Source organism: Podarcis raffonei, chromosome 9, assembly GCF_027172205.1.
Source record: "Podarcis raffonei isolate rPodRaf1 chromosome 9, rPodRaf1.pri, whole genome shotgun sequence".
NCBI lineage: Eukaryota > Metazoa > Chordata > Lepidosauria > Squamata > Lacertidae > Podarcis > Podarcis raffonei.
In genome coordinates, this window is record NC_070610.1 from 19,505,900 (window position 1) to 19,567,006 (window position 61,107).

General features: G+C 44.0%; 1 protein-coding gene across 2 annotated transcripts; it reads right to left on the reverse strand.

Annotated features, from left to right (window-relative positions):
• Positions 1 to 18,477: 18,477 nt before the first annotated feature.
• ANAPC4 (anaphase promoting complex subunit 4) lies at positions 18,478 to 55,716 on the reverse strand. 2 transcript variants are annotated; one of them, XM_053404185.1, is made up of 30 exons: positions 55,459 to 55,716; positions 52,976 to 53,147; positions 51,540 to 51,645; positions 50,080 to 50,212; positions 49,049 to 49,123; positions 47,941 to 47,967; positions 47,800 to 47,844; positions 44,960 to 45,044; positions 43,499 to 43,609; positions 42,991 to 43,074; positions 41,894 to 41,980; positions 37,889 to 37,953; positions 37,747 to 37,789; positions 37,589 to 37,665; positions 36,800 to 36,900; positions 36,671 to 36,722; positions 35,939 to 35,994; positions 34,764 to 34,810; positions 34,349 to 34,405; positions 33,035 to 33,091; positions 30,405 to 30,498; positions 29,622 to 29,719; positions 28,542 to 28,603; positions 27,655 to 27,693; positions 27,467 to 27,568; positions 27,171 to 27,248; positions 24,903 to 25,073; positions 22,634 to 22,757; positions 20,521 to 20,763; positions 18,478 to 18,706 (listed from the first exon to the last, which is right to left on the reverse strand). In XM_053404185.1, exons 2-29 carry the CDS (start codon positions 53,081 to 53,083, stop codon positions 20,548 to 20,550), a joined length of 2,400 nt encoding a protein of 799 aa, XP_053260160.1. In that variant the 5' UTR covers positions 53,084 to 53,147; positions 55,459 to 55,716; the 3' UTR covers positions 18,478 to 18,706; positions 20,521 to 20,547. The 2 variants fall into 2 exon arrangements, with proteins under 2 accessions (XP_053260160.1, XP_053260161.1); XM_053404186.1 differs by lacking the exons at positions 51,540 to 51,645; positions 55,459 to 55,716 and having other exon boundaries at positions 52,976 to 53,051.
• Between the last annotated feature and the right edge of the window lie 5,391 nt (positions 55,717 to 61,107).

The following is a 61,107-nucleotide window of genomic DNA, read 5'->3' on the forward strand; positions in this document are numbered from 1 at the left end:
CTGTTGTGATTGGGTTTCCCTTGTTGTTGGGAAGAAGTTAATGTTGCCATTATGTGATTGACAGCCAAAAATGTTAAAACTCCCTGCACGAAGTGTAGAGCTTCCTCTTTTCACTCCGTGCATCGGATTGCCCATCCCTCCCTCCCTATATTTAGGGTTGTTCGCTTTGACCTTGCTATGCCTGTCATGGGGTCGTCTGCTCTTGGGGCAGGGGCCCAGTAGGAATTTTGTCCATCTGGCTGATTGGCTGGGGCCATTTGGTTTTTGCCTACTGCGTAGCAAATCGTCACAACTTGTAAGGTTGCGGTTAGGCATTGGTTTATGGTTTGGTTGGTTGAGGGGCATGGATTGGCTGTGCCTGCCCCTCTAATGCTGCTGCTGCAAGGGATTCCGTTAAAGGAATACAGTGGCTCACCATTGCTTTTGTCTGAACCCTGTCAAGGGGCTAGGGCCATGCAAGAGCCCCTGGTTGCATTTGGGGAGGGCTGAGGGCAGGTTCCCTGCTCCGTCGCTACCCCCAAATGTATTCTTCTTTTCTGACTTTCGCAGGCTTGCGAAATGTCAGTCTGTCCCCCACTGGGGGGCAGATAGTCGCAATCAATGCCTAAGCAACCACTCACATGTTTGTATTTTAATAAAGTTGTCGCCAAAAATTATGCCAAAAACCTTAAACAAAATTTCTGTGTGACATGTGAGTTATTTGGGGTGGCTTGGGGACCTCGATACGCAAATAAATACATACCATATTTTTCGCTCTATAAGACACACCAGACCATAAGACGCACCTAGTTTTTGGAGGAGGATAACAAGAAAAAAATATTCTGAATCCCAGAAGCCAGAACAGCAAGAGGGATCGCTATGCAGTGAAAGCAGCAATCCCTCTTGCTGTTCTGGCTTCTGGGATAGCTGCGCAGCCTGCATTCGCTCCATAAGACGCACACACATTTCCCCTTACTTTTTAGGAGGGAAAAAGTGAGCCTTATAGAGCAAAAAATACGGTAATCACTGCAGCCAAGCCAGGATCAGTTTACTTTTGCCCAGGACATAAATTCCCCTTTTATTTGGGCTAGCACCAGTATGTAGTTTAGTTTGTATAATTTTGCTAGGCTTCTAGGTATTATGATACGTAAAAGCTTCAGTGGGAATTCTGTATTCAACCCAAATGGAGTTTATGTGAGGAATTCAAATACAGGGAGCGGTCGTTTTACGTGTGTCCAACTGATGTGCAACTGCCATCCCATCCCATGGAAATGATTAATAAGAATTGTTCCTCTCAGCGACATGCTGCTATTAAAAAACACCCCCGAGTTTCAAGGTACTTATCTAATATTTCCTACCCGCTGTTGAAAAAAAGACACATACTTGCATTCACTTATTTGGAGACCAGGTATCATCATATCCCTGTAAGAAATGGATTGTGTATCTGTGGAAATGGTTGTATATAGAATTTAGTTCATTATTTATTGCGCTGCCCTTTGCATGCACGTCCTAGAAAGAAATTGGTATCTTATTTTGTGTCGCAATGGAGCGGGTGCCCAATTCAGGACATAGTGATCCATCTGTTATCTGATGAATATGAGTATATATACTATCAAGTTACACTGTCTGCAATTGCAGCAAAGAAAATTTGAGCAAGAATTTTGAACCAAATGTCAGGGACTCGTAAAAGTAAACTTGTTAATTAGAGAAAGGCTAAAATTAGCAGCAAGCCCAAGGAGTTAATTCTGATCTTATTTGAAGCGGATATGATATTTACTTATGCTTTATGTTTGCGCATTTTAATTGTATTTGCAATGGCCTATGGCTAAAAGCAATAAATATTTATTGTATCGTATTCTTTCCAAGTCAAGCCTATTTACTCATATTACTGCCTTTGAGCCCTGATATAGCCTTCCAACTGTTCAAATAAATATATCTCTCATACCTATTTTGCGCTGCGCTCTGTTGATAAATTTCCACTCCACCCACCAAAGGCTTTGCTGGCATCAAAAGATACTGTTGCCTATCTTTTTTTAGTCGCTTTGCTGAGATGTATTGCATTTAATATTCTCTGTGTGAGGTCCGAGAGCAGCCAGCTTGGAATAAAGTATGTCGGATGTCTATTTATGCATTGCGTGAGCCAGACAACCCTTCCCCCATGACCATCTCCCCAGAAATAAGACATGGGATACTCACATTGGGTCAAATTAGGCCACAGCTTTATTGATTACGGATGTAAGGCTTTGGCAAGGCATTGGGTATAAACCATTGAACAACCATCCCGCCTGCTGGGGTATGTTTGTTAGGGGTCAACCCAAGGCAAGAATTAAATTATAATTATTTATTCAGCTTAGATTCCAACCTCTATCCAAAGATCTCAGGGAGGTGTGCACCATCAAGGACATAATTTACACAGCATAAAAAAAAAACATAATACACAGCATAGTAACAGTCCCTCCACACACTCGCACATGCAACAAGCCATATATTATTTAATGGCCAAAGGCTTGGGGAAAGAGGAATGTTTTCACCTGCCCTGGCAGGTAAAAACATGTAATGATGGCTCCAGGTGAGTGTCTTTGGGGAGAGCATTCCACAGACAGGGAGCCACCTCACAAATATACTAGTTTATTGGGACAATTCTTTCAAATTAGTGCCTAAAGCAGTCCTAGGCAAACTCAGCCCTCCAGATGTTTTGAGACTATAATTCCCATCGTCCCTGACCACTGGTCCTGTTAGTTAGGGATGATGCGAGTTGTACTCCCAAAACATCTGGAGGGCCGACTTTGCCTATGCCTGGCCTAAAGTCTGTCATGCTATATGTTTCCAAACCTGGTCCCATGCCACATTTTGTCATAACAGTTGCCCCCAGTTGTCTTGCGGAGAGCTGCGCGAAGCCTGGAGAGCGAGAGGGGTCGGTGCGCACCGACCCCTCTCACTCTCCAGGCTTCAGCGAAACCCTGCATTCGCCCCATAGGACGCACACACATTTCCCCTTCATTTTTGGAGGGGGAAAAGTGCGTCCTATAGGGCGAAAAATACGGTAAATCCACTACAAATGCAGTATATTCAATGGCAGATTGCAAAAATGCACCCAGAAATTAAAAAGTCTGGATGGGTCCTAAGAAGAAAGATTGAGTCCCCTTAAATGAAGCTAACTGAATTCTTAACTAAATATTAGATCAGCTCCCAATAAAATGGAATATGACTTCATTTCAAGATTTGTATAGGGATGCAATCTCAGCTGTGAGATTCTTTTCCTGTCTCCATGTTGCAAACATTCTGGTTCATCAGTTCTCCATCAACACAAAATCTGACTCACTGGATTTGCCAGGCTACATACACCTCTGCAGTTGCAAAACAATTGCAAAATGTTCAACAAGATTAAGTTTGCTTCTGGGCAACCTGTCTAATGAGCATTCATCCTGATGTGTTTGCACAAAGTTTATGGAGAGGTCACATGGTGCTGGCTATTTGTTGAGCATCCTTCCTGGTCGGTTATGTCATGTCAAACAATTTTTATTCCGCCCTTTCCAGGGCATTCCGCCTTCAGTTCCCTTACCACAAAACATCCAGTTTTGGTGGGGAAAGAGGTTTGCTGTGCAAGAGTGCAAAATCCACTTTCTTTGTACAGCTGGACTTTGCAGGCATGCAATTGGCTTGATGTTTCCATATAGAAGTGTCAAAAATAATTTCACATTTGACGCTCTTCATCAGTAGCCTGCCAGCTCTGTTCATGCCAGTTTGTTTATTCGCAGTGCCACACAAAGGTTGATCAGTGGAGGGGGGAAACTGACATGGAGGCAGTGCTGCTACAGACAATTCAGGACAGATCGTGCCAATGTACCAGTGGCCAGGGGCGTACAAAGTGGAGGGCGGGGGGGGGTGATCCACCCCAGGTGCCACTCTGGGAGGGGGGTGACAAGATGGCCCCTGCCTCCCTCCATGTGCTAGTCCGAGGGTTAACCGTGAGGCGAGGTCCGAGTCCAGTCCAAGGTCGAGGGTGCGGTGTGGAGGCTGTCCGTCAAAGCTGAAGCTGGGTCCAAGGCAGGGAGTCGGGTGGGGTCAGGAACTCTGGTAGAAGAGCAGGTCAGGGTGCAGGCAGGAACAGGCTACCAACAATGTTGCTCCCGCAACCTGGGACTGGGCTGGCTGGCCTTTATCTGCCCCGAGGCATAGGCGGCCCCGGTCCACAGGTGACTCGCCTCTCCTGGCCTGGAGGTGAGCACTCCTCCTGCAGGAACTTAGTTCCCTCCGCCTCTCTGCCCTGAGCCTCTGCAGCTCAGGAGAGGCTGGAGGGTTACCAGGCCCAGAGGCAACCTCAGCTTCCTCTGATGGGGCTGAGAGTGGAGCACCTGCAGGCAATGGGTCCTCCATCACCTCAGGAGCCAGAACAGACTCAACTGGTGCCTGCACCTGAGGATCCAGCACAAGTGAGGACCCTTCAGGCTCAGCCCCCAGCCCCGGCTCAGCTGGTTCTGAAGGCGGGGACTCCTGTGCAGGCTGGGATTCCTCAGGTTCAGCCTCCAAGTCCGAATCCCAGGCCATCACACCAGGTGGTTCGCCCCGCCCCTCGGTGTCCGGCACTGGGTGCCGGAGAGGGTTCCTCCGCCACTGTCAGTGGCTAGAGAGGGCTTTCTCAAGCCTTAAGCCGCAGGATCCACGGGGATAGCAGATCTCAATGTAAATCTTTAATCCCTGCTTGTTCATGAGGTAGCTCTTCGCTCATCCCTTCTTCCTGGTCGGGTGGGGTGCACCATTTTGTGGTTTGCCTCAGGCACCAAAATGTCTTGGGCAAGGCCATACATTGGCACGGTCATTGGCACGATCCAATCAATCAGAAAAACAGTGGATCTTCATGCTACAGGAATTTATTTAAGGAATGCATGGTGCTACCATGCTACCATTCATAAGAAAGCCGTAAGTCAGCTTACAAGCATAATTAAAATATAAAATACAGTTTCCCCAATACATTTGAAAGAGCCCAGTGATAAAAAACAACAACACAGCAACAGTTTAATCACCCAGTCCAACACAAATTGTGGGTGGGTGGGGGAGGTTTTAAGATTCTTTAAAAAATGTAAAAGTTTGAAAGAGATATGGGACCAATACTGAAATTAAACAGATTTGCATCTCTGCTGTGGCACTTGGTGTACAGAACCGCCATGTAAATATTGCAGTTAGCTCCCAGGCTTCTAAGTTAGCTATTTAAATATTGCAGATAATTTATCCGATCTACATCCACATTCTTGGCATTCCATTTCCTGGAAAGGCTCTAAGCATCTCAAGGCTAGCCAAACAAAACCGGTTAGGATAGATAAATCCCTGTCTCAGTCTGAATTAATTGAGGCACTCCACCATCATCATTAATAATCTGGATCCACCCTGAGTGTCTAAGGAGAACGTGAGGCACCCTTTGGTTAACTTGTTCAGCACAGGTGAATATAAATCCAGCTCTCGGCAGCTGAAACAGGAATTGCTGGAGCTCAAGCCTGCCAACTAAGGGCCGAAATTCATGCAAACTTTTTTTGTGTTTTTTAAGGCAACACACAGCCCCTTTCCTCCGAGATTTCTTAGGGAATTGCAGGTTTAGGATGCAGTGATTTAAAAGCGAAAAAGTGGCTGGGGGAAATTTGGAGCAAAGAAGCTGAAGGCAAGGGCAAATATCAGCACCACTTTCTCTGTTCCTGAAGCTATTTTTCCTTTTAAGAAAATCCTTCGGAAGGTATTGAAGAATGGAAAACTGAGCAGCGCTTAACTCCCCCCCCCCCCCCCCGTTTCTCCATTCCAAATCAGCACATCAGCCTGCTTTGAAACAAAGTAGAAAAGTGATTAAGTACACTCAACGATTCTCCCCAAATTGCTTTTCACCAGAACTTGTTTTCATAAAGAAGTCACACAGCAGTCAGGACTATGCACACCTGTATTTGTATGTAGAAACAAACAACCTATTCAGGTGTTTGGGCTTAAAGTCAGGAGGGAACACACACACAAGCCTTCCCCCTCACCATCATTCAGACCTCCTCATGTTCAAACAGAAACTAAGCACATTTATATTAAAACACTTAGAATTTTCCTGTGCTTAGGAACCTTGAGATTCCCAATACAGTGGTACCTCGGGTTACATACGCTTCAGGTTACATATGCTTCAGGTTACAGACTCTACTAACCCAGAAATAGTGCTTCAGGTTAAGAACTTTGCTTCAGGATGAAAACAGAAATTGTGCTCTGGTGGTGCGGCGGCAGCAGCGGGAGGCCCCATTAGCTAAAGTGGTGCTTCAGGTTAAGAACAGTTTCAGGTTAAGAACAGACCTCCGGAACGAATTAAGTACTTAACCTGAGGTACCACTGTACACTCAGAAGTCCCCTCTGTCTTCTTCTTCTTCTTCGTCTTCTTCTTCGGCAATCCCTCGTAGCCGAGTAAAATTGTCTTCCAAGAACATCGTCTTAACAGTCAGTCCCTAAGTGACTGTGGAGGCCAATTCTGGATCCACACATCCTTCCATGGTGGGGACATAGGTTTCTGGGTGGGAGTTGACCACGGTGAGGGTTTGCCAAACATGCCTCCTCTTAGCACATTTCTCTCTTTCGTCCTGAGTTCAAGCATCTTCAAAATCCATGACACCTTTGGTCAAGGCTGTTCTCCAATTGGAGCACTCGCAGGCCAGTGTCTCCCAGTTGTCAGTGTTTATACTATTTATATTTTTTTAGATTTGCCTTGAGAGAGTCTTTAAACCTCTTTTGTTGACCACCAGCATTATGCTTTCCATTTTTAAGTGCCATCTTCCTGAATGCGCAAAGGTCTGAGGCAGAACTTGCACATGTGGGACCATGCACACCGATATACAGCAGTTCCATAAACCACGACCGTTAAAAACAACCAGTTGTCTTTTCAAACAAACAAACACTGTCTTAAAGGATCAAATCCAAATATCCCACGGGAGCCCTACAGGATCAGTCGCTACTGCAAGGAGTGGCCGAACCTTCTCTGCCACTCCTCTGCATAGCTGTCAACTTTTCCCTTTTCTTGTGAGGAATCCTATTCGGAATAAGGGAATTTCCCTTTAAAAAAGGGAAATGTTGACAGCTATGCTCCTTCAAGGGTTGTCTGGCCGCCTTCAAGGATTGTTCTCTGAAGATTCCTTGCTCCCATCCCTGTCTCAATGCTGCCATGTGGAGAAGAAATGCTGTCTTTTGAACTTCAGGGACCTTGCATCCCCTATACAGAGAGAGGATGCTCTCCAGGAATGTATCCCAATGTCAGTTCATTTTTACCTTCTACACCTGGAACATTGTGCTCATGGTAGAAACATCCACAGAGCCTAGGGCTTGCCGATCAGAAGGTCGGTGGTTCGAATCCCCGTGACGGGCTGAGCTCCTGTTGCTCTGTCCCTGCTCCTGCCAACCTAGCAGTTCGAAAGCACGTCAAAGTGCAAGTAAATAAATAGGTACCGCTCCGGCGGAAAGGTAAACGGCGTTTCCGTGCACTACTCTGGTTCTCCAGAAGCGGCTTAGTCATGCTGGCCACATGACCGGGAAGCTGTACGCCGGCTCCCTTGGCCAATAAAGCAAGATGAGCGCCGCAACCCCAGAGTTGGTCATGACTGGACCTTTTTTTAAAAAAAAAATTTTTATTGGTTTTTCAACATATAATATAAAACAATACAAAAGACAAACACTAACAAACAAACATATAAACATGTATAATTTCATAAATTTTTTCATAAACCCAATTTCAGCAACTTCCCCATGCCTCCCTTTTCTGCATCCCTGTTTTAAATTTTTTCAGCAACCCCTGGTCTGAATTATTTATTAATTCCTTTCTTTGACCCTTTTCTTTCCTTTTGTCCAATCATTTATCGCTGCAAATCTGCTATGCTTAAACCATGACATTTTAACACTCCATAATCTTACAAGAATTTTTAAGATAAAGTTTAAATTTCTTCCAGTCTTCCTCCACCGTCTCTTTCCCTTGGTCACGGATTCTGCTCGTCATCTCTGCCAGTCCCATGTAGTCAATCACCTTCGTCTGCCACTCTTCCAGTGTGGGTAGTTCTTGTGTCTTCCAATACTTTGCTAGTAACACTCTTGCTGCTGTTGTAGCATACATAAAGAACATCCTATCTTTCTTTGACACCAATTGGCCTACCATGCCCAGGAGAAAAGCCTCTGGTTTTTTATGAAAGGGGTCATGACTGGACCTAATGGTCAGGGGTCCCTTTACCTGAGAGCCAGCGTGGTGTAGTGGTTAAGAGCGGTAGTCTCGTAATCTGGTGAACTGGGTTCGCGTCTCCGCTCCTCCACATGCAGCTGCTGGGTGACCTTGGGCTAGTCACACTTCCTTGAAGTCTCTCAGCCCCACTCACCTCACAGAGTGTTTGTTGTGGGGGAGGAAGGGAAAGGAGAATGTTAGCCACTTTGAGACTCCTTAAAGGGAGTGAAAGGCAGGATATCAAATCCAAACTCCTCTTCTTCTTCTTCTTCTTTACTAGAAACATCCAAGCAACCTAAAGCTGGGGGGGGGGGATTTTGAGGAAACATAGCACATTTTATTGAACACATCAGAAGCAACAACAGGGCGAGGACACCACCATTGACACACGGCAAACTCAGGAGTAATCTGCTAAAACATTGAGCGTGGTGCTACCTAATGCCTGCAACCAATCTCGGTATTTACATGGTTTGTTAAATAATGTACAGTGGTACCTCAGGTTAAGTACTTAATTCGTTCCAGAGGTCCGTACTTAACCTGAAACTGTTCTTAACCTGAAGCACCATTTTAGCTAATGGGGCCTCCTGCTGCTGCTGCCGTGCCGCCGGAGCACGATTTCTGTTCTCTTCCTGAAGCAAAGTTCTTAACCTGAAGCACTATTTCTGGGTTAGCGGAGTCTGTAATCTGAAGCGTATGTAACCTGAAGCGTATGTAACCCGAGGTACCACTGTACACCCAGGGATTTTTTTTCAGCCAGAACTCACCGGAACTCAATTCTGACACCTCTCAGGTGGGCGCCATTGCCATTATAAGAGAACATGGTGAGTTCTGGCACCTCTTTTGCTAGAAAGTTACACTGTGGTGCACCTATGATGGATGAACAAGAGGGAAGAGGGGGTTCCTTTGAGTAAGACAATTTATCTGGCTTTCCTACTGAAAATAAATAAAGCCTAAAAAAAACCCAACCTATTGCTGAGAGGAATAAGTCCTTCCTCCAACCCATCCCTGATACACCGTTATGCACATCTCTTTCTTAAAGTTGCTGGCCTTAAATAACAAAAACTTACATGTTTTTCAAGTTGCTCTTTGGTCTCTCCTTAGCTCAGAGCTGGCTCAGGTGTACTATTTCTGACAAGAGCATAGCTGTCAACCGTCCCATTATTTGGCGGGAAAGTCCCTTATCCCAGCGCTGTGTCTCGCTGCTGTCCCTTATTGATGATGTCCCTTAAATTTCCCGGGTTTCAAAGGAAGCAGCTCCTCTCCCTCACTGCCGGCCAGGGAGGAGGGAGGCTCCAACTGTGTTGCTTGGCTGTGTTGCTCACCCAATAAGGAGTCTAAGAACGACTGGGGGGGTGGAGCTTGCATGCTTTGTGCCGATCAAATCGGCCGCGTTGCCTGGGGACTCGCCTTTGCTCAGCGCTTCCCAGCGGAGAGGTGACGGTGGTTTTCCTTGCTGCATCCCCTTTGCCGGGTTGCTGCGCTGTGGGAACCACCACTTGAGGCTTCGTTTGGCTGCTGGTTGACTAAAATCCCTTATTTTGGCTGCTGATCCCTTATTTCCGAGGCTGCTGGTCCCTTATTTTCAAATCTGTAAGTTGACAGCTATGCCAATATGACAGCTCTGGCAGATCTGGTGATTCAGATAATAGCCTCTGTGGGGAACCATAAGGATTTATGGGGGAATCAGGACCTCCAGAAACATAGGGAGCAAGTTAAAATGACGGAAAGGCACAGGGGGACATAGAAAACAATAAAAAAAATTAAGGCTGCTGCTGCTGCTGCCACCAACACATTTTGGGGAGATGGGAAGGACAAAAAACCTTTGTGCGATCCAGATAGGTTGCAAGTTACAGTACAGTAATGCTGGCAGTGTTTGGGGTTAAGATAAGTGTTTTCTTTCAGCAAGAGATGTTTGCCAATGGATTAATAACTCAACAATCTGGGGCTTAGCCCTGACTCAGAGTAAACCCTGCCTATTCATCAAGCTGATCTCTCTCGATGCCTGTTTCTTTATCTGCACAATCAGTGCAATAAACAGATAGCTTATCCATGGTGTTTTCGGATGATTAAAAAGATCACTGTCACCACCTCCCAGAGCTTTTATTAATGGGCAGCCAGGCCAAAATGGGCCATTTCAACACTTGGACAGCTCAAAAATTCAAGTTGATGTGAAAAATGACTGCTTAATAATATGAGGTGTAAATTGGTGCCTGAAATTATCATCAAAGGACAAAATTATTGATTCTGAGCTTTGGAAAGTCTAACTAGGTTTATCTCTTCAATGAGAACAAGAACGTATTGATCTCAAAGAAGCGCTGAGGAAGTAGAAGTTTTCAGTTTTCCCAAAATCTCTCTTCTCTCTACATGTCTCTCCTTATTGGCAAGGAAACAAACGGTTGCTGTTTTCGATTTCTTTGAAGAACATCACAAGTGCATTCTAAGGGCAGTGGTGTCCAAACTTTTTTCAAAGAGGGCCAGATTTGATGAAGTGAAGGGCCGTGAGGGCCGACCAAAGTTGTTAACCTTTTTTTTAGCATTGAAGTTGTTAAGCTTTTTTTAGGGTTGAAGATTTTACCCCAGGAAATAAACTGCCGCAGGGGCTGGATTAAACCGACCAGCAGACCACATTAGGCTCCCAAAATGAACTTTGGACATGCCTGTTCTAGGGGGTTAAGATACTGCTCAGGAGCTGCTTTCAAAGCTTGGGTAGCTTCAGCAAACAGATGTTATTTTCAGCTGCTTTCTTTCATAGGTTCATAAGATTACAGGCAGTCCCATCGGGGGGGGGGGTATTGCACGGAGCTGTTGAAAATGTGTCTTTGGGGATTAGCCAGACTTACCTTTTGCCTTTTTATATGCCTGTTGCCTTTGTCCATGGAGTTTTCTTGGCAGAGATACTGGAGTGGCTTGCCGGTTCCTGCTCCAGGTGGATCACGTTTGGTCAAAACTCTCCACTATGACCTGTCCATCTTGGGTGCCCTGCTCAGCATAGTTCATAGCTTCTCTGAGTTATTCAAGCCCCTTCGCTACGGCAAGGCAGTGATCCATGAATGCTTTTGAATTATGGTGCTGGAGGAGACTCTTGAGAGTCCCATGGACTGCAAGACCTATCCATTCTGAAGGAAATCAGCCCTGAGTGCTCACTGGAAGGACAGATCCTGAAGCTGAGGCTCCAATACTTTGGCCACCTCATGAGAAGAGAGGACTCCCTGGAAAAGACCCTGATGTTGGGAAAGATGGAGGGCACAAGGAGAAGGGGATGACAGAGGACGAGATGGTTGGACAGTGTTCTCGAAGCTACCAGCATGAGTTTGACCAAACTGCAGGAGGCAGTGGAAGACAGGAGTGCCTGGCGTGCTCTGGTCCATGGGGTCACGAAGAGTCGGACATGACTAAACGACTTATATTATTTATACCCCGTCCATCTGGCTGGGTTTCCCCGGTCACTCTAGGCGGCTCCCAACCCAATATTAAAAACACGATGAAACATCAAACATTAAAAACTTCCAGCACATCATAGCTATGCGCTGAGATATATATATATATATATATATATATATATATATATATATATATATATATATATATATATATATATATAATATTTTATTGGGTTTTGCACCTTTTCCAAACAGCCCATCTTATACAGTATAACAAACCTTTGACTATCACAGCCTAGGACTTCTGTCAAGCTCGACTAATTTTTTTTCTAGCTTTCTTTCTGATTTTGCATTTTATTTTAATAATTATTGCTATAAAATCCAAATCCTAAATAAACTCCTTCTTGGTCCTTTTTTTTTGCAATAATTCATATAGTTCTCCTTACAAAACTTCTTGCAACCCTAAAAGCGATGTCAATTGATTACAATTGTCTTTCAGATATATCATAATTTTCTTCCAATCTTTCAGGAATGTCTGGTCTTGCTGGTTCCAAATTTTCCGAGTTTATTTCGCCAACTCGGCATAATCTATCAGTTTCATCTGCCACTCTTTACTTGATAGTTCTTCTTGCTTCCATCTCACTAGGCTAATAGTATTCTTGCTGCAGTTGTCACATATAAAAACTTTTTTTTATCATGCTTGTAAATCTCTGTACCTACTATACCAAATAAAAGGGCAACATTTTAAAAATCTCATTATAAATCATTTCCCAGAAGTCCTTTACTTTCTTACATTCCCACCACATATGGTAAAAAGTACCTTCTTTTTCCCTAAATTTCCAGCATTTGTTATTTGTTTTGTACATGTTGCTTATTTTAAAAACCCTGCCCAAGGACCCTTTCGCAAGAAGCCCCATAAAACCCACTGACGCTTCCTTCTATCACTAATTCCAGTGGAAATAAGAAAAAGGCAACCCTCTCTGCTTGCCCCTCTATTTTTTTCATGCATTTTGATCTCGTGTAATTAGAAGCGTTGAATAAACAGCGAGATAAAATCTCGGCTGAAACGATACCCAAGTTTTGTATACCATCACCTAGCTACTCCCAAGTTTCTGTTAACCAGCAAATTTCTGTCAGCAACTGTTATATTGGACGCAAACTTAGCTCTTCAGCTAGAGCGGGCAGTTAGGCTTACTCACTGAGAATTTACAGCTCTGTTCCTATGAGAATCTACAGAAAGCCCTATGAACTTTAAAAGATATTTCTCTTAATACCCTGTTTAACCCGTGAAGTGTTTATCATGTCTCGCCAATGGTCTAATGTCTAATTTAGTCAGCGTGTAATGCAGTCAGCATTACAATCAGGAAATTTTTCTTTTCTTTTGAGGGAAAGAATGACATGCTTGGCTCCGACCTATAATAATAAGCACTCACGAAATTAAAAGACGCCTGCTTCTTGGGAGAAAAGCAATGACAAACCTAGACAGCATTTTAAAAAGCAGAGACATCACCTTGCCAACAAAGGTCCGTATAGTTACAGCTATGGTTTTCCCAGTAGTGATGTATGGAAGTGAGAGCTGGACCATAAAGAAGGCTGATCGCCGAAGAATTGATGCTTTTGAATTATGGTGCTGGAGGAGACTCTTGAGAGTCCCATGGACTGCGAGAAGATCAATCCTATCCATTCTGAAGGAAATCAGCCCTGAGTGCTCACTGGAAGGACAGATCGTGAAGCTGAGGCTCCAGTACTTTCACCACCTCATGAGAAGAGAAGACTCCCTGGAAAAGACCCTGATGTTGGGAAAGATGGAGGGCACAAGGAGAAGGGGATGACAGAGGACGAGATGGTTGGACAGTGTTCTCGAAGCTACCAGCATGAGTTTGACCAAACTGCAGGAGGCAGTGGAAGACAGGAGTGCCTGGCGTGCTCTGGTCCATGGGGTCACGAAGAGTCGGACATGACTAAACGACTTATATTATTTATACCCCGTCCATCTGGCTGGGTTTCCCCGGTCACTCTAGGCGGCTCCCAACCCAATATTAAAAACACGATGAAACATCAAACATTAAAAACTTCCAGCACATCATAGCTATGCGCTGAGATAGTTGCACGCATACTGAAAATCACACTGTGTGTGTTTTGGCAGCATTCGCTCAGCAAACGGCAGATGTGGTCAGAAAACCAGCTCCCTGCAAGGCCCTTTCCACCTGGCCTACTGTGTTAAATATGTATTCTGTAGTTGACCTCCTTTGTAATGTTTTATTCTGAAATCCTTAAGATAATATTTTAGTTTTCTGTCACGTTGCTTTGACTGTATACTCTATATTTTTCTTCAGATGGTTTTATTTATGTTTTATTGATTTAATATGCTGTAAACCGCTTTGAGATTTTTCTTAAAAATATAAAGGGGTATAGGAATTTAATAAATAAATAAATAAAAGCACAGGGACGCATTGTAGAAACTTCCTTTTGAGCCTTCTTCCTCTATGCACTATTGCTCTCAATCCTCTGTATTCCAAAACTTTACCTCGGCATTTCCAAACTTCTGATACCAACGGCACTTTTTTTAAAAAAAATGGAAATGGTAAGAATGCATTGTTCTTGCATCCTAAAGGATTTACCTGTGAAAGCTATTCACCGTGGTGAAGTCCACCCTCAGTTTCTGTACAAATGTTCTGTTCTGAATGTTGTTGCTCCTGCTTCCAAGGCAATAGGCCCGGGAGCTATGCTTTATACAAGAATGCAACAGGCAAACTTCTCCTAGGATATGCAGTTGTGCTGTATCTGCACTGAGCGAGTGAAGAAATGCTTTCATCCCTAACACCTAGCAGATAAATTTGCCCCTCCCCAGAGCAGAGGGTGGTTGGAAGGAGGTAACAGAGATGCATTCCCTCTATGAAGGGGTGCTTTAGGAGCACAGAAGACTTTAAATTTAATATATTTCTCATGGTATGCAAGCAGTTTTCTCACAGTGCACTAGAACGTCCTCCACAACTCATAATTACAGTGGTACCTCGGGTTACATACGCTTCAGGTTAAATACGCTTCAGGTTAAAGACTCTGCTAACCCAGAAATATTGCTTCAGGTTAAAAGAACTGGCAGATGTGATCTCAGAACCACTGGCAGTCATCTTTGAGAATTCCTGGAGAACAGGCGAAGTCCCGGCAGACTGGAGGAGGGCAAATGTTGTCCCTATTTTCAAAAAGGGGAAAAGAGAGGACCCAAATAATTATCGCCCAGTCAGTCTGACATCCATACCAGGGAAGATTCTGGAGCAGATCATTAAGCAAACAGTCTGTGAGCACCTAGAAAGGAATGCTGTGATCACCAATAGTCAGCATGGATTTCTGAAAAATAAGTCATGTCAGACTAACCTGATCTCGTTTTTTGACAGAATTACAAGCCTGGTAGATGAAGGGAACGCAGTGGATGTAGCCTACCTTGATTTCAGCAAGGCATTTGACAAGGTGCCCCATGATATTCTTGTAAAGAAGCTGGTAAAATGCGGTCTTGACTATGCTACCACTCAGTGGATTTGTAACTGGCTGACTGACCGAACCCAAAGGGTGCTCATCAATGGTTCCTCTTCATCCTGGAGAAGAGTGACTAGTGGGGTGCCACAGGGTTCTGTCTTGGGCCCGGTCTTTATCAACGACTTGGATGATGGACTCAAGGGCATCCTGATCAAATTTGCAGATGACTGAGAGGGGTGGCTAACACCCCAGAGGCCAGGATCACACTTCAAAACGACCTTGACAGATTAGAGAACTGGGCCAAAACAAACAAGATGAACTTTAACAGGGAGAAATGTAAAGTATTGCACTTGGGCAAAAAAAATGAGAGGCACAAATACAAGATGGGGGACACCTGGCTTGAGAGCAGTACATGTGAAAAGGATCTAGGAGTCTTGGTTGACCACAAACTTGACATGAGCCAACAGTGTGACGCGGCAGCTAAAAAAGCCAATGCAATTCTGGGCTGCATCAATAGGAGTATAGCATCTAGATCAAGGGAAGTAATAGTGCCACTGTATTCTGCTCTGGTCAGACCTCACCTGGAGTACTGTGTCCAGTTCTGGGCACCACAGTTCAAGAAGGACACTGACAAACTGGAACGTGTCCAGAGGAGGGCAACCAAAATGGTCAAAGGCCTGGAAACGATGCCTTATGAGGAACGGCTAAGGGAGCTGGGCATGTTTAGCCTGGAGAAGAGGAGGTTAAGGGGTGATATGATAGCCATGTTAAAATATATAAAAGGATGTCATATAGAGGAGGGAGAAAGGTTGTTTTCTGCTGCTCCAGAGAAGCGGACACGGAGCAATGGATCCAAACTACAAGATAGAAGATTCCACCTAAACATTAGGAAGAACTTCCTGACAGTAAGAGCTGTTCGACAGTGGAATTTGCTGCCAAGGAGTGTGGTGGAGTCTCCTTCTTTGGAGGTCTTTAAGCAGAGGCTTGACAGCCATATGTCAGGAGTGCTCTGATGGTGTTTCCTGCTTGGCAGGGGGTTGGACTCGATGGCCCTCGTGGTCTATTCCAACTCTATGATTCTATGATTCTATGAGGTTAAGAACTTTGCTTCAGGATGAGAACAGAAATCATGCTCTGGCAGTGTGGCAGCAGCGGGAAGCCCCATTAGCTAAAGTGGTGCTTCAGGTTAAGAACAGTTTCAGGTTAAGAACGGACCTCCAGAACGAATTAAGTACTTAACCCGAGGTACCACTGTACTGCCAATGCCAAAAAGAAAAGGTGAAATTCTAAGTGAAAGGCTTGTTTTCAGGCTCAGTTTGGCTCATAGCCCGCTTCTGAATTTTGGAATGGGGCAATTTACGCTACCTTAATTTAAGATGGCACCAGTTCCACCAGTTTCCGACACGGTGAGGATTGCTCTGCCCAGTTGTAACATCAGGCAGAGATCAGAGTTTGCCACGGTTTGTCCAGACCAAAGAATTATCTATATTGTTCGGACTTCTGTCATAAGGGAAGCTGGTTCAAGACAGATGACAGCTGAAATTGTCACACCAGGACTTTCTAGCCAATATTTGTGACGGCTTTGCTGTCTTAAATCCCGCCCCCCCCCCTCCAAATACTAACATCAGTTTTACTGATATGGGATGAAAGAAATAACTGCTAGAGTCAGAACTTTTTATAGAAAACCTTAGCAGAGCTACGTTGTCATCCTATATATGCAAATCTCTCAATCTATGATTCGCAATTCACAAGCTTTTGCCAGTAGTAAAAGAGGAAGACTCATTTTATTTTAAATTTAATATTTAGCGTGCTTCTAGGTGTGTGTGTGTGTGTGTGTGTGTGTGTGTGTGTGTGTTGGAAAGACATCTTTTAAACATTATGGGACAAAGGCAATATGTGAAAAAAATCAGAGCTGTCTGCACTATTTGAGCCTAAACAACCCAAAGTTCATACGTTCCTTTGATCTACAAATCCTTTTCAACTACAAGTACAGAATACAAATGAATTAATGATTGCTGTGGGAAATGATTGACAATACATGTTTCTCAAGACCAGCTACACCTTTTCCCCCCTTTACAACTACTTCTAAAGAGGAATCTCTGCCGTGTCTGGTGAAGCAATAAATGTTTATTATTCTTCAGCTCATGATAATACTTTAACCACCGTCTTTTTAAGGCTAGCCTATGGAAACTGTAGGTCTAGCCATCAGTTCAGTCCAAAACAAACAAAGTCGATAAGTGCGCACTATTAACTTTGCCCTTGATGCTTATCTGCAGAGATGATTTAAGAAGACAATAATCCGAGTGCATTCTAGGACACACACACAGCAGAACCACCTGAAAGAATGGCTGCAATCCTATATAAATTTATTTGTATAAAATCTCTTTAATTTCACACACACACACACACACATTAAAGGCAATGTTCTGGGTTATTACTATTGATCTCCAGTGCAGGATATGTATTTATTTACATTATTGTATTTTAATATTTTGCTGGAAGCTGACCAGAGTGGCTGGGGAAACCCAGCCAGATGGGTGGGGTATAAATAATAAATATTATTATTATTATTATTATTATTATTATTATTATTATTATTATACATTAAATCATAATGTAACATGACCACTTTCTCTGCAGACCCTGGGAGGAGAGCACAAATAGTAGAAGGTCCAGTAAATCAAAATTATGGATGATGTTTTAGAAAATCCTGCTAAAAGTTCTCTGCTTGTGCAGAAGACTGGTTCTGCTTAATGTGCATGTGGTACATCCTAAAATAACAGTAAAACACTTTTTGGGGCAAGGTGTTGGCTTCTTAGCAACAGGCAAACATTTCATTGTTTTATAGATTTTTGTTTCACATTTGAAAGCTTTTTTAAAAACCCACCCACCTTAGACTATAAATTAGATTTAGAAAACACCTAGACCAGTGGTTTCCAACTTTTGGCCATGCCCAACTAAGTATCTCTAAAATCCTGATATTCCCCCGCCCCCCATGACATATACAGTGGTACCTCGGGTTAAGAACTTAATTCGTTCTGGAGGTCTGTTCTTAACCTGAAACTGTTCTTAACTTGAAGTACCACTGTAGCTAATGGGGCCTCCCGCTGCTGCCACACCGCCGGAGCATGATATCTGTTCTTATCCTGAAGCAAAGTTCTTAACCCGAGGTAATATTTCAGGGTTAGCCAAGTCTGTAACCTGAAACGTATGTAACCCAAGGTACCACTGTAATTCTTATCATTCAGTGAACTCCTATTCACATGGAGGAAGCCTAAAAGGCCATTAACTTGGTCTAAACAAGCTTCCAATTGCCTCCCTAAAAAATAAAATGGCCTTGATGTGGGGCGTGTGCCCCGCGCTGGGAACCACGGACCTAAACTACAAATTAGTAAAACGTGGAATCAAAAGCACAAACCGCAACACAGTCACTACAGAAAAAATATCACTGTTTAATTTACCATCCATTACAAATACAGAAAACGCCAAGTTTAAAGCCCATTTCTCATGTTGCAGTGGGACTGGAAGGGAAGCGTTGGAACCACAACACTGTCTTAAGTTTAAAGGGCAGATATGTGTTTGCAGGATGAACTGGCTGCAGTTGGGTTTGTTTTCTTCCAGCGCTGCACTTATTCAGGCAACTCAGAAGCAAGAAGCAGTACTGGGGAAAGAAAGGAAGAGTCAGGGATGCTTCCATACCCACAAAAGCCTTTTATAAACTAGTCTGGGAGAGTAAAGCCATATTCTTCCTTTTTCTCTACAAAGCCACTTCCGAGCTAGGGAGGAGGTGGGGTTGCTGGCTTCAGGCCAGCCAATCGGCTGGCTCGGGGGGCGTGGCCTCGCCTTACTTAGGTCTGGCGCGGCCGAGGGTCTCCCTCTTTCCCGTGCCGCAGCTGACCTGGTTTTCCCTTCCCTCCCACCCGTTAGGCTAGGCTCTCTGACGTTGCTGTGGACTTCGGTTGGTCGCCGTCAAGGGGCCTGGTAGGAATTTTCCCAACTGGCAGATTGGCACCAGCCACTTGGTTTTCGCCTACCTCGTAGCAAACCGTCACAACTCCACTGTATTGGCAGTTAGGCATTGGTAGGGGTACTGTTGTATTGTTATGCAGATGAAGGGGAGGAAGGAGCGCTATCACCTTCCCCCAAAGCAAAGGGTAGTCCGGTAAAGGATTCCGGGGGGCGTGGCCTTGTCCTAAGCCTATGGAGGTGTGGGCCCACAGCACGCCCCCAAGCGGTGACCCTGGGGGAGGTCCTAGTTGACGTGCATCAGCAAGAGTCCCCCTACTGGTGGTTAACCCTCACCGGTCTTCAAGCATGCAGGCTGAAGTCAGTTAGTTGTTAGGACCAACGCCTAAGCCAATATCGCTCAATTCCTGTAATCAATAAAGTTGTGGCCTAATTTGACCCATTAACTCGAATTCTTGTGTCTCGTGTCTTTATTTCTGAGGGGGGAGGCGGGAACTCGCCACGCAACACATAAGAGCCTGGACAGAAACCCTGGCCATCAAATAGGTTAGGGAACTGAGTTTGTGCATGAGATCTGCCTCCATCTCAAGCCCTCCCAGTTCCCTTTTCCTCTTCCTAGAGTGGAGAAGTGGTTTTGTGTTGCATCCCTACTGGTGCTTATGGTTCGTTTTCTCCTAAACAAACCATAATCGGAGGTGCTAATCCAGCCACTCGATTGTTTATTTCCCTGCTCCCGGAAGGGAAGAGCGAAATTAGGCTTGAGACGCAAGCACCAGCATGCAGCTCCTGTACAAGCTACTGTATTTTTCGCTCTATAGGACGTACCCAACCATAGGACGCACCTTGTTTTAGAGGGGGAGAACAAGAAAAAAAAATTATCCCCCTCTCTGCCCAGCGCCCCTTCAGCGAAGCGGCAGGAGGCACTGCGCAGAGAGGGGGAGATTCCCCCCCCCCCTTGTTCTCCCCCTCTAAAACAAGGTGCCGTTCAAGGTGCGTTCAGTCACCTTCAGGCGGCTACCTTGGAAGCCTGGAGAGCGAGAGGGGTCGGTGCGCACCAACCCCTCTCGCTCTCCAGGCTTCAGTGAAGGCAACCCGAAGCCTCCAGAGTGCGCTCCAGAGGCTTTGGGTTCCTTTCGACCTGCTCTTTGGAGCCGGGAGAGGCTGAGCGGGGCTATGGCGGCTATGGCAATACCCCCACCTCCCGCAAAAGCCCACAGGAGCCACGCACCCTTTAAGGAGTGTGCGGCTCCTGTGGGCTTTTCTACGAGGAGTGAGAAGGGACTGACTGGCCGCATCAGTCCCTTCTCCCTCTTGAGGAAAAGCCTGCAAGAGCCGCACGGAGCTTGTGTGAGGCTTTTGGGGGCTTTTCCTGCCTGCCTCCCCCCTGCATTCGCTCCATAGGACGCACACACATTTCCCCTTCATTTTTGGAGGGGGAAAAGTGCGTCCTATAGAGCGAAAAATATGGTAATTCCCCTAAGAATGGTTTATGGCCAGCGTTTCGCCCACCTGCATCCAGCGAACCGGGAGTTTGGCTCACGCATTGAGACTCGATTCCTGTTCTCCTATTTCATCTGCTAATTCAGCAGAGCCAGCAAAGACGCTCTCTTCCTGGTTGCTCGTAGACGGGCGGGGCTCCTCTTCGCCCGCGCTTGCCTGAGGGACCATTTCTTCCTCTTCTTCCTCCTCCGCCTCTCCATCATCTTCCACGTCCATTTCAAACACTCGGATGTGCCGGAGGTTCGAACTTAGCTAAGGGAACATTTTAAAGATAGGTCTTATTTTACTGCTCCGATAGCTGCCTTTATGGGCCAAGCCCATGCAAGGCAGCGGCAAAAATATAAACGTTCAAAACGTAGTACAACATATAGTACAATATTGTTTCGGGGTTTCAAAGTGTTGGTGCTGACCTTTAAAGCCCTAAACGGCCTCAACACAGTATACCTGAAGGAGTGTCTCCACCCCCATTGTTCAGCCCGGTCACTGAGGTCCAGTGCCGAGGGCCTTCTGGCGGTTCCCTCATTGCGAGAAGCAAAGCTACAGGGAACCAGGCAGAGGGCCTTCTCGGTAGTGGCGCCCGCCCTGTGGAACGCCCTCCCACCAGATGTCAAAGAGAACAACTACCAGACTTTTAGAAGACATCTGAAGGCAGCCCTGTTTAGGGAAGCTTTTAATGTTTGATGCATTACTGTATTTTAATATTTAGTTGGAAGCCGCCCAGAGTGGCTGGGGAAGCCCAGCCAGATGGGCGGGGTATAAATAATACATTATTATTATTATTATTATTATTATTATTACTTAGCCGAGATCTTTAAAGCTAAATCTAAAGTTGCCTGATCTATTCATTGGTGATTATCTATTGTATACGTTTATCTATTATATGTATAAGTATTATATTATTATATGTATATTGTATATGATTGTATATTGTATATGATTATATATTGTATGTGTTTGAATTATCAATGTATTTAGATGACATCGTATGATTTTATGATTCTACTGTTTTAACTTATGCCAATAAAGGTTAGAAAAGAAAATATGTTAAATATTTTGAATAATTGATACACAAATGATTGGCAGACAGGGAAGTGAAAGTTTCATTTATCTTTTAATCTGCTTTTTCTTTTCCCTTTTCTCTTTGTTTTTTATGATTGTTATTTTCTATATTGCTCTATTAATGTAATTTACATAAAATAAGTTACGTACAGATACGTGGCAGTCAGAAGGGAGGGGTCTGTGAGGGAGGCAGGAAAGAGTGGGTTTTTCTCAGGCTATGAGACTGAGGAAAACTTCCTAGGTGGGAGCTAGGAAGACTCACTCCTTTGCATGTGGACCGAAGATTAGGGTAGAATTAGAATAGAGGGATATATATACAGTGGTACCTCGGTTTTCAAACTGTTCCAGAAGACCGTTTGAAAACCGAGGTGCAAAGGGCAGTCTGCAATTTCAATGGGGAAAATTGGAAAAAAACCTCAGTGGAAGCTTCTGAAAAGCATTCGAAAACGGAAGCAATTACTTCCGGGTTTTCGGCGTTCAAAAACCGAAACATTTGGCTTCAGAGATGCTCGAAAACTGAGGTACCACTGTATATAATTATGTGTTTATATCTATTGTCTATTTCTCCTCTCTTTTCTTCCTTCCTCTGCCTTCCTCTCTTTTCTTTTGTCGTTTCTCTTTCTTCCTTTTCATTTCATTTGTTCTCGATATAATTTTATTGTGTTGTGAAAACTGTAACAATTTCTGAGTAAAAAATGTAGTACAATGATCATAAAACTTCAGAATCAAAGAAATACAATACATCACTTCAACCTACATAAAAAGTATTTGCAAAGCAATAGCAAAGAAATTTTGTTCTCCACATCTTCACTGCAGCAGAATACTGTTCCTGTGCCAATAGAGAGGATAACTGAACTATTTTTACTATATAGGTTAATGCTTTTGATTGCTGAGGGACCTTGATATCTTCAGTCACGACCCCAGAAAAACAAAGCCTGCAGTCATATACAAAATGACTTGAGAACAACTCCCAGTCAACACAGTGGTGCTTATTACTGATTAAGCATACAATGAACCATCCTGTCAACGGGTCAAATGCAAAATCTGTCCATGGGATACTCACCACACAGGAAACTTTTCGGATGCCATTTACAGCAACATACTGGGCTTTCATGTTCTCCAACACCCTCCACTGACCCTCAATGGTGACAGCCTGTGTAGGAATGTCCTCACATTGCATATCCAATCTAGTTAAGACCAGGGAAGAAAGATGCTAAGACTACAAATTCCTTGTTAACTCCAAATGGAAATTTGAAACTTCACTCCAGGCATCTCCAACCTGCGGCCCTCCAGATGTTTTGTCCTACAACTCCCATGATCCCTAGCTAACAGGACCAGTGGCCAGGGATGATGGGAATTGTAGTCCAAAACATCTGGAGGGCTGAAGGTTGGGGATGCCTGCTTTAGTGTATGACCTAGATTTCATCACATACCGTATTTTTCGCTCTATAAGATGCACCAGACCATAAGACGCACCTAGTTTTTGGAAGAGGAAAACAAGGAAAAAACAATTCTGAAACCCAGAAGCCAGGAAAGCAAGAAGGATTGCTGCGCAGCGATACCGCTTGCTGTCCTGGCTTATGGGATAACCGCGTGAAGCCTCTCCCGGGCAGTGGGATGAAGGTTCCCCTGCCCGGGAGAGGCTGAGCAGCTAAGCTCAGTCGCGCGCAGCCTCTCCTGGGCAAAGGGAGCCTTCATCCCCTGCCCGGGAGGGGCTGCGCGCGGCTAAGGCTCCCCCAAGAGCCGCACTCCCTTTAAAGAGCGACCGGAGCCCTTCCCCCTCCTCGGGGAAAAGCCCCCAAGAGCCGCACACATGCTCCACGCGGCTCATTAAAGGGAGCACTGAGCAGAGCCTCCCGCCTGCATTCGCTCCAGAAGACACACACATTTTCCCTTACTTTTTAGGAGGGGAAAAGTGCGTCTTATAGAGCGAAAACTACGGTACATCTTTGTCACTGAATTTCCTCCTCTGCCATTTTTGCCCAAACCACCTCTTAAGACTCTGATTTCTCTGCATGCTTTTGAAAGAAGCTGAAAATAAAATGTAAAGGGCAACGATATACTAATAGATGAGAAATAGGCCCAGAGTTTAAACAGGGCAGCTTAACGTAATAGCAGTTATAATTTATACAGTGCTTAGAATATTCAAAGTGAAATGAACCTCAGTTATCTTTTTACAATGACCGGGTAAGTTAGGCCGGTACGTATTTTATGTTCTCATGAATGCTCAGCTAATTCTTACACAGTTGCCAAATCTCTCAACGCTGCTGGCAGGAGAGTGGAAATGTTGCAGAATTATGAAAGCACACATCACCAGCTTTATTTTCAGCACACGTTCAGCCCTAAATCTCAGGTTTCGCAAAATAGTCTACCTGAGACAATGGGGCTGCATCCAACTAACACATTCCATCAACACAAGAACTTCCGCTTGTGCAACAAAAATCTTCCCCCTTCTCCCCATGTGTGCCCCACAACACCTCCAAATCTGCTCCAGACTGCTGGGGGTGGGGAAAACCCAGAATAGAGGGTACATGGGGAGAAAGTTCTGTTGCGCTAATGAAAATCCTTGCACCCATGGAATAAGTTAGTTGGATATTGCCCCAATAGTGCAAGTTACCATACTTTTCCGTGTATAAGACTAGGTTTTTTAACATTAAAATTATGTGGAAAACTGTGGGTCGTCTTATACACAGGGCAATCTCCCCCCTATTTTCTTAAATACGAATTCCTAAAAATAGGGGGTGTCTTATACATGGACGCGGGTGGCGCTATGGGTTAAACCACAGAGCCTAGGACTTGCCGATCAGAAGGTCGGCAGTTCAAATCCCCACGACGGGGTGAGCTCCTGTTGTTTGGTCCCTGCTCCTGCCAACCTAGCAGTTCGAAAGCACGTCAATGTGCAAGTAGATAAATAGGTGCCGCTCCAGCGGGAAGGTAAATGGCGTTTCCGTGCACTGCTCTGGTTCGCCAGAAGCGGCTTAGTCATGCTGGCCACATGACCCGGAAGCTGTACGCCGGCTCCCTCGGCCAATAAAGCGAGATGAGCGCCACAACCCCAGAGTCGGTCACTACTGGACCTAATGGTCAGGGGTCCCTTTACCTTTACTAAACATGGGGGCGTCTTATACACGGGAAAATATGGTATGTACAAGGAAGCTGCTTAAAGAACTACCTACAAGGGCATTTAGGAAAGTTAAGAGCCACGCTTGACCCAAGAGGAACAACATTTTGCCATTTACTTGGGAATGTGCAGTCATTTCAGTTCAGCCGTTCAACCTGCATCCTTCTTAATGCAAAAGGGTTAGGAGAAAATCTGGAAGTCCAATCCGTACCTTTGAGAGGAATTCCAGCTGAATTCCAAACCCTGGTTTTCCTCGGTATACACGGATGATAACGGCAACTGAGCCAAAATCCTCTCCTTTCCCTCTTGCTGTGAATTCTCCACAAGGATTACCGTGATCGTTTCATCGTCGTAGAAATGGGCATCAAGGCAACTGTAACAACTATAAGCAAGATAAGGTGAAAGCATTCTAGCTGTGGTCAAGGAAGTAATGCACACCAAGAAAACCATTCAGTGCGGAAATGTATTTTGCTGCAATACTGTAAAGCCCTCCTGCTGTTTTATTGGATATTTTGCTATAGCATCATGAATTCCGGCCACCATAAGCCAGAGACTGTGGTTTGTTTCGCCTCCAACAACCCACTTTCTGTAGCCAAGGGCGGCTTCCACAAAGGCCCAAAATACACTAAGATGTCACACATTAAAAACTTCCCTGAACAGGGCTGAATGTCAGGTAGTTGTTTATCTCTTTGACATCCGATGGGAGGGTGTTCCACTACCGAGAAGACCCTCTGCCTGGTTCCCTGTAACTTGGCTTCTCGCAATGAGGGAACCACCCGAAGGCCCTCGGCGCTGGACCTCAGCGTCCAGGCAGAACGATGGGGGTTGAGACACTCCTTCAGGTATACTGGGCTGAGGCTGTTTAGGGCTTTAAAGGTCAACACCAACACTTTGAATTATGCTCGGAAACGTACTGGGAGCCAATGTAGGTCTTTCAAGGCCGGTGTTATGTGGTCTCGGCGGCCGCCCCCAGTCACCAGTCTAGCTGCCGCATTCTGGGTTAGTTGTAGTTTCCGGTCACCTTCAAAGGTAGCCCCACGTAGAGCGCATTGCAGTAGTCCAAGCGGGAGATAACTAGAGCATGCACCACTCTGGCGAGACAGTCCGCGGGCAGGTAGGGTCTCAGCCTGTGTACCAGATGGAGCTGGTAGACAGCTGCCCTGGATACAGAATTAACCTGCACCTCCATGGACAGCTGTGAGTCCAAAATGACTCCCAGGCTGCGCACCTGGTCCTTCAGCGGCACAGTTACCCCATTCAGGACCAGGAAGTCCTCCACACCAGCCCGCCCCCTGTCCCCCAAAAACAGTACTTCTTTCTTGTCAGGATTCAACCTCAATCCATTAGCCACCATCCATCCTCCAGCCTCCAACAATCTCAGGGTTGTAGGTTCAAATCCCATGTTGGGCAAAAGATTCCTGCATTGCAGAGATTTGGACTAGATCACCCTCGGGGTTCCTTTCAACTCTACAGTTCCAGGATTCAATGATTCTTGTGTTTTGCGTGACACAATTTAGGTAACATTAAGCCAAGGATTGTGGTTTGTTTCTTCCTAGTGCTAGGGAAGATGAGCAAAGCATGTGTGGTTCGCCTATTTATGGTAAGTCACTGCTTATGACTAATTATGGCCAATGGTCAATGTGGCCTACATCAGAACAAACGTTTGCAAGCAGCTCAGAACAAAACATTGATCATTCCCTAAAATCTTGCCATCCTTCTTTTCTAGAATCAAGGGGCTTCCTATGCCTAATCAAGTTACAGTGGTACCTTGGTTCTTAAACGCCTTGGTTCTCAAATGCTTTGGTTCTCAAACTCCGAAAACCCGGAAGTATTCCGGTTTCTGAACAATTTTTGGAAGCCGAACGTCCGATGCGGTTGTCAGCAATTGTTTCCGGGGCGCCTGCACCAAACAGAAGCTGCGCCTTGGTTTTCAAACATTTCGGAAGTCAAACGGACTTCCGGAATGGATTAAGTTTGGCGTTTTTGCTATTTATTTTGCATTCTTGTTTTTGAGGCTTTTGGGGTTAATTTGTTTTTGTGACTGTGTGGAACCCAGTTCAGCTACTGATTGACTGTGTGACTGCAGAAATGGATAAAAGCCCCCTATCCAAACAATGACTATCATCAGTGCAGGGAAGAAAAAAATTTAAATTTTCATTTTTATCATCTACAATACTGTCTTATTTATTTTATAGTACAGTACATTGATTATTGCTTTCATTTTATGGATCAATGGTCTCGTTAGATAGTAAAATTCATGTTAAATTGATGTTTTAGGGGTTGTTTTTAAAAGTCTGGAACGGATTAATTCGTTTTGCAATACTTTCTATGGGAAAGTGCGCCTTGGCTTTGGAACGTTTTGGTTTTGGAATGGACTTCTGGAACGAATTAAGTTTGAGAACCAAGGTACCACTGCATAATTTGGTGATGTTACTATCTGGCTAGCTTTTGAAAGTTAGGCATTTTTAGATATACCAACCTCGTTCCTGAATTTTCATTAATACTGCTGTTTAGAAAATTTCCAAAATCAACAGCGAGTAGCCCATTATCAGCATACCTAAGATGGAAAAAATTACCATATGAACCAAATCTTTGGCATTTTACACAGACATTACATGATATGTGAAAATGCACAGCTAAATCAATAAACTGTTATCTAGGCCTGTGCCATGCAATGAAAGTGGCTTTGAAGAACTACATCTAGATGTAAACAAAAAATTAAAATTAAAACAAATCCAACGGAAAGCTCAAGATACACCTTTTATTCCATCATACCTTGAAGTGTCTGTATGCCTCCTCAGTATGTATATTTTAGAAATGGAGCTTTCTAACATCGTGAACAAAACGTAATGCAAATTGGATGATTTATCATTCCACCTGCAATGATAATTTGAATACCCGTAAGTAAAAAATAAACCGTAGCACTTGGTGAATAGAATGTAGAAAAATAGTTTCATGCTCACAAAAAGGGCAACTTGAAGAGCTGAGATGTTGGATCCTCACTAAAGTGGAAAAGAAACAAGAACGTGAGAAGAATATTTATAATTCCGAGGGCAGTGTACAACATTAAAAACGTATTTTACATAGCATGATATGCAAATAGCAGATTCATTCTCAGAGTACGTCCTCATGTGAGCAGCATGGGAAAGTGGGAGGTATTAGGCCAACACAAGGTCAACACAATTCAAAGTGTTGGTGCTGACCTTTAAAGCCCTAAACAGCCTTGGTCCAGTATACCTGAAGGAGCATCTCCACCCCCATCGTTCTACCCGGGCACTGAGGTCCAGCACTGAGGGCCTTCTGGCGGTTCCCTCACTGCGAGAAGCAAAGCTACAGGGAACCAGGCAGAGGGCCTTCTCGGTAGTGGCACCCGCCCTGTGGAACGCCTTCCCACCAGATGTCAAAGAGAAAAACAACTGCCAGACTTTTAGAAGACATCTGAAGGCAGCCCTGTTTAGGGAAGCTTTAAATGTTTGATGCATTACTGTATTTTAATATTTAGTTGGAAGCCACCCAGAGTGGCTGGGGAAGCCCAGCCAGATGGGCGGGGTATAAATAATAATATTATTATTATTATTATTATTATTATTATTATTATTATTATACCAATTTTTTAAAAAAAAACTTCAGAAAAATATTGAATAAGGTGACTACCAAACCCACAAACAGTCCCATGAAGACTGAGCATGCTCAGTGGGTACAGAATGGTGACTTACTGATGGAAGGAAACAATGGGAAAGATCCTGGAAGACAACGTGGCTGGTAAACTCAGAAGCAATACTCCAGCACTTCCAGCATTCTGTTCTAAGTCAAACTTGGAAAAAGCTATTCCTTATTGCAAAAGCCTTACCTTTTGGATGCTTTGTACAAAGCCATACAAAACGCCTCGCGCACGGATTTCCCAACCACATCCTAGAGAGAAGGACGAAAAGCATTAAAGCAGTAGGGAGAAATTAGTCGCAGCAACACACCCACCGACACGGAAAGAGCAAATTTGGCCCAGGACTGTGAATGCAACAGTAGATAGAACCCATGTATGTTTTAAGCCCTGTGAGATTATTATTCTAGCATTCAAAACAAACACAGCGGAAGCTGACTGCCCACAGGACACAATCTAGGTAACAACAACAAGAAAGGAGGTTTCAAGTTTATGCAATGCTGTGAATTCTAGTGGTTTTGCTATCTGAATCTCGTCCTTCTTTCGCATGCATAAAAAGAATGGAAATCTTAAGGCCAGGTTCAGCCTGAGCAGATGCAGTCACAGCTGCTGTTTGCCTAAATGTTGGCAACAGTCCTGGGCATACTATTATTCTTATTTACCACCCTTCATCACAAGATCTCAGGACGGTTCGCAGGAAAAAAATATGAGGTAAAAACACAAGTAAACAGTCAAAACAGAAGCAACAAAACAATAAACCCTCCTCCCACAAGCACATTTAAATGGCTGTAGAGTATTGATCAGCCTTATGAAAAAAAATACAAATACAAAATGACATATAACAATTAATAACAATTTAAAACCACCCCACTCCAAATAACCAACACCCCCCCCCAAGTTAAAACCATTAAGCCATAATCTGTGGAGGACTTAACATTATTGCTCTATAATTCTGGGTCATGAAGAAGAGACTTCAGACTCTCTTACGTAAAATGCAGAATGCAATTATTAATAATGATTTCATTTCTATACTGCTTTTATTTTTAGGGGGAGGGAATCTATTAATGCTACAAATCTGGGAGTTTGAACCCCAGCGAGTCTATTTAGCAGGAAACAGGGTGTGGGCAAGCCGCCGCCTGCAACTTTGGCATTTCGGCCAACGGCTGGATTCCGCAGAGGGAAACTTCATTCTTGCAACCTGCTTTTAAAAACAGATGAGAACAACGGTGTTGCTTGCTGAAACTCAAACCCGACCAATGACCGAATACTTACAGCCGGCTTTTGTAGGCACTGGTCGATAATTCCCTCCATCCGCCTTTTGACAAAATGCAAGGACTTCTGAGGGTAGTATGGAAACAGCAACGGGCTTTCTGGAAATAAAGAGGCCAATTAATTACGCTTGGATGAAGTTAGATGGACCTGTGAACAGAAACGCTGTTTCCCCAATTCACTCCTATTAAGGCAAACATTGCCAACAAAGGTCTGTATAGTTAAAGCTATGGTTTTCCCAGTAGTGACGTATGGAAGTGAGAGCTGGACCATCAAGAAGGCTGATCGCCGAAGAATGGATGCTTTTGAATTATGGTGCTGGAGGAGACTCTTGAGAGTCCCATGGACTGCAAGAAGATCAAACCGATCCATTCTTAGGGAAATCAGCCCTGAGTGCTCACTGTGAAAACAGGATGTCAAAAACTGGGTTCTGAAAGGAAAATATTTTGGTACAGCATACTTCTTAGGGTTGTGTCTGTGCTAGATACATCCAACTGGTGGAAATGAAATTCACATTCAAATGTCACAATTTCATCTAAAGAAATCAGTTATTGGTGAAAAAGCAACCTAAGATTATATTACAGAGACTGAATGAGATGTTTAAATGGAAGGACTGGGTGATTTAGTTTGGCAGCTCCACCTCAACTGCCTTCCCCTTTTGAACAAACACACTTGCTAAGAACAATACATATTGCTAAATCTATACTGTGCCATATTAAACAACTGTACTTGAATGCTTGCAGCCTCATCATCTTCAGCTCATCTGGTAATAAGAGAATGAAGTACCTTTGAGATGGTTGCTATTTTGGAGGAAGTTAAACCACTGGTTTCCTTCTGTGTTAGGTGGGGACACGAGGTCATCGTCCTCATCTTTCAAATACTGGAGAACAAGACAAGACAAGTTTATATCTCAACGATGCTGGGAAAATATGACCAGACCTTCCGATTTCAAATAGATAACCTACTAAAGAAAGTTTTGTGACCTTTTTCTTAGGGCTTTAGAATGTGTTTTATTTTCCAGTAATCAGTTTACTCAAAATAACCTGTTATCTTAGTTTATCAGAGATGGTTATAAACCTTTGCTCTATGAAACCATCATCTACAACTAGACTCTCGTGATTGTGAGGAGTTACCGTATTTTTTGCTCTATAAGACGCACCAGACCACAAGACGCACCTAGTTTTTGGAGGAGGAAAACAAGAAAAAAAATATTCTGAATCTCAGAAGCCAGAACAGCAAGAGGGATCACTGCGCAGTGAAAGCAGCGATCCCTCTTGCTGTTCTGGCTTCTGGGATTGCTGCGCAGCCTGCATTCGCTCCATAAGACGCACACACATTTCCCCTTACTTTTTAGGAGGGAAAAAGTGAGTCTTATAGAGCAAAATATATGGTAATTAAATGAGCAATTTGTTCACTCTCCTTCATGAAGAATCCAGAGTAAATGGAAGTGCTTGTGTATAATTATGTATTCCTTAACTTTGACATAGTAAATGCTTTTTAAAAAAGTTTTTTGGGACTACTGTTCTCTCAAAACAACTTTTTAATTTACCAAGGGATTTACAGAGAAATTCTGCAAGTGTCTACTCTGAAGTAAGCCTCACTGTGTTCAATTACACATACTTTTGAGTAGACATTTATAGAATGTCACTGTAAATCTTTCGGAGAAAAGAATAACTCCCCCTCCCTCCTGCTTGCTACTTTTCCCTGCAACTTGAACCCTCATCTTTGCAGCTGCTCAGAGGCTGAGCTGTTAAAAAAACCTTCAGGGGACATAAAATGTCTTCTGTTCTTAAGACTTTTGGCAATCCCAATGTTTTCTTCAAATCTGTTAAGGTGGAAATTCTAAGCATAAAAAGGTAAAGGGACCCCTGACCATTAGGTCCAGTCGTGGCCGACTCTGGGGTTGCGGCGCTCATCTCGCTTTATTGGCCAAGGGAGCCAGCGTACAGCTTCCGGGTCATGTGGCCAGCATGACTAAGCCGCTTCTGGCAAACCAGAGCAGCGCACGGAAACGCCGTTTACCTTCCCGCCGGAGCGGTACCTATTTATCTACTTGCACTTTGACGTGCTTTCGAACTGCTAGGTTGGCAGGAGCAGGGACTGAGCAACGGGAGCTCATCCCGTTGCAGGGATTCGTACCGCCAACCTTCTGATCGGCAAGTCCTAGGCTCTGTGGTTTAACCCACAGCGCCACCTACGTCCCAATTCTAAGCATACTTGCTAGGAAATAAACTCCTCCAAAGTCAACGAGATCTTTCCCCCTGAGTAAATCAAGTAGGATGGCATGACCGATCCTTTGCAATGTGGTACATCTTCTGCGAATGCTATCTGGGGAGATCTGGGTCTGCTATTAAGCTATTGGCAAGCCCAGTTCTCTTTTGTTAATCTTTTACACTCTTCTGCAAGAGGATGACTCATGAGATCACTTCTGTGATGCAAGGCAGAGGTCAGAAATGGAAACCCCCCCAGAGTTGCTGCACATCTAAAAAACAGAGAAGAACTGGAGGGTGGGGCGCGTTGCAAAGGTTCCAGAGTAGTTTAATGCTGTGTTGTGTTTTTAATATTCGGTTGGCAGCCGCCCAAAGTGGCTGGGGAAACCCAGCCAGATGGGTGGGGTATAAATAATAAATTATTACAGTGGTACCTCTGGATGCGAACGGGATCTGTTCTGGAGCCCCGTTCGCATCCTAAAGCGAACGCAACCCGCGTCTGCGTGTGTCGCGATTCGCCGCTTCTGCGCATGACATCATTTTGCACGTCTGCGCATGCGGCGAAACCTGGAAGTAATGCTCTCCGTTACTTCTGCATCGCCGCGGAGTGCAACCTGAAAATATTCATCCAGAAGCCACTTCAACCCGAAGTATGACTGTATTATTATTATTATTATGTGACAGTTTCTGCCGTGTCTGAGTTATGTAAATAGGTAAGAACAGCGTTTTGATGAAGGATCATTTAAGTCACACCTGCGTCAAACTGGAGCCACTTGTACCCAGCCATCATCGGAACAGCCGACAGCATCCCCCAGGCCAGTTACATTTCTAAACCACACGGCAGCACTGAGCATGCATATTCTGGGGGTTCAGAGGAACACACAATATAGGCCAGCAGTCAGTGAGACGCCTCAAGGAAGCCCGTTAGCATAGTCTGAAGGCCCTCAGCTATTTTTGCTCTCAATATTATTTCGATTTACCGTATGTTGTTATAAATATTGAATGTAAGGAGTGGGAAGGCTTGTCAGTGAAGCACATTCGTTCAAATAAATTCATCTGATTTGCTTAAACGGATTCCAGAATGCTGAACGTGGCTTTACAGAGCGATAGGCTATCCCTGCCATTAGCTCCGACCTGCGAAATATATTTCCTTCAGCAGCTCATTTGCCCACCTCCCTGTCTTAATAAAGAGACTTGATTCATTACCTGACCAACTCTTTCTACATTAAAGTATTTCCCTTTACGATTGTAGAGCTCAGGTGCCTAAAAAAAAGCAAACAAACATGGAATGAAATGTATATTTTATTTTAAGTGGAAATGTGAAGAACTATTAAGATAGCTAACTCCCAAGGTCCCACATTCAATTATATCACAGCCTTGGTGGGATATGTATCAGAAGGAAGCAAGTTAGCTTCCAAATACCCCCAGGCCTTGAGATGTGCAGTTGGTGGTGAAATAGCACAGAGCCTTCTCCACAGTGGCACCCAAATTATTGAACTGCCTCCTGATTGGCCCCCCTCAGTACTGTCTTTTAGGTACCCTTTTTAAAATACAGTAGATGTATTATTCTAGTTAAGAGAACAGAAACACACAAACACACACGTGTATATATTTGAGAAATACTACATATAGCAACTTTATACTATATAGATTACATGGATAACTCTTGCCCTGGAATGTTATCATTCCAAAATAAAATAAAGACCATTGCTCTATCCGTTCCTGACTTTCTCTGCTATAGTACATCAATTTGGTCATTATTCCAGACATCCCCATTTTTCCAATCCATTCTGAAACTAAAGGGGTTGCATTTGTGTTCAAGCTTTTGCAAGAAGTACTCTCACAGCAGAAAGTAAATGTAATTTTACTTCCAGGTCCTCTTCCAGTACTGGGTTCTTGCAATAACTGAATAATGGCATATTGGGTTATCCAATTATTTCTGTGCTGAAATTACAAATTATCCTCCCCTCAAAATAGGGTGTATTGTGTCTTCAACATTTACGTGATACTGCTAAGTGTATTTGACTTAATCTGTGAGGTGTTAAGAACAATTTGTATAGCAACATTTTATAGATCCACCCCCCCCCCCAGTACCATGGATATAATCTTGGTAGTAACTTAAGTCTTCTAGATTCTTCTTAAAAGCACATTTATTCCCTCAAGCTGTGGTGAAAGCTGAGCCACTATAGTTTTACCTGTTTTGAGTCTGAAATGTTCTCTGTCATTAATTTGTGTTACTATCAAGTTTTATTTTGTTTTAAAATGTTTTATAGTTATGTTTATATAGTGTTATAGATCACCCTGAAATCTCTGGAGGAAGGTTGGTTTATAAACAAATCACAATAACCCAAATGCACATTTCTTTCTCCCTTCAAATGTATGAGCAGAAATCTGTTTTCTAAATTCAGGTCTCCTTTGCTGACCTGAACACATGTACCTGAACAGATGTATCTGAACAGATACAAGTGCAAATGTAATAATTTACTCACAGTAGCCAGTCAAATTAAAAAAAAAACTTACCTCATTGAAATGTTCAGTAAGAAAATCAGCAACAAAAGTAATATCTTTCTGAGTCATCTTTGAGAAACAAGAGAGAAAACTCTGAATTCACATTTTAAAAATCAGCTGCCAAAATTCTGCAAGCAGGAGCATCAAAATTAAAATTGTTCTCTTTAAAAGAACATGAAAATTACTGAGTACAAAACAATAATACAGAAACAGATCAAACAAGAAAGCATTTAATTAACATTAAAATGTCAATAACAGTCTGTAAGCAACCATGTCAATTTCATTCTTTGTCAATATTTAATTTAGTTAAGGGGGCTAGATATCACTGGATTGCTGTTGTACATTTCTAATTGGATACGGTGTAATGGTATTGCCTTTAAATACATGTAGGAAATGGAACATACATGACAGAGCACAGAAATACTACCTTGTTCAGCTCTGGAGGGACATGATCTTCTGACATCCTCAGCATGGCTGGAAATTTTTTTTAAAAAAAGAGAGATTACCAGGACAGTGCAATAATTTCCATTCCACTGCCCTTGCTTCCGAAAGAGAGAAGATTTCACCAAAATACAATAATGATAAAACATAGTAATTATACCTGCTTGAAAATTCCACAACGGCAGCAGCAGCAACAACATGCCATGGTTATTTTTTTCCTGTATCTCTTTGTGTAAAATACGAAGGACTACCCGCTCAGGGACAATATTTAAAACTCAAAAGGCCTATCAACATTGCCAACTCTGGGAGGAGGAGATGGACAGTAACTTGCTCTCCCCTAAACTCCCCCCCCCCTTTCTCCGTTCCCCTTGTCCTTCTTCTTGAAAACCCAGCCCTTCTGGGTGCGGGAAGGAAACACTGGGAGACCATGGCTTCCCCTCCACAGCCCTAAGCTGTCTTTAGAAAGGAAATGAATGGCATTTCCTATTTCATGATGTCCCTGTTGGTGGGAACTAGGCGACTCCACATGGACAAGTCTTTACTTTTTTTCTCCTCAGAAATGAAAGGCAGCCACGCAACCTATTTACTTTGGTTGGGTGGCTTCCTTTCATTTCTGAGGAGAAAAAAAGTAAAGACTTGTCTACGTGGAGTCACCTAGTAAACGACCCCTGGACAGTTAAGTCCAGTCAAAGGCGACTATGGGTTGTGGCGCTCATCTTGCTTTCAGGCCGAGGGAGCCGGCGTTTGTCCACAGACAGCTTTCCGGGTCATGTGGCCAGCAGGACTAAACCGCTTCTGGCGCAACAGGACACCATGATGGAAGTCAGAGTGCATAGAAATGCTGTTTATCTTCCCACCACAATGGTATCTATTTATCTACTTGCACTGGCATGCTTTCGAACTCCTAGGTTGGCAGGGGCTGGGACAGAGCAACGTGGAGATTCAAACTGCCAACCTTCCGATCGGCAAACCCAAGAGGTTCAGTGGTTTAGACCACAGCGTCACCCGCGTCCCCTTACCCACCCTATTACGGCAGAACTAACCATGCTCCCTGGTGGCAAACAAGCGAATAAGATTTAGCCCTGCCCCTTCATCTGCCTAGGTTTCCATTTTTCAGAAATTGAACCCCGGTTTATATCATTAGCACCAATTTTAACTCACCTACATATAGCCACCGGAAAAAAGCTTTGAAGTTCTTCATACTGCTGTCTATAACTCTGTAGAAAGAAAGAATAGAAAGGGCATTAAAACCTATTCCAAATGCTACCCGGACTGAAAGGTGTTTCTAAAGCCCACCTCCCTTGTTAGAATTTCCTTCCATGCGAGCAGTTCCACACGCTGAAAGGTACGTCATCACTGCAATATCATTAATATAATGCAACCTTATAAATATGCTCATCAGACATTAGTAGCTTGCAACCTTTTTGCTAGTCTGTTCCACTTCTATAGAGAGAGGAGTAGGAGGGAAGGGGTCTTTCCCTCTTCTAGCAAACTTCTTGCTGAAATCTTCATGTTTACGCAACAATTATAAGGTACAGGATTCAGTCCCTTTTTGCATCTGTCAAGAGAGAAGGGATGGAATATTCCATCCTTCCTCTGCCAACCTGCCAGCATGGAATTCCATGTACATATGCAATTCCTGACCTCTTCTGGCTAGCAGGTTAGTGCTTAAATATAAGTATGAGACAGTGCTTCTGAAAAGTCATAGTGCTGCTTATGCAGTATCAGAATATTTACAGCAAAATATTGGTCAGGATCATCACAGAAAGGTGATGACTAAGTTGTACAGACTAAGTTGTATTTTGGACAACAACAAACTTTTGCTCCCAACATTTAAACAGGAAACCAGAGTCTAAAAACGCTTTGCATCCGACAAGCTAGATGAATACATACTGAAGCAACTCATTTGCTTTAAGGATGAAGGATCCCACCGCAGTAATGGCTTCTGTAAAGAGAGAACAGTTATTTAACATCAGCTGAGTTGACAATCCACACGCTAGCCAGAAAGCTAATAATATGTACCTTCGATTCCTGTTGCATCCAGTCCAAGAGACTCATACTTTTGTTTCCACAATGCCATTCCTTTCAGTTCACTGAGATGGTAAAGCAAAGCCTCAGAGCCGCTATCAAAAGCAAGGCAGCAAAAACATTTCAGTGGAGGAGCTGTCATCACACTCAACAATGCATCATTATTAAAGAATAATAATCTGGAATATTTGACAGACTGAAGGAAACCAAGCAAAATACAAGTGATTTATAGTTTATATATGATGTTTGGTCCATGCCTCCTCCTGACATGAGAAAACTTGGTATACTTATTTGTATAGCAGTATTCTTGTTTATAAAACCCAATAAAATAAATAAGAAAGAAAGAAAGATGTTTGGTTTCATACTGCTTTTAATTTTAATGTTGCTTTATTATGCTGTTAGCTAACTTGACAGCTCCACAGAGTTATGCTTTGCTAGGGTAAAAGTAAAAAAATAAGTTTAAATTCTGCATAACTAGGTTGTTACTCGTATAGTGTGATATATGAATGTTAATAACACTTCATGTAGGCTCAATGGAATGAGTAAATCACTGATTTCAAGGGGTCTACTCTGAAAATGGCTAATGTTGGTTATCACTCATACTCAGCTGAAGCTAGGATTTCCTTGCCTAAGTGAGAAGTATTTTAGCAATTTTTCTTCCGTGGAACGGGAAGGTGGCGGTGGTATTTCAACTGACTTAAGCATCAAATGTATTCGAGTTTTCTCGGTTCCATAAGTTCCTATATTTATTTGCGTCCCTCTCAACACAGCAGGAGATGTTACCTTTGCAAGTGACTTATGACAAGCTTCTGAATGCTGGAATAAGAGGATTCCATGGACTGGCCAAGTTTTTTTAAGCCCTGTTGGAAGAGACTTTGTTTTTAGCACTGTAGGCTCAATCAAAAGGCTGTAACAGTATTTTAACATATGTACTAGTATACCTTTACAGTGAGCTGATTCATAAGCAGCGCCTGAAGTTCAAGGCTGTATAGGGAAAACAACAACACCACACACAAATTTCACTTTGCTTGTGAGTGCAACGCAGTACACAACTCTGATGAAAAACAACTTCCTGCGCAGTACCTTGCTTTGCCCCACAACAGCAACTGCATAAATTCATCCTGAACGGACGTCGTTGTGTTCTTTTCCTGCAGGTTGAAGGTGGCAATACAAACACATTTAATTGTGATTCAAGGACCCGTTCCCCGCTTGGGAATAATAAAGATACATAGACACACATATTAGGTTAATGGGCTAGAAAAGGCCACAACTTTATTGATTACAGCATGTGAGAAGGTATTGGCTTAGGCATTGGACAGCAGCAAATCTGACTCCACCCACTCGGAGAGGGGTGAGTCTGTCGGAGGGTTAACCACCAGTAGGGGGAGCCTGTTGATGCTAATACTATAAGCTCTCCCCTGATGTCACCGAGGGTCGTGCCAGGGCCCCAAGCCGCACAGGGCATCGGATAGGATCCACGACCGCCGGATTCCTTTAACGGAATACCCATAAGTGAAGGGGTAGGCGATGGCCACACCTTGCCCTTCCATACACCAACAACCTATTCCAATGCCTAACCGCCAAATACCAAGAAAGTTGTGACGATTGCTACGAGGTAGGCGGAAAAAAACCAAGAGGCCGGTGCCAATTTGCCAATTGGAAAAAACTCCTACCAGGCCCCCTGGGTAACCAGGGCAACCAACCTTGGGTCCATAGCAAGGTCCAGTGAGAAACTACGCTCTAAAGGGAGTGGTGGGTGGGTGACTTGAAGAGATTGGCAGTGCAATGGCGGGGAGAGCTGGCGCGGCCGCATTTGAGCAGCTAAACCACGCCCCCAAGCTGCCACCCGATTGGGTGTTCTTCTGGGAGGCGTGGCGCGCCAGCGATGGAGCAGGGCAGGGGCCGGCACGCCCCCTGCATAACGCGGGAAACTGTTCCTGCTCACAATTCCTCCCCTCCTGGAGGAGGAGAGGATTTATCAGTCTTTGGCCCGGGGAAGGGGTTACAGTGGTACCTCGCAAGACGAATGCCTCGCAAGACGGAAAACTCGCAAGACGAAAGGGTTTTTTGCTTTTGTGAGCTGCTTCGCAAGACGGTTTTCCCTATGGGCTTGCTTCGCAAGACGGAAACGTCTTGCAAGTTTGTTTCCTTTTTCTTAACACTGTTAATACAGTTGCGACTTGACTTCGAGGAGCAACTCATAGCACGCGGTGTGGTAGCCTTTTTTGAGGTTTTTAAAGACTTTGGTGATTTTTGAAGCTTTTCCAACACCGTGCTTTGCAAGACGAAAAAAATCGCAAGACGACAAAACTCGCGGAACGAATTAATTTCGTCTTGCGAGGCACCACTGTACTTCCATACCTAAACAACAAGGAGTTTACCAGCTCATGGATGAAAATTATGGTTAGAAAAGCAACTGCGATTCCTTTTTCACAAAAACGGAATGGCAAGACAAGCTAACAGCTTGTATATTGTATAGCCAGTATATTGAACTGGCTAGATTAACAGAGGAATTAGAGATCACACTAGACAAGAATTTCAAAAAGCATGGGGGAAATGCAGAGAATACTTCACAAAACAGTGCCCTAAAATTCATACCTGGCTTGTTTTGATTAATGTCTGCAGGAGACTTTGTGGATATTTAAGTTATAATTAGAAAAATCTTAATAATTATTCATAAATGAAACGGCCTATAAGTAAATAAGGAGGCCAGATACTGGATAAAGGAAGTCTTTTATTTGGTTGTTTGTATTGTTGTATGTTATGCTTATTGTTTGTTAGGTTCGTGTTTAATGAGGATGGATTTCTGTATTGGGGGGGTGGGGGGTTTATGTTATGTTGTAAATAAAATTTCCAATAATAATAATAATAATAATAATAATAATAATAATAATGTATTATTTATACCCCGCCCATCTGGCTGGGCTTCCCCAGCCACTCTGGGCAGCTTCCAAAAAAATATTAAAATACTGTAATACATCAAACATTAAAAGCTTCCCTAAACAGGGTTGCCTTCAGATGTCTTCTAAAAGTCTGGTAGTTGTTGTTCTCTTTGACATCTGGTGGGAGGGTGTTCCACAGGGCGGGTGCCACTATCGAGAAGGCCCTCTGCCTGGTTCCCTTGTAACTTGGCTTCTCGCAGTGAGGAAACTGCTAGAAGGCCCTCGGTGCTGGACCTCAGTGTCCAGGTAGAACGATGGGGGTGGAGACGCTCCTTCAGATATACTGGAACGAGGCTATTTAGGGCTTTAAAGGTCAGCACCAACACTTTGAATTGTGCTCGGAAACGTACTGGGAGCCAATGTAGGTCTTTCATGGACAGCTGCAAGTCCAAAATGACTCCCAGGCTGCGTACCTGGTCCTTCAGGGGCACAGTTACCCCATTCAGGACCAGGGAATCCTCCACACCTGGGGGGAAGCCACTTCCATTGGTATGCCACCTTCTCTCCTGTACCATCTCGGCTACGATACCGCCCTTGAATCGCTGAGGCAAAGGCTCTGAGACATATCACATAGTGATGTCCAATCTCAGTCTCATGTTATCTGTAGCCCATTAGCAGTGGGAATTCACTATGGGTTCGATTTTCAGACAGCTGCATATCTTAGAAATTTGTCTGTACCAACATACTGGCGTCTTTTCACCAAAGCCAGATTAAATATATTCCCATCAGAAGTGCTGGATGGCAGACTGAGAGGCATCCCTTATCAAAATAGGATCTGTGTATGCTCTCAGGATGTCGACTGCATGAGGCATATTTTATTGCATTGCGGACAATATGAACAAGCTAGGGAACTATTGATTCAACCACTATTGGCAAATCGGCCAGGTCTATCTGAAGCCTACTATACCAAATATCTTCTGGACGACAAGTCCAATAATATCACAGTGGCCGTGGCAAAGTTTCTTTCAGTAGTTATACGAATCAAAGATCAACATACCCATGACTAAACAAATAACGCTTCAGTCTTCCTTCCCTGGGGGGTTGTCTGTACAGTGGTACCTCGGGTTAAGTACTTAATTCGTTCTGGAGGTCCGTACTTAACCTGAAACTGTTCTTAACCTGAAGCACCACTTTCGCTAATGGGGCCACCTGCTGCTACCGCACCGCCGGAGCACGATTTCTGTTCTCATCCTGAAGCAAAGTTCTTAACCTGAAGCACTATTTCTGGGTTAGCAGAGTCTGTAACCTGAAGCATATGTAACCTGAAGCGTATGTAACCTGAGGTACCACTGTACAGTGGACGCTCGGGTTGCGAATGTGATCCTTGCGGGATGCATGTATGCAACCCACAGCGTTGCGTCTGTGCATGCGCGGGTTGCGATTTTGACGCTTCCGCACATGCACAAAGTACGATTTAGCACTTCTACACACGTATGACCCCCAAAACCCGGAAGTAACCCATTCCGGTACTTCTGGGTTTCGGGGGGTCCGTAACCCCAAAAAACACAACCCGAAGCATCTGTAACCCGAGGTATGACTGTAAGATCTGTATTTTATTCTGAATCCATTTTATGGGTCGTTCGACAGCAATAAAGATTATTATTACAGTGGTACCCCGGGTTAAGTACTTAATTTGTTCCGGAGGTCCGTTCTTAACCTAAACTGTTCTTAACCTGAAGCACCACTTTAGCTAATGGGGCCCCCCACTGCTGCCACACCGCCAGAGCACGATTTCTGTTCTCATCCTGAAGCAAAGTTCTTAACCTGAGGTAATGTTTCTGGGTTAGCGGAGTCTGTAACCTGAAGCGTATGTAACCCGAGGTACTACTGTATTATTTAATTATCCATATATAATAATAATAATTTATTTTTTATACCCTGCCAATCTGGCCGGGTCTCTCCAGCCACTCTGGGCAGCTCCCAACAGAATATTAAAAACAAGATAAAACATCAAATATTAAAAACTTCCTCACCCTCTCGACCAGGCATGGGGGTAGAGTGTCACTTTTATAAGTGGACTACCTAGTCTTGAACAGAGCATCTGCAACTGTGAGAATAACCTGTTCCTATTCTTCACATGGGAAAAATATTACGAGAAGCAGTCTTAAAATAACGATCACCTGAATTGGAAGAGTTTTCACAATACCTGCACAAATTTGGTTAGCCGTGAATCCATCTGCATCAGTATTTCTTCCCAGGCTTCACACATGCATGTCAGCGACAGCTTTATATACTGTTTACAAACAGAGAAAGGACAGAAATGCCTACCTTTTTCTATAGTATTGGAAACAAATGCAATTTTGCAGAAAGAAATCTGCTGTAATAATTAAGTTCAATCAACCTTAATGCATGGTTTTCATTAAAATATTTTAAAATTGCATAGTGCCATCACTATCAAAACCAGATAAATGCATTTTAAAACTGCATAAAACCAATGTTTATCATACAAAAAAAAAAACCCTTCTTTCCTCCGATCCTAGATGAAGTTAAAACGGAATTAAAACACACTGGCAGCCTGATCCTCACTACATTTACTTGGAAGCAGTTCAATGAAACTTATCCTTAGGACAACAGTATACCATATTTTTCGCACCAAAAGACGCACCAGACCATAAGGCGCACCTAGTTTTGGGAGGAGGAAAGCAAGAAAAAATTGTTCTGAATCCCAGAAGCCAGAGCAGCAAGAGGGATCTGGCTTCTGGGATACCGTGTGGCTGTTCTGGCTTCTGGGATAACCGTGCCAAGCCTCTTCAGGGCAGCGGGATGAAGGCTCCCCCTGCCTGAAGAGGCTGCGCGCAGCTCAGAGAGGGAGAACTGTGCAGCGCCCCTTCAGTGAAGCTGGAGAAGGAACAGAAGGAGACCCTTCTGTTCCTCCCCCGGCTTCCAGGACAGGCACGTCGCCGCAAAGCCGGAGGAGGAACAGAAGGAGTCCGGCTTCGCAGGACAGGCGCTACACAGAGAGGGAGAGCTGCGCAGCGCCCCTTCAGCGAAGCGGGAGAAGGAACAGAAGGGGCTCCATTCCTCCTCCTGCTTCGCTGAAGGGGCGCTGCACAGCTCTACCTCTCTGCACAGCACCATTCGCTCCATAAGATGCACTCACATTTCCCTTACTTTTTAGGAGGAAAAAAGTGCGTCCTATGGAGTGAAAAATACGGTAATTAAGATGGATCAATTTAATCTAGACAAGTTAAACCAAGTGGATTTAATCCAGTGGGAATAGGCCAGAGAATTTTAATACAGTACCTGCAGGAGAGTTGAAATGTGTGTGAATTTTCTAGCCATTCGAGTCACTTCTGGTAAATAGGTTGAGAGCAAACTGGTGTCCAGCTATAGCAGGAAGAGAATAAAATTATAGCCAGAGGAAATTACATCAAAAAAAATTTTGAGCAGCCCCACATATAATGCGTTCCAGTAATCTAACCTAGAGGTTACCAGATCATAGACAACAGAAGTTAGACCAAGTCTGCCCAGATAGGGGCAGGAATTAAATTAGTCCCATTTTTCAGCAAAAGGTGAAAATGCGCAAGGTTTTCTCTAAGAAAAGATTAGAAGGAACGGCCTTTTATTTTTGATGGGGTAGGAATGCTGCTGAAACTTATAAAATGCCATCCCAGCATGCCAAATTTTAACACAGTTGCTCAGAAACATTCCGAATACATCCACTGTAGAACAGAACTGACAAGGATGATTTATCCAAAAAAACAACCCAGAGCAAAACATTGCCACTAACTATTTCTGCAGCTTTACTCACTTGGAAGTATGTTATTTCTGGCTCACTTTCTGGAGAAACTTCTACTTTTGTAATAACCGACAGTGATTTCAAGTCACTTGATAAGCACAAAGTGAGGCAAGAACCAGTCACCTAAAAGAAAACGATGCAAAAGTTTTACACCTAATTTTCTTAGTATTGAGGAACGAATCACGTTTCATACAATTAAAACTGTATAGTTCTTGTAAAATGAAAATCAGATAGGTGGGACTTGGGGAAGCCCACTTAACAATGTTTAGAAAAATAAGGATATGAAAAGAATTTATTTGTATTGTTTGTCTTTTCTGTTTGTGTTTTTTATTTGTATTATAAAATGAATAAACTTTTTTGGGGGGGAAATTAAATTAAACTGTATAGTTCTTTTCCTCCCCAGTTTCAAAAGCACATGTCTGAGTCCACAGGATTGCAGCCTGTGTGCATTTGCTAAAATCTGTTTAAAATACTATTACACCTCACTGAGAGAAAAAAAAGGTGTACAGTGGTACCTCAGGTTACATACGCTTCAGGTTTCAGACTCCGCTAACCCAGAAATAGTACCTCGGGTTAAGAACTTTGCTTCAGGATGAGAACAGAAATCGTGCTCCAGCGGCACAGCAGCAGCAGGAGGCCCCATTAGCTAAAGTGGTGCTTCAGGTTAAGAACAGTTTCAGGTTAAGAGCGGACCTCCGGAATGAATTAAGTACTTAACCCGAGGTACCACTGTACTTTTTTATTCACCATTAAAGAAGCTCGTCTTAATTGTACAGTGCAGAATTGGACGTTTTGATTAGGGTTGACGTGTTTTCTTTTTCCATGTGTGCATGTAAGGATGTGGGAGACTAGGAGGAAGAAATAACTTTGGGGAGGGAATTTCATATCTTTAGAGCAGCTGAGTATATGCAGCAGAGAGGCGTCTTTAAATGTTGCATGATAGCACATTTAGCTTTTTTCCAGTATAAGGATGCAGTGAAAAGAAAAGGAGTTACATTCTTATCAGTCTTGTGCAGGGGAGGAGGAGGAGAAGTTTGGATTTGCTACCCTGCTTTATCACTACCCGAAAGAGTCTCAAAGCGGCTAACAATCTCCTTTTCCCTTCCTCCCCACAACAAACACTCTGTGAGGTGAGTGGAGCTGAGAGACTTCAGAGAAGTGTGACTGGCCCAAGGTCACCCAGCAGCTGCATGTGGAGGAGTGGGGAATCGAACCCGGTTCACCAGATTACGAATCCACCACCCTTAACCACTACACCACACTGGCTCTCAGGGGGGTTGTGGTTCAGCGGCAGCTGATCTACTTTGCCTGCAGAAGCTCGCCGCTTCAATTTTTCAAGAGCCAACTCTCTCCTTCCATCTTTAGAAGACTGACTTTTAACATTCAGGAGCAGGATTTATCTAAGAAGATCTATTGGAAAGCTGTGGAGCCACACTCTGCAGAAGTATGGTGGCAGTTGCAAGACCTACTCACCCCCGTTACTGTAGCTATCTTGTACATCCCATAAGCGTAGATCTCAATAAACCCAGAATTGCCCCCAAGAACCAGAGCATTCAGCCTAAAGTTTAAAAGAGAGAGATAATCAGGGCACAGAAATTAGGAAGCACCCTTATACATTAGCAATCCCACCTGCCTGTTTATCTATTTAAAATATTTATACAACAGCCTTCATAAAAATATTATTATTATTATTATTATTATTATTATTATTAAGCATTACCTGACATTTACAGAAGGTAAAATTACAATTCTTTGGTTTTCCAAAAGCAGTAGACCAGTCGGCAGCCAGACTGGTGACTGGGAGTGGCCGCCGAGACCATGTAACACCGGTCTTGAAAGACCTACATTGGCTCCCAGTACATTTCCGAGCACAATTCAAAGTGTTGGTGCTGACCTTTAAAGCCCTAAACAGCCTCGGTCCAGTATACCTGAAGGAGCGTCTCCACCCCCATCATTCAGCCAGGACACTGAGATCCAGCGCCGAGGGCCTCCTAGCGGTTCTCTCACTGCGAGAAGCCAAGTTACAGGGAACCAGGCAGAGGGCCTTCTCAGTAGTGGCACCTGCCCTGTGGAACGCCCTCCCACCAGATGTCAAAGAGAACAACAACTACCAGACTTATAGAAGACATCTGAAGGCAGCCCTGTTTAGGGAAGCTTTTAATGTTTGATGTATTATAGTATTTTAATTTTTTTTGGAAGCCGCCCAGAGTGGCTGGGGAGGCCCAGCCAGATGGGCAGGGTGTAAATAATAAAAATTTTATTATTATTATTATTATTAAGCTAAATGTTGTCCAGTCGCAAAAATTATAGATTTGAATTCCTTACACTCAAAATGTATTTTTAATACTTAAGATACTTACAAAAATTAAGTTTCACCCACTAAAATGACATGTCCTATTAGTGTGCCTTTTACCCCAAGCTCAGGTTGAGATGGAGGGAAGTGTAAGGCAATGTACTGTTTAAAAACAAAAGCTGCCTGCACGGTTCTTCCACTGCTTATCCCCCAGAAACTGATATTAAGACGTTTACCGCCTCTGAACCTGAGGAGTCGGAGAGTTTAGCTCTTGTGCTCAGGAGCCCTTGACGGATTTCCCTTCTGCTAATTTGTCTTACTCTCTTTTAAAACCATTTAAGTCAGTGCACATCGCCACAGCTTGCGGGATTTGCAAGACGGGAAGTGAGCAAAAGTGCAACAGGCAAAAATTCAGATCCGAAGGCCCCTTCTAATATTTTCATATTTTCGTTCCCAACTTCAGAAACACACCAGAGCCAAAACAACTAAATGCTGCCCTCCTCTGATCAACTGAGTGAAGTACTCTTCTCAAACTTTCAGTTGCTGTTGGACTGTAACTGCATTCACTCTTACCTTTTGCTGTGTTGGCTGCGGCTAATGGGAATTAACACAAGCTGGAGAGCACGAAGATGAGAAGTTTCTTCTAGAATCCCCCAAATTATTTGGTTCTTATAGGGACAGAACTAGGGACGCAGGTGGCGCTGTGGGTTAAACCACAGAGCCTACGACTTGCCGATCAAAAGGTCAGTGGTTCGAATCCCCACGACGGGGTGAGCTCCCGTTGCTCGGTCCCTGCTCCTGCCCACCTAGCAGTTCGAAAGCACGTCAAAGTGCAAGTAGATAAATAGGTACCGCTCTGGCGGGAAAGTGAATGGCGTTTCTGTGCGCTGCTCTGGATCGCCAGAAGTGGCTTGGTCATGCTGGCCACATGACCTGGAAGCTGTACGCTGGCTCCCTTGGCCAATAAAGTGAGATGAGCGCCGCAACCCCAGAGTTGGCCACAACTGGACCTAATGGTCAGGGGTCCCTTTACCTTTATAGGGACAGAACTACCTAAATTGTATAGAAATTTATTCATGTATGTTACTACAGCAGCAAGAACACTACTCGCCCTCAAATGGAAAGAAGCAGAAGTCCAAGCTAAGGAAGAATGGATACAGAAACTTATGGAATGGCAAAATTGACCAGAAGAATAAGAAAACAAGATAAACTTTTTTTTATAAAAGAATGAAAATGGGTTTATTGAATATTTACAGATAAACTGCAAACAGATAAAAACACTGGCAGGATTATTGTAATAACCTGGCGGTTCCCTCGCTGCGGGAAGTGAGGTTACAGGGAACCAGGCAGAGGGCCTTCTCGGTGGTGGCGCCCGCCCTGTGGAACGCCCCTCCATCAGATATCAAGGAAATAAACAATTATCTGACTTTTAGAAGACATCTGAAGGCAGCCCTGTTTAGGGGAGTTTTTAATGTTTGATGTCTTATCGTGTTTTTAACATTCTATTGGGTGAGTGGCTGGGGAAACCCAGCCAGATGTGCAGGGTATAAATAATAAATTATTACCTGAAGTTTCATAAGAGTTTCATAAGAGTTTATATTTAAAGCAGATAATTAAGTGAGCCAATTAAATGAATTTGGACATGCAGAAAATATTTTTTAAAAAAATTAAGGAACAGCAAGAAGAGGGGGAAGGAAGTCAAACTTTGAAATGCTAATATGATTGTAAAATTAATGAAATGTATAAATTTGAAACGTATAAATAAATAAAAAATTTTAAAAAGGAAATCAGAACTTCTTTCATTCTCAGTATCAACAATATAATTTGGAAAGCTGTTTGTTTGCTATGCATTTGGACACAATTTAAGAGATTGTAACCAAATTTTGCATGATGGGCTGAATGTTTCAATACTGCCCTGGTTTGTTGTTTGTGTGTGTTTTTGGCTTCTTAGAATTCCCAAGCAACTGATTAAAGGCTGCTGGTTGTACATAAACCAAATTAGAGTAAAAAATTAATTTACCTGACATCTCCCATGAGTTTCATAATCTCATCAGATTTTTCTTCACTGAAACGTAATATTTTAAAATATCAGTTACAAAACGAAACCTGTTACGTCTTCATAACTAAAAACGAAAAGTTAGAAACAGAAAATGAGCCTCACCTGAAAATTTTTGCAGTGGTACTGTAGCTATGTTTAAAAAAAGGGGGAAATGTCAGCACATTCAATGATATCTTCTTAGTAACAACCACACATTCATGTAGGCCATAGAAGGACAACCGCACGCATGTATTCTCAGAAGTGTGCAGAGGATTGCGGCCTTACTTTAGAAGCAACCTTCATGTAACTCAATGGTGTTTACTTTTGAGTAGACATTCTTAGCATTAGCATAAAGAAGTAGAACAGGCTTCCTCAACCTCGGCCCTCCAGATGTTTTGAGACTACAATTCCCATCATCCCTGACCACTGGTCCTGCTAGCTAGGGACCATGGGAGTTGTAGGCCAAAAACATCTGGCAGGCTGAGATTGAGGAAGCCTGAAGTAGAAGATGCCTGGCAACCAAGTCACATGTTCCCTTTATGGTATCAACAGAAACCAACACAGTAAAAACGTTCAGGATCAACTTCAGAAAATGAAATTTATACATAAAAAATAAGCTTCAGTCGCTGATCTACTCAGAAGGCCTGCAAAAACCTATGTGGTGGACCTGTAAAAGGGTAAGAGAGTATTGGGAAATAATCCATAATGAATGGGGGGAAATGTTTTAAAGTACTTTAAAAACAAACAAACCTGAGTCCTTTCTGTTGGGGATAATTCAGATGGAAATTCCAGGTGTCAAAAAAGGCAATTAATATATGTCACTACCGCGGCCCGTGTTTTGTTAGCCCCAAAATAGAAAACGAGCGAGGTACCAACCAAAGAAGAATTGCAACTTAAACTGATGAAATATGAGCAGCTTATAGAAGAAGAGAACAAGAAGAATGCATGTTTAAAGAAGATTGGAAAATGTTTGTTTGGGGGGGGGAAATGTATACACTTGAAAACGTTGGCAGCATTAAGATAATTTCAAGAGTGTAAATAAATTTTGATAGATTTAATAATGGACTACTGAATGGTTTAGTTTGTGTAAAATATGCAGGGGTTCATGATATGCAAAAGGAACCATGGAAAGAAGGGGGGAAGTCATTGATATTTTACAGTTGCTTAAATGAATATTTTTAAGACCCCACCCCACCCCACAGATAACATAGCTTGAAAGCTCAACACTTACTTCTTTGGCAATGCTGGTAGTTTTGGAAGAAGAAGATTAGACTCATCCTCTGCATTATAAAAGGAAGTGAGGACGCTGAAAGGGAAGATAAAAAAGACTCTGGGTTATGCCAAAACTAAAGTGACAAAAAAAAATGACAGGTTGGAAAGTCAGATGGAAAGTAATACCATATTCTAAAATGGCTGGCTTTTCTCCTAAAAATACCTGTATTTAAATACAGTTCTTTCACAGGAGTTATCAAGCTAAGTTAAATTTTAAAATGTGGAAGCTTCATCAGTTAGGCAGTTTCTCTTGTTCTGAGTTAGCTTTCACACGGCACAGATGTGCTTCTATGGTTTTTTAAACACAGTCCCTTCATTTCTAGGTTATTATTGAATTTTGGTTTCCTTTAAGTATAGGACATATTACTGAACTTTTTTTTAAGGCACAGATGGAGACCAATCTTCATTTAAAAATCCCAGCTGTTTATATTGCAAATTGTGTGACAATTATATCAATACAATGGATAATGTCCAATTAATTCATTCTCAAAATAGACCAACTGAAATCAATGGAGTTAAAAGTTCACTGAGTTCTTCTCCAAATAAAAGTTCATCAGATACCAACCAGTATTAAAAGTAACTTATATTAAAACCCAATACAGTGGTACCTCGGGTTAAGAACTTAATTCGTTCTGGAGGTCTGCTCTTAACCTGAAACTGTTCTTAACCTGAAGCACCACTTTAGCTAATGGGGCCTCCTGCTGCCGCTGCACGATTTCTGTTCTTATCCTGAAGCGAAGTTCTTAACCTGAGGTAATATTTCTGGGTTAGCGGAGTCTGTAACCTGAAGTGTATGTAACCTGAGGTACCACTGTAGTCGTACACATAATCATAATGCAACGGAATACGGGGGAAGTTCAAACTTCCTAGAAAGCTAAAGAAAGCTCTCAATTTTTGTAAATTTGCAAATGTTTCCCCGTTTGGCAGCTGAAAGCGATTTGCACCAGAGGTTGCCAGATGAATGGCCATCATTCTGTGCCTCGTCCCTACCTGCTTTCTTCTGTAACTTCCATCCAGTGCATAAATGTGATAGGAGCATCTACTGAGAAAGAATGCAGGCTCTCTGGTTTCTCCACGTCACACAAGATAACTTGCTTAGTATCCGCAAGTGCAAAAGCCAAAACTGCAGAAGGAATGGGGAAATGGTAAATACACAATGCCAGTGATGAAAAGCAATGGACATAACAAACCATGGTTGAAGCAAATTGTGACGTTACCATATGAGAGTGCTGGAGGTGAAATAGTTAAACAGGTTACCCAATCAGAACCCAGGGGGTGGAGTCAGAGGGACTATAAAACCAGCTCTGCGAGGGGCGAAAGGGGGAGTTCATTGGGAGTTGGGTGGTTGGTTGGAGTGGGAGTGAATTGGGATAGAGTCTGTGGGTAGGTTGAGTTAGTGTAGAGAAATAAGCTGAGTCAGGAACAGTTAGGGGCTAGGAAGACAAGTAAATATCTGAGAGGTGGTTGAGGGAGTGAGAGAAGGTAGCAGAAGTTATAGGTCTGGATAGGCACCCCATGAATATAATTGACTGATACTATTTATGAAACCACACACTTGTTAAACTGCAATAAATAAACGGAAGTTTATGTTCCAATTTAACCCTGACTGGATTCAGTATTTTACCAGGTAGGGCCTGGGTAGCGGCAGCGAGAAATCAAGTGGTGGCACAGGGATCAATAGACGGTGAAAAGTCCGGGGACCCTGTGTGATCGCCACACAAACCATGGTTAAACGCAAACCAAAACCATCACTTGCTGTTGGTAAAACGCCAAACTGAGCTGTATTATCAAAGGATTGCCCTTTTCAGGGTAAGCATTGTCAGCTTTTTGAGAGCGAACGAATGACACGTTCCTTCAATTTAAAATTTAAACAACTATGAATAATCATAGTTTAGAGGTCCTGGGCCCTAAGGAAGTCAGATTATCCTCCACCAGGGCCAGGGCCTTCTCAGTGATGGCTCCAACAGAATGCTCTGTCCCATGAGACCAGGGCCCTGCAGGATTTAACTTCCTTCCGCAGGGCCTGTAAGACAGAGCTATTCCACCTGGCTTTCAATTTGAACTTAGCCTGATTTTTTATTCCCCTTCCTTCCCTCCCCTTTTTTTATGAAGATTACCCACTCTGGGATCCCACAGCTAATTCTCCCCTGGTCTCCTCGCTGGCCCAAATAGGACTAATTTAGCCAGCTAGCCCTGGTGATCATCTAATGTTTATTGGATGGATTTCCCCCCCTAAATTGATTTTGAATTTTGAATTTATTGTTATTTACGTTTTATACTGTATTTTATGCTGTTTTTGTTGCATCAATTAAGTGTTTCAAATTTGTTGTTAGCCGCCCTGAGCCTGGTTTTCTGAACCGGGAAGGGCAGGGTATAAATAAATAAATAAAAATTATTATTATTATTATTATTATTATTATTATTATTATTCGCTATTTGTTGCACATTACTTTTGCCATCTGGCCTCCACGCAAGGGCCGTCACTTCCTTCCCGGTGCTTTCGCTGGGTGGCAAACTCCACAATCGCTGGAAGTTTGCGAGGCGATGAAGCAAAACCTAAAAAAGGTATTGAGAAGAATGGTAGGAACATTCAGACTTCCTCTCTACAGTGAAAGCAGAGTACAAAAGGAGGCTGTGATTCTATGAAACGGCTTAAGAAAATGCAGTTAAAATAAGAAAAAAAACCCAATTTGGACATAAGGTTTTTGCAATTACCTTTTCCCCCAGAAACACACACAGAAAAGTTTATATTCTAATCTAGAGAAAACAGTCTACTGCCCGGTCATATGTGACCTGATGTATCCTAGCTGATTTCATCTGGTACAGTCCAATAGCTTTTATTAGATTTTAAAAAAATTATTCTTAAAAATCTAGGTTTACAATGGATTGGGAGCGCATAGGATGAAGGGGGGGGAAACAAAATCAACTAGGCTTTTCTTGCTCCCGTTTTTTAAAACATGAAGTAGTGTTAGCTACTTGTTTAAAAGAAGAATGTAGAAATTAGCATGCCCTTCCCAATATTTGTTTCCACAACTGTTTTGAAGCAAATACTATCATAACAAAATGCTAACTTTTAATCACAAACTTACTTTCTTCAACCAACTGAGAGATCATATAAATTTCAAAAATGTTTGTTCGTGTGTGTGTGTGTTTCTGTTCCATGCATGAGTTTTCCATTAATTTCCATGCATGTGTTTTTCATTACAGTGGTGCCCCGCAAGACGAATGCCTCGCAAGACGAAAAACCCGCTAGACGAAAGGGTTTTCCGTTTTTCGATGCGCTTCGCAAGACGAATTTCCCTATGGGCTTGCTTCGCAAGACGAAAACGTCTTGTGAGTCTTGCGGTTTTTTTCGCTTCCCCCCCCCCTTTTTCTAAGCCGCTAAGCCACTAATAGCCTTTTAGCCACTAAGCCTTTAATAGCCGCTAAGCCGCTAATAGCGCTAATCCGCTAATAGGGTTGCTTCGCAAGACGAAAAAACCGCTAGACGAAGAGACTCGCGGAACGGATTATTTTCGTCTTGCGAGGCACCACTGTAATTTCCTTCGACCAGCATATAACTTATTAAATGCCAATAAAATCTTAAAATGCAAAAAAGAAAAAAGTTTTATTCACAACTCTGGAAATATTTTAATGACATATTATTTTTACAAATAATATGATTCTTGCTCCCATAAGGCAGATGCCATGTTATGGTATAAGAAAGCAGCAAGACAATCACTTGGTAATTGCCATCTCATGTAGCTGACAAATCTGGTTCCATCTTGTGTTGCATTATAAAGGATTCACAGAACTATTATTTAAACTAACTCGTTTCAGACCAGACTCAAGACTTTTCAAAAGTTTACCACTGCTGTGCTCTCTGTAGTGCATTTGACCGCCTTACCTCTCCAACTTTGTTTGCAAGAGCAATCAAATCCCTTTTGGGAGACCAGGCCATAAAAATGACTTCTTGAGGAAGCTGTTTTTCCCCAACCTGCCGAAAAGCAGGCATAGCGGCAGCGATGAGTCCACAGAAGCAGGACAACTAATACAGACGTGGTGGATATGTGGTGGACCTGTAAAAGAGTAAAAAGAGTATTGGGAAATAATTTATAATGGAAAACGAGCGAGGTCCCAACTTAAGAAGAATGACAACTTACAACTGATGGAATATGCATCCTAAGTTATAGAATAAGAGAAAAAGACGAACATAAGTTTAAAGAAGATTGGAAAACCTTTAATGAATATATGGGGGATTGTGTACATTTGACAACGTTGTCAGCATTAAGATAAATTCAACAGTGTAAATAAGTTTTGATGGAAGTAATAATGGGGACTGGAGACGCAATGAGGCTGAGGGTACATTCTATCATATGTGGTGGGCTTGTAAAAGGGTAAGAGAGTATTGGGATATAATTTATAATGAATTGAAAAAAATGTTTAAAGTACTTTTCCAAAAAAGAAAACCAGAGTCCTTTCTGTTGGGGATAATTCAGACTGAAATTCCCAGGTGTCATAGAATCATAGAATCATAGAATCATAGAATCATAGAGTTGGAAGAGACCACAAGGGCCATCGAGTCCAACCCCCTGCCAAGCAGGAAACACCATCAGAGCACTCCTGACATATGGTTGTCAAGCCTCTGCTTAAAGACCTCCAAAGAAGGAGACTCCACCACACTCCTTGGCAGCAAATTCCACTGTCGAACAGCTCTTACTGTCAGGAAGTTCTTCCTAATGTTTAGGTGGAATCTTCTTTCTTGTAGTTTGGATCCATTGCTCCGTGTCCGCTTCTCTGGAGCAGCAGAAAACAACCATTCTCCCTCCTCTATGTGACATCCTTTTATATATTTGAACATGGCTATCATATCACCCCTTAACCTCCTCTTCTCCAGGCTAAACATGCCCAGCTTAAACATGTCAAAAAATGCTATTTATGTATGCAACTACTGCAGCCCGTGGACGCGGGTGGCGCTGTGGGTAAAACCTCAGTGCCTAGGACTTGCTGATCGCAAGGTCGGCGGTTCAAATCCCCGCAGCGGGGTGAGCTCCCGTCGTTCGGTCCCAGCTCCTGCCCACCTAGCAGTTCGAAAGCACCCCTAAGTGCAAGTAGATAAATAGGTACTGCTTTATAGCAGGAAGGTAAACGGCGTTTCCGTGTGCTGCGCTGGTGCTGGCTCGCCAGCTGCAGCTTCGTCACGCTGGCCACGTGACCCGGAAGTGTCTTTGGACGGCGCCGGCTCACGGCCTCTTGAGTGAGATATGCACGCAACCCTAGAGTCGGACACGACTGGCCCGTACGGGCAGGGGTACCTACTGCAGCCCGTAAAAGGGATGCGGGTGGTGCTGTGGTGTAAACCACAGAACCTAGGGCTTGGCGATTGGAAGGTCAGCAGTTCGAATCCCCGCAATGGGGTGAGCTCCTGTTGCTCAGTCCCAGCTCCTGCCCACGTAGCAGTTCAAAAGCACATTAAAGTGCAAGAAGATAAATAGGTACCGCTCTGGTGGGAAGGTAAACGGTGTTTCCATGCGATGCTCTGGTTCGCCAGCAGCGGCTTAGTCATGCTGGCCAATTGACCTGGGAAAACTGTCTGCGGACAAACACCGGCTCCCTCAGCCTATAAAGCGAGATGAGCGTGCAACCCCAGAGTCGTCCGCGACTGGACCTAACGGTCAGGGGGCCCTTTACTGCAGCCCGTGTTTTGTTAGTCCAAAAATAGAAAACGAGCGAGGCCCCAACCAAAGAAGAATGGCAACTTAAGTTGACAGAATATGCACAACTTGCAGACCTAACTTCTAAAATAAGAGAACAAGAAGAACGTAGGTTTAAAGATTGGAAAACCTCTTTTGACTATATGGGGGGAGGGAATTGTGTACGTTTGAAAACGTTGGCAGCATTAAGATAAATTCAGTAGTGTAAGTATGTTTTGATGGATGGAATAATGGAACACTAAGTGGTTTCATTTCAGGGACGCGGGTGGCGCTGTTGGTTAAACCACAGAGCCTAGGGCTTGCCAATCAGAAGGTCGGCGGTTCGAATCCCCGCAATGGGGTGAGCTCCCATTGCTCGGTCCCTGCTCCTGCCAACCTAGCAGTTCGAAAGCACGTCAAAGTGCAAGTAGATAAATAGGTACCACTCCGGCGGGAAGGTAAATGGCATTTCCATGCGCTGCTCTGGTTTCGCCAGAATGGAATACTGAATGGTGTCATTTATACAGAATATGCAGGAATTTATGTTATGCACAATGAACCATGGAAAGAGAAGGGAAGTCTCTCTCTCTCTCTCTCTCTCTCTCTCTCTCACACACACACACACACACACACATATATAAATATATATATATATATATACACATACTATATAAATAGAGAGATGTAAACTCTATACCTGGTGGCGCCACTCCTCTCCTTTTTGCAATCGGAAGGGATGTTCTTGGTCCCTTCCTGCGTCTCGGTCGATCCGGTTTACCCAAAGCCAGCAGCTGCCCCCTTTCCCATCGCTAGGACGCACCCGGCGCCCGGAGATCCCGTCCCTCGGAGATCCAGTTCTCCAGCCCCAAGCGCTCCGTTTCTCCCGCGCAACCTGCGCCGGCAGAAAAGGCCCAACCTCCGGAAGCGGCGTCGCTTCTCCTCCGGTGGGGAAGGAAAGGGGAGTGACTCCGGAGCGGGAGGCGGGCGCTGCGCGCTCTCCAACGCCGCCCACCAGGCTGGGCGCGCGCTTCTGCTTGGCTGCGCCGCTTCGGAAAAGGCGACAGCAGGCGGGGGGAAGGGGGGGATCTTTTTACAGACCTCCCCCCATTTATTATCATTATATATCATGATTATTCTATTCGTATTACAGATTGTGATGATCATTATGATCATTATCTTTTATGTGTACCTCGCCTTTTCCCCCTGACCAGGGCAGCTTACAGATAAAAAGAACAACTGGAAACGCAATGGACGAACTGGAGGAATCATTTTTTAAAAAGCAACTATGAAACATTAATGGAATCAAAACTATTTAAAACACAACAAAAAGCAACTATTAAACATTAATGGAATCAAAACTATTTAAAACACAACAAAAACAGCAGGGCAACTGACGGACTCAGCTGATAAAATAGTGCATAATGTTTTATTAGGTTTTTGTATATGCTGGAAGCCGACTAGAGTGGCTGGGGCAACGCAGCCGGATGGGGAGGGTACAAATAAATGATAATAATAATAATAAGAAGAAGAAGAAGAAGAAGAAGAAGAAGTCAGATGGGTGGGGTATATAATAATATAATGTTATTACTATTAACTGCTAAAAACATAGGGTGGGAAACAATGACTTAAAAAGCAGTTAAACATTAATAGAATTGATATTCTATGTACCACGGGTTACAGATGCTTCAGGTTGTGTTTTCTCGGGTTGCGGATCGCCAAAACCCGGAAGTACCAGAACGGGTTACTTCCGGGTTTCTGCGGTCACGCATGCGCAGAAGCGCTAAATCGCGCTATGCGCAGAAGCACTAAATCGTGCTTTGCAGATGCGCCGCTGCAGGTTGCGAATGCTGCGGATTGTGGACGTGCATCCCGCACGGATCACGTTCGCAACCCAAGCCTCCACTGTATATATCTAGAAACTATTGAGAACATCCAGTTACCACAGAAACAGCACAGCACTAGGCAAGAAGGTTGTTTACCTGTGGGCAGAACAGCAAGAAGGGAACCAGCTGAACTTCTCTAGGGAGTTGTCAGAGCAGCCACTAAGGACCTCTGCTCCCATTGAGCTACAGTGGTACCTCGGGTTACATACGCTTCTGGTTACAGACTCCACTAACCCAGAAATAGTGCTTCAGGTTAAGAACTTTGCTTCAGGATGAGGACAGAAATTGTGCTCTGGTGATGCGGCGGCAGCGGGAGGCCCCATTAGCTAAAGTGGTGCTTCAGGTTAAGAACAGTTTCAGGTTAACTACGGACCTCCGGAACGAATTAAGTACTTAACCCGAGGTACCACTGTATCACTGACTTGCTGTTTTTTATCCCCATAGCTAAAGGTAAAGGACCCCTGGACAGTGAAGTCCAGTCAAAGGCGACTATGGGGTTGCGGCGCTCATCTTGCTTTCAGACTGAGGGAGCCAACATTTATCCACAGACAGCTTTCCGGGTCATGTGGCCAGCAGGACTAAACCGCTTCTGGCACAACGGGACAGTGTGACGGAAACCAGGGCGCATGGAAACGCCGTTTACCTTCCCGCCACAGTGGTACCTATTTATCTACTTGCACTGGCGTGCTTTCGAACTGCTAGGTTGGCAGGAGCTGGGACCGAGCAACGGGAGCTCCCTCTGTCACGGGGATTTGAACCGCTGACCTTCTTATCAGCAAGCCCAAGAGGCTCAGTGGTTTCGACCACAGCGCCACCCGCGCTTCGCACTGCAAGGGTGCAGTGGTAAACAGAGTAAATCTGTAAGAAACCAGACTAAATCACATCTAACAACATGGATCTTGGAGGCAAAGGCAAGTGGAGGGCAACAAACGAAGGAAATGCAACAGATGCAGGTGGCGCTGTGGGCCACAGAGCCTAGGGCTTGCCGATTGGAAGGTCAGCAGTTCGATTCCCTGCGACGGGGTGAGCTCCCGTTGCTCGGTCTCTGCTCCTGCCCACCTAGCAGTTCGAAAGCACGTCAAAGTGCAAGTAGATAAATAGGTACCACTCCGGCGGGAAGGTAAACGGCGTTTCCGTGCGCTGCTCTGGTTCGCCAGAAGCGGCTTAGTCATGCTGGCCACATGACCCAGAAGCTGTACGCCAGCTCCCTCGGCCAATAAAGCGAGATGAGCGCTGCAACCCCAGAGTCAGTCACGACTGGGCCTAATGGTCAGGGGTCTCTTTTATCTTTACCTTTACCAGAAGAGAGGAATGCCTTCCCTAAATGGTTCCTTATTCCATGTTTGACTTTATCCATGTAAATATGCTGTGTGAATAGACCGTTTCAGAGCTGCATTTGTCCAGTCCTGTAAAGTGCTGCTATCTTGTTAACAAGACTGAAAGTTGACTAGCTTACCATGTTCATACAATCGTGGGAACTTAATTCTGGAGCCATTCTGACTATAAAACTTTCTATTTTAAATGAATAATCCTTAGGAGAGTTTTAGTGTTCTGTTATCTCTGGTTGATTGGAGGCACCAAGTTCCATATCCATGAATACTTGAATGGGGCGATGGAATTCCTCACTTAAGGAATTATGTTTGTTTTTTAAAAATATTTTATTTTGACAAAGTAATAATCATAAATAAATACGAATAAAAATGTGCACCCCACCACCAAGACCGTTCCGTTGTAACTACCCAACCTCCCAAAATTTCAATACCTCTCGTGATGGTTTGAACCTTTTCCATTTTAATAATAATAATAATAATAATTTATTATTTGTACCCCGCCCATCTGGCTGGGTTTCCCCAGCCACTCTGGGTGGCTTCCAACAAACATGAAAGATACACTAAAATGTCACATATTAAAAACTTCCCTGAACAGGGCTGCCTTCAGATGTCTTCTGAATGTCAGGTAGATGTTTATCGCTTTGATATCTGATGGGAGGGCGTTCCACAGGGCGGGCGCCACTACCGAGAAGGCCCTCTGCCTTGTTCCCTGTAACTTGGCCTCTCGCAGTGAGGGAACCACCAGAAGGCCCTCAGAGCTGGACCTCAGCGTCTGGGCAGAACGATGGGGGAGGAGACGCTCAGATATACTGGACCAAGGCCACTTAGGGCTTTAAAGGTCAGCACCAACACTTTGAATTGTGCTCAGAAACGTACTGGGAGCCAATGTAGGTCTTTCAAGACCGGTGTTATATGGTCTCGGCGGCTGCTCCCCGTCACTAGTCTAGCTGCCGCATTCTGGATTAGTTGTAGTTTCCAGGTCACCTTCAAAGGTAGCCCCACGTAGAGCGCATTGCAGTAGTCCAAGTGGGAGATAACCAGAGCATGTACCACTCTGGCGAGACAGTCTGTAGGCAGATAAGGTCTCAGCCTACGTACCAGATGGAGCTGGTAAACAGCTGCCCTGGATACAGATTTGACCTGTGCCTCCATGGACAGCTGTGAGTCCAAAATGACTCCCAGGCTGCGCACCAGGTCCTTCAGGGGCACAGTTACCCCATTCAGGACCAGGGAATCCTCCACACCTGCCCGCCTCCTGTCCCCCAAAAACAGTACTTCTGTCTTGTCAGGATTCAACCTCAATCTGTTAGCCGCCATCCATCCTCCAACCGCTTCCAGACACTCACACAGGACCTTCACCGCCTTCACTGGTTCTGATTTAAAAGAGAGGTAGAGCTGGGTATCATCCGCATACAGATGAACACCCAGCCCAAACCTCCTGATGATCTCTCCCAGTGGCTGCATGTAAATGTTGAAAAGCATGGGGGAGAGGACAGAACCCTGAGGCACCCCACAAGTGAGAGCCCAGGGGTCTGAACACTCATCCCCCACCACCACTTTCTGAACACGGCCCAGGAGGAAGGAGCGGAACCACTGTATGACAGTGCCCCCAGCTCCCAGCCCCTCAAGACGGTCCAGAAGGATGTTATGGTCGATGGTATCAAACGCCGCTGAGAGATCCAGCAGAACTAGGAAACAGCTCTCACCTTTGTCCCTAGCCCGCCGGAGATCATCAACCAGTGCGACCAAGGCAGTTTCAGTCCCATGATGAGGCCAGAATCCCGACTGGAAGGGATCCAAATGGTCCGCTTCTTCCAGGCGTGCCTGGAGTTGTTCAGCAACCACTCGCTCAATTACCTTGCCCAAGAATGGAAGATTTGAGACTGGGCGATAATTGGCCATCGTGGCCGCATCTAAAGATGGTTTTTTAAGAAGCGGTTTAATAACGGCCTCTTTCAGCGGGTCTGGGAAGGCTCCCTCACGGAGGGAAGCATTCACCACCCCACGAAGCCCATCGCCCAGTCCTTCCCAGCTAGCTTTTATAAGCCAGGATGGGCAAGGATCCAGGAGACAGGTGGTTGGTTTCACTCGTCCAAGCAGCCTGTCCACATCCTCGGAGGTAACAGATTGGAATTGATCCCACACAACTTGACTAGACAGGACTCTAGCACTCTCCCGCCCTGGCCCTGCTCCCACGGTGGAGTCTACTTCTTCCCGAATCTGAGCGATTTTATCTGCAAAAAACTTTGCAAAATCATTGCAGGAGATCATGTGGCCCGTACTGGGCCCTGATGTCGCAGGTGGTTCCACTAAATTGTGAACCACCTGAAAAAGTCTCCTGCTGCTGTTTTCTGCAGATGCAATAGAGGCAGCGAAGAAAGTCTTCTTCGCCGTCACTATCGCCACTTGGTAGGCTCGACGTTGAGCTCTAACCTGTGTCCGGTCAGATTCGGAATGAGTTATCCGCCACCGGCGTTCTAGCCGTCTCAACGATTGTTTCATTGCCCTCAGATCTGTGGAAAACCACGGGGCTCTCCGGGCTCCATGCAGTTGGAGAGGGCGCTTCGGAGCCAAACAGTCAATAGCCCTGGTTAACTCCACATTCCAGCGGGCCACCAGGGAATCGGCTGAAAGGCCATCAACATGGGATAAAGCATCCCCTACCACTCTCTGGAAACCATTTGGATCCATTAAGTGGCGGGGGCGGACCATCCGAATCGGTCCCACCTCCCTGCAGAGGGGATGGGTCGCAGAGAAGTCCAGTTGCACCAGGAAGTAATCTGACCATGGCACTTCTTTCGTTTTGCTTTTACTTAGTGTCAGATCACCAACATCCATAGAGGTAAACACCAGGTCCAAGGCATGTCCGCGGCTATAGGTTGGGCCAGACTTACTTCAGGGACAGCCCCATGGAGGCCATGCTTTCCACGAAGAATTTAACAGTACAAATTCTACCAATACCCTCCATATTGCCTCAAAATAATTTCTCCTGCATATTCCCCATCTTACCTTAATGGCACGTTAATTTATCATTAATAGCCATATCCCACACCTCTTTATATCATTCTTCCATGTTATATTCTGCTTGCCCCTTTCACTCCCTAGCTATCATAATTCGTGCAGCTGTCAATA

What these genes read in the sequence shown, in the direction of transcription:
- ANAPC4 (XM_053404185.1), bottom strand. Translation starts at nt 53,083, where the DNA reads ATGCCTGCTTTTCGGCAGGTTGGGGAAAAACAGCTTCCTCAAGAAGTC. An exon ending in ACCACTGCAAAAATTTTCAG is followed by an intron (nt 47,845 to 47,940) that starts GTGAGGCTCATT and finishes ATTACGTTTCAG; the next exon opens with TGAAGAAAAATCTGATGAGA. An exon ending in TTACTGAACATTTCAATGAG is followed by an intron (nt 33,092 to 34,348) that starts GTAAGTTTTTTT and finishes GCTTTTTTTTAG; the next exon opens with GCACCTGAGCTCTACAATCG.